Source organism: Schistocerca gregaria, chromosome 8, assembly GCF_023897955.1.
Source record: "Schistocerca gregaria isolate iqSchGreg1 chromosome 8, iqSchGreg1.2, whole genome shotgun sequence".
Lineage (NCBI taxonomy): Eukaryota > Metazoa > Arthropoda > Insecta > Orthoptera > Acrididae > Schistocerca > Schistocerca gregaria.
In genome coordinates, this window is record NC_064927.1 from 421,017,716 (window position 1) to 421,089,804 (window position 72,089).

The following is a 72,089-nucleotide window of genomic DNA, read 5'->3' on the forward strand; positions in this document are numbered from 1 at the left end:
TCGATGGGTTAGCCAAAAACTGAGGTAAATAGACAGAACCCGAAAATCAGCGGGTTAGTGGGAAATAGAGGTATTGGCCTAGAGGGTTGTGTAGTTGGCCAGACCGCGCCTTTTCTATCTAGTCTCGGTCTCTAGGAAATTTATTACAGTACAGTCCCACTAACACGATTTAGAGGTGAAAGCGAACAAGGTGGGACAGTGGTTAGCACACTGGACACGCATTCAGTGGACGATGGCTCAAATCTGCGCCTGGCCGTCCAGATTTAGGTTTTTCGTGATTTCCCTAAATCGCTCCACGCAAACGCTAGAATGGTTCCTTTGAAAGTGCCCAGGCGATTTCCTTCCGTATCCTCTAAACGTTTCGAACATATGTTCCCTCTCTTGTGACTTCGATGTAGAGCGACTTTAAATACCAAAATTCCTCCTGTTTTTAGAGACGAAATTGTGATTGGACCATAATGAGATACCATATCGGCCTCTAGCATTCACCTCAACGCATTTAGGGTAACCAAGGAAAACGTAAATTCAATGGTCGTTTAGGGATGTGAACCCATCTACTCCAGAGTGCCTTGAACACTATGCCACTTCGATCGATCATGTATCGAATATATTAAAAGAAGCATTTGCTTTATGAACGCTGTTTCAGTCAACTGAACCTGTTACATTCTAATGGCTAATTTCTATAGCATTCAACTGCGCAAGAGTAAAAGCATTGGAGCTCTGTCCGATACCTCCCTGCAGACTTTCCACGGAACAGAGGGAAGTTTGCTGGTGAGAAAGTTAACGACGCAGTGTTTCCTTAGCAAATGCGCAATATTCCATCGTGCTAGCACAGGAATTTTAACAGGAGAAGCAATAACAGGAGCTCCCAGTTTCTTCTCCATCTGCTGATGGGAACAAATGCAAAGTGCGGCACCATGTTCATACATTTTAAGGAGCACGAAAAATTTATAACCTTTATGACAGTTGCAGAGTGAGATTTCGCTCTGCAGTGCAGCTGCGCTGTTTCGAAACTTCCTGCAGATTAAAAACTTTTTGCTGCGCCCGGTGTCTAACTAGGACTCGAGCCTGGCAAAGGTTCGTGTCCAGGTGTGGCACACAGTCTTACTCTGTCAGCAAGTTTCAAATCAGCCCTCACTCCGCTGAAAGAGAAAGTTCGTTTTGGAAATAATCCCCCCGCAGCCTGTGGCTAAGCCATGTCTCTGCAGTATCCTTTATCCAGGGTAGCTACTCCCATTAGGTATACAGGAAAACGTCTGTGAAGATCGAAAGGTAGGAGATAAGGTACTAACGGAAGTAAAGCTGTGAGGGTGGGTGCTGAATTGTGGTTGGTTAGCTCAGGTGGTAGAGAAGTTGCCTGCGAATATTTCATGGTAATGGTTCTCTTTTGTTCGGTTTCCGTTTGAGCCAGATGTTTTTCATCAGTTCACTACATCTAGCACGGTATTCATTCTATTCTATTCTTTTATATTTATTGTTGGTCCATTTAAATCATGTTTGCACAAGGTACATTTTGATATTGGACAAGTCAATTTTATAAACTAAAATATGCACGTATACATACATAATTTACATTGCGAGTTGTTAAACATCACAGTCTGTACAAATTAGGAAAAAAACAGAGAGTGAACAGATTTATATGTTTATACTATAGTAAATTTTTACATGTTTTCCAATTTACATACATACTTTACATAATATGAGCTATATATCTGTTTGATTTCAATACAGGAAGCATACAATTCTATCGTTTAACAAGGTTATACAAATTAGGTCTTCAACAATGATCTAAACATTTATATTTTTAGTCTGCTACATATTCAGCAATACTATAATAACATTTCTGATGAAGGTATGTTTGGACAGCTGTTTTAAATGTTGGAATATGTTTGATTGTTTTTATATCAGTTGGTAGTTTGTTGTACAGTTTGTTCCCTGCTTGGAGTAGTCCATTTTGTTTTAGTTTTGTATTCGAATGTTGGACATGTATGTCCTCGTTTCTTCTTGTATTGTGGCAATGAACACTCTGGTTTTTAAGTACCAGTTGATTTTTATCATCTCGCATTTTCTTAATGAAAATTATTGCTTGCAAAATGTATAAACAAGGTAGTGGAAGTATTTTTAGTTTTTTGAACAAAGGCTTGCATGAGGTTCTGGGACCTGCATTTACCATAGCTCATACAATTCTCTTTTGGGCTGTGAAACTACTTTTGCTAGCACCTGTGTCTCCCCAGAAGATTATGCCGTAGCGGAGAAGAGATTCTGCTTTGGCAGAGTAGACATTTTTTTACTGTTTCCTTTGATGTGCAACCTGAGAGAACTTTTATGCAATAACAGATGGTGTTCATTTTATTTGTTATGTACTTTGTGTGTTCAACCCATTTCAGATCTTGCTGGATCCATATTCCAAGGAACTTTGTAGCACTTACATTTTCCAGAGTTTTAGTGGATAACTCAATCGGTGGTGTTTGTGGATACTTATTCTGGACTGTGTGGAGATGCTTAGTAACTGTTTTTTGGATATTTATTATTAAACCATTTTCAGAAAACCAATTTGAAATATCTGAGGTGCACATTTTGATTTCGTCTTGTAACTCTTGGCCGGTCGTTCCTTTTGTTAAAACATTTGTGTCATCTGCAAATTTAACATACTTCTGATGTGGGCTTGTTGGTTCCAAGTCATTTACAAACAGTAAAAACAGGACTGGTCCCAGTATGGAACCTTGTGGTACACCATATTTATTACAGAGTTTTTCTGAGTAATAGGAGTAAACATTATTCTTTTCTTGGAATGCAAGTTCTACTATTTGCTCTCTGTTTTGTAGATAGGACTTCATCCACTCAAGGGCTGGTCCCCTGATTCCTACGTATTCCAGTTTTGTAAGCAAGATGTTGTGACTTATAACATCAAACGCCTTTGAGAGGTCTAAAAAGACTGCAGAAATATGTTCTTTATTATCAATTGCATTTAGAGCTTCATTAAGGAATGCTAAAATGGCAGTTTCAGTTGATTTGGATTTACGGAAACCATGCTGCGACTCTGAAAATTAATTATTTTTTTCTATAAAATTTATTAACCTCTTGTAGTAAATTTTCTCCATTATTTTTGAAAAGCCAGATAGGAGTAATATGGGTCTATAATTTGATACATCTGTTTTTTTTCCTTTTTTATGGAGGGGCTTAACCTTAGCTATTTTTAATTTTTGGGGGAAAACACCTTCTGATAGTGAACAGTTGCAGATGTTGACTAAAGGCTTGACTATGGAGGGTACACATTTTTTATGATAATGTCGGGAATATTGTCTACACCAAATGAGTGTTTTGATTTGAGCTCCTTTATTATATTTAAAATTTCTTTCTCCTTAGTAGGATAGAGGAATAGAGACTTTTCATTTGGGTTGCACCCGAATTTGTTTCTTTTTGTACATTTTAGGTTTTGCTGAACGAGATTTTCTGCTACCTGTGTAAAGTAAGAGTGAAATTTATTTGCGACTTTTCTGGGGTCTGATAATATACCTGTACCTTCAGAGAGATTAATATTTTGTAATTCATTTTGTTGTGCTGCTGTTTCCCTCTTTACAACATTCCACATGGCTTTCATTTTATTTTCAGAGTTTTTTATGTAGCTGTCATTTGCTATTCTTTTTGCATGTTTTATAACCCTATTGAGAATTTTTTTGTAGGTTTTGAAATATGTATCAACTCTGGAGATGTGTTTTTTTTTTTTTTGACAAATTGTGAAGTAGCCTTTTCTTGTTTATTGATATTCGTATTCCATTGGTAATCCAGTTTTTTTATACTTTCTACTTGTATTTTCTTTTTTTAAGGGGGAAGCAAAGTTCAAAGTAGTAGGTGAAGTTCCTGATGAAGCTGTCAAATTTATCATCAGTATTTGAACATTTATATATTTCTTCCCAGTTTTGTTTGCTTAATGAACAGAGAAAGTAAATTATGTTCTCATCACTGTAACATCTACCCATTTTTGTTAAGCCTGTCCTTAGGTTAAGTTGGTTTTGTAGCTGAACAGTAAGTTTCTGTGCTGTGTGTTCCCCAAAACCTGTGTTAAGTGTTTCTGCGAGAAATTTTATTTGCACATTTATAAAAATCTGGTCAATTGTAGAGGAGGAATTTTTTTGTGGTCCGTGTTGGGGTTTTTATGGTAGGTTCGACTATTTAGTACTACCAGACCTCTTCGTGTCTCATACAGTCACAGATGTTACTGCAGATGTTTCCTGCTGATCATAACTGTGTGTTACACCTGTGGCGTAACATAGAGGTTTCTTCCCATCTGTTGTGTTCTTTCTGCTCCCAGATATAACCAAATTTTTTAGATCCTTTTTTCCTTTTTTTCAATACATTTAGCTATCCGCATGTGAGACTTAAATAAAAAGCTCAAGTTCTGCTTTAGTCTTGATTTCACCAGAATTCATTATTCAGATAATCATTTTCGTTGTTCTGTTTACACATTATGGCACTTATAATTAGAAAATGGAATTAACTGATCTTAGGACTACAGATCGCAATAGGCAAAACCCTTTGATCTAATCAGTATATCTGAGAGACGTGAACCAAACCAACATAAAATCTGGCTGTGCCACTTTCGTGTAAACTACTTTGAAATATCATAAACTAATTAACTGAGGAGATAATTTGTATTCAAGTTCTTAAAGATCCCCGTTTTCCATAGTAGATTTCCGTGACAACCACTGTTCTTTTCTGACTTTCGTCTACATAGCTGTTTCCTAATTTTTCTGTCCAATACGACTTACAGCACTTATTAATTAACTCAGTAACATAGTTCCGTATAATTTACGCTGATTTGCAATACGGTGCTAACACGTGTAAACAAGAGTATCCATATCGTGTAAGACTAATAATGTGCAAGTACTTTTCCAAATTTCAACCAGCAACGTTTTCTATAGTCCGAAACCAGTCAAACATCAAAAAGAGTAAAAGCCAACATAGGCAATTTTAAAGCATTATGTAGTTTTCAGAATAACAGTTTATTCCTACGCCAATCTTCATAAGACCACGAAAATCACAAAATTGGTCTTTCGCGGTTAGAAAGCTCACGAGTAAGATCTTCGTCGGGTGCAGTCTCGGTGTTGGCTCACGCCATCGTCATTCAGGTTCTGTAGGCGGAAACAGGTGCACCGACACCAGCGACAGTCAACAAATTTAATGTTTAAGGAATTGCGAATGATTTATGCAACCTAAATTGACGAACAATGTGACTAAACTGTGTTGTGATTAGTAAATGGTATTTAAAGTTATTGTCATCAAAACTAGTGATTGTTAGATATGCTGGTGCTCGTTAGCGACTGAACTAATTAAACTACTCTGTCACAGGTTCGAATCTTGCCTCGGGCATGGATATGTGTGATGTCCTTATGTTAGTTAGGTTTAAGCAGTTCTAACTCTAGGGCACTGATGACCTCAGAAGTTAAGTCCCATAGCGCTCAGAGCCATTTGAACCATTTAACTAAACTACTGCAGTGTATTTTTTCTCTAATAAATTGCTACAGGTTTGTTCTAGCTGTAAACTGTGAAGATTTCGTGTAAAGGCGACCTTGTTCGTCCCACAGTGAAATACCTAACTTCACCGCTGATATGTTGATAGGTAACTGTAGGTACTGATCTGGTTCTATGTGATGATGGTTTTTGGTAGTATATAAACTGGTCACTGTTCTTAATAACTAATCTTACTAAGGAATAAGCGGGCGTTGGTGCAATTCCAATTAAGGTGCTGTGCGCATCCTTGAATAAAGAATATGCTACACTCGTGTAGACCTTCAGTATCGAGGTGGTCACAAGTTGTGCTACCGAGGAGAGACAACGAGAACGAGGTCAGTAACGCTATATACGGTATTCTTTCTTTCAAGATTTGAGCTTCTGTGGTCTCTAGGTTTCTTAAGCATCAATTATCTTTTGTACAGAAATTTACAGTTTTACAGGTAAATAGTCTTGAAGATTGGTAGAAAAGACACTTGTCCCCATTTTATTGGGTTGGTGTGTAAGTTTGTAGCATCTTTGTATAAATTTAGTAAACTGTAAAACGCAGGACAGAGACATTAGTCATCATCAATAATATATTATCCTTCACTATCTACAACAGTCTGCGAAAGCTGGGATAAGTTTTCGATTCCGTGACTGTAGAAATCACTTGCTTTTGAGGCGATGAACTCGTCGTGCGATGTTCGGAGCGCAGTTTCATGTGAAAAGGAAGTTCCCTCAAGATTGCTCCACAGTGAGTCGAAAAGATGAAAATCTGAGGGCACAAGATCACGAAAATGAGGTGGGTGCTTAATGACTTCCCAACCCAACTTCTGGATATTGTTTTTTGCCGGTCTAGCTGAATGTGGGCAGGCGTTATCGTGGAATAGTATCCCTTCAAGCAATCTTCCTGGTCATTTCTCTTGGATCGTGTCTGCAAGACGTCTCAGTTGTTGACAACAAATGCCAAAGGTGATGGTTGCCTCTAGGGAACGTAATTCGCAGTAAACTACACCGTCGCTTTTCCACTACATGCATAACATTATCTTTTGTGGATGTGCGCAAGTGTTTGTACTGGGAGTTGCCGCATTGTTTGGGCTCAGCCATTCCTTACTGTTCTTATGTTAGCACAAAGACAGTATTTCTCATCACCAGTAACGATACAAGATACACTAATGGCCATTAAAATTGCTTCACCACAAAGATGTGCTACAGACGCGAAATTTAACCGACAGGAAGAAGATGCTGTAATATGCAAATGATTAGCTTTCAGAGCATTGATACAAGGTTGGCGCCGGTGGCGACACCTACAACGTGCTGACATGAGGAAAGTTTCCAACCGATTTCTCATACACAAACAGCAGTTGACCAGCGTTGCCTGGTGAAACGTTGTTGTGATGCCTCGTGTAAGGAGGAGAAATACGTACCATCACGTTTCCGGCTTGGATAAAGGTCGGATTGTAGCCTATCACGACTGTGGTTTATCGTATCGCGACATTGCTGCTTGCGTTGGTCGAGATCCAATGACTGTTAGCAGAATATGCAATCGGTGGGTTCAGGACGGTAATACGGAACGCCGAGCTGGATCCCAACGGCCTCGCATCACTAGCAGTCAAGATTACAGGCATCTTATCCGCATGGCTGTAACGGATCGTACAGCCACGTCTCGATCCCTGAGTCAACCAATGGGTACGTTTGCAAGACAACAACCATCTGCACGAACAGTTCAACGACGTTTGTAGCAGCATGAACTATAAGCTCGGAGGCCACAGATGCATCACAGACTGGAGCGCTTGCGATTGTGTACTCAACGACGAATCTGGGTGCACGAATGGCAAAATGTCATTTTTTCGGATGAATCTAGGTTGTGTTTACAGCATCATGATGGTCGCATCCGTGTTTGGCGAAATCGCGGTGAACGCACATTGGAAGCGTGTATTCGTCATCGGCATACTGGCGTATCACTCGGCGTGATGGTATTAGGTGCCATTGGTTAGACGTCTCGGTCACCTCTTGTTCACATTGACGGCACTTTGAACAGTGGACGTTACATTTCAGATGTTTTTTGATCCCTCTGAAACCCTACATTTGAGCAAGATAATGCACGACCGCATGTTGCAGGTCCTGTACGGTCCTCTCTGAATACAGAAAATGTTCGACTGCTGCCCTGGCCAGCACATTGTCCAGATCTCTCAACAACTGTACACGCCATCCAAGCTCTGTCTGACTCAATGCCCAGGCGCATGAAGGCCGTTTGTTCTGCGTACTGATTTCTCAGGATCTATGCACCCAAATTGCGTGAAAATGTAATCAGATTTCTGTTTGTCCAATGAATACCCGTTTATCATCTGCATTTCTTCTTGGAGTAGCAATTTTAATGGCTAGTAGTGGCCGGCCGCTACGGTCGTAGGTTCGAATCCTGCCTCGGGCATGGATGTGTGTGATGTCCTTAGGTTAGTTAGGTTTAATTAGTTCCAAGTTGTAGGGGACTGATGGCCTAAGAAGTTAAGTCGCATAGTGCTCAGAGCCATTTGAACCATTTTTGAGCCAGTAGTGTAGGAATGCTGTTTTTATTATTATTATTTTGGCTTAGAGCATGCGGTACCCAAACACCACAGTTTTGAACCTCTCCTGTCGTATGCAAATGTCACACGATGGTGGAACGTTCGCAGTCTACCATATTTACCATTTTTCGAGTACAGTGACGCGATTCATTGTGAACTAACGCGTTTAAACGTTCTTCATCAAACCCCGAACGCCTTCCTGAATGTGGAGAGTCACTAGTATCAAAACGATCCTCCTAAAAACGAGGAAACTATTTTCTTTCCGTACTCTGTCCAGTGGCATTATCCCCATACACGGCACAAATATTGCTGGCTGCCTCCGCTTCTGTGGGTCTCTATTGAACTCGAGCAGAAGAAAATGTCGGAAATGTTTCGATTTATCCAGGCTTGACATTCCATTTTCTAGCGTTCACAGCTCCACTCACTATCTCCAAATGGCAATGGATAAGTTCAATTAGCAACAGTGAACTAGAAATAAAAAAATTATTGGAATGCCAATACGCAAAACAAAAACACTGCGAACTTATTCAGCAACGTGATAAAATCGTTTTTGGTTTGGCCTTAGCCGATCTAGCTGCAGCACTTCCCTCTTGAGTAGGACAGACGCCCACGAAGTTGGGCCTACTACGACGGAGCCAGCCAGTGTGTCCAGCCTACGACAGGTGCCTAGCACTGCGTTGCCTCGGAAGCAGTCAGGTAACGTAACAGCACGGCAGGCAGCGCGACGCGACGTACAGCTGCGCCGCTGCGACGGGCGGCCGGCGGGCGCCATGGCGGTGTTACGGTGTAATAAGAGCGAGTTACGGGCGCAGGCGCCGCCGCAGCCTGGCGGAACGGCTGTGGAGGCGCCTCTGGGAGTGGGCGGCCGAGGAAAGCGGAACGCCGGCGTTGCGTTGCGCAGGCGGCCCGCGCGGGTCAGAGCGAGCAGGGAGGACGCGTGTCGCAGCCCGCAGGGGACGCGCGAGAGCGGTGGCTGCCCGGTGCACGACTGTGTGTGGCGCTCGGATTTAGGGACGGGCAAACTTCTAAAAAGTCGACGTACATTCAAGAACCAAATAAACTGGTACCTGCTTAATATGGTGTAGGGCCCCCGCGAACACGCAGCATGACGTGACCATGGACTCCACTAACGTCTGAAGTAGTGCTGGAGGGAACTAACGCCGTAAATCCTGCAGGTTTGTCCATAAATCCGTAAGAGTACGAAGGGGTGGAGATCTCTTCTGAATGCCGGCCGGTGTGGCCATGCGGTTCTAGGCGCTTCAGTCCGGAACCGCGCGACCGCTACGGTCGCAGGTTCGAATCCTGCCTCGGGCATGGGTGTGTGTGATGTCCTTAGGTTAGTTAGGTTTAAGTAGTTCTAAGTTCTAGGGGACTGATGACCTCAGATGCCAATTCCCATAGTGCTCAGAGCCATTTGAACCATCTCTTCTGAATAGCACGTTGCAAGGCATCCCGGTTATGCTCAGTAATGTTCATGTCTGGGGAGTTTGGTGGCCAGCGGAAGAGTTTAAACTCAGTTGAGTTTTCCTGGAGGCACTCTGTAGCAATGCTGGACGTGTAAGGAGTCGCACTGTGCTGCTGGAATTGTCCAACTCCGTCGGAATGCACGATGGGCATGAGTGGATGCAGGTGATCAGTTAGGAGGCATAGGTATGTGTCACCTCTCAGAGTCGTATGTAGTCTTGTCAAGGGTCCCAATCACTCAAACTCTTGCGGGCTCTGTACACACGCCCCACACCATTACAGAACCTCCACCATCTTGAACAGTCCCCTGCTGACATGCAGGCTCCATGGATTCATGAGGTTGTCTCCATACTCGTACACGCTCGGTACAATTTGAGACGAGACTCGTCCGACCAAGCAACATGTTCCCTGTCATGAACAATCAAATGTCGGTGTTGACGGGCCCAGGCGAGGCGTAAAGCTTTGTGTCGAGTAGTCATAAAGGGTACAAGAGCGGGTCTTCACCTTCGGAAGCACATATCGAATATGCTTCGTTGAATGGTGTGCAAGCTGACACTTCTTGATGTCCCAGCATTGAAATCTCCAGCAATCTCCACTTCTGTCACCTTCAACGATTCTCTTCAATCCTCCTTTGTTCTGTTCTTGCCGGATCTTTTTCTGGCCGCTGCGATGTTCAATATTTGATGTTTTACCGGATTCCTGATATTCACGGTACACTCGTGAAACGGTCGTACGGGAAAATCCCCAATTCATGGCTACCTCGGATAACCTGTGTCCCGTCGCTCGTGAGCCGACTATAACGCATAGTTGAAGCTCACTTAAACCTTGATAACCTGCCATTGTAGTAGCAGTAACCGATCTAACAACTGCGCCAAACACTTGTCTTATATAGGTGTTGCCGACCGCACCGCCGTATTCTGCGTGTTTACATATTTCTGTATTTGAATATGCATGGCTGTACTAGTTTCTTTGGCGCTTCAGTGTACATTCTATCGACAAATAATAAGGACATTGATATTATAGGGACTAACAATTGAATTAAATATCAATATTTATGGCTCATCACTAAGCGAGACAGGTCTCGGGAGTGAAACCCTTCTGATATGTGTTTTACGCATCAAATATTGTACTTATTATAAACATTTCAGACAACAAGAGTCCATTTTCCATTAAATACCAGTGCAGTTATGGTGCGTCTGTCCTGTCTTGATCCAGGCACTAATGGTTAAGGACAGAGCACACACTGACTCGTGGCTGGGAGCAGAAAGTGGTGACTTCCACCATTCTAAAAGAGTGCTGTCACCAATTGTGTTCGTTTTGGACCTTGTACCTGTCATTCGCAATGGCAGAAATACACACGGAAGTAACAAACGTCCATGAATATGCAGAACATATAGATTCATGTTCATATCTGGTGCTCATTTGTAGTACTGAATATTAAATTAAACTTAGCCCATTGTAAGATATTTACTGTTACATTGCAAAGATTAGTGGTAGCTATAATGGGCAATAGACCTGCTTTCGAGTATATGAGTCAAGTATGCATATGAGTCAAGTAAAGACACTTTTCATTCTCTGTACATAATATCGATTTATCGATATGTCGAATATTTAGATATTGGCGTTATATGTCGGTATTATTATAAAAAATATCGTAGAATTGGAAGATCAATGTCTTTTGTTCATCCCTACTTGGGAAAAAGCAGACTGACGAAAAGCCGTCAGCGCACGGGACGGGGCAGTTAACGTGGACGTGCACGCAGACAGGATATTCAGCGTTACGACTCACAGGTGTATGAGGGTACTACGTGAGCTGTAAATAAGATCCTTGACTCTGTGTTTAGTTTTATCTGTGACTGACTTCCTGGTTAGTCTGTTCTCTATCGCAGAGTCATTCTTATTTGAGACATAGTAGCGAGCGGTTGGGTTTTTCATAGAATGAGACCTGTTTTCTGTAAATTTGCGAGAAACTATCTCGAATACCTTATTATGAAGATGAACCTCATTTATAATACTTTCTTGTTTTCTACATAGATGGAAAAGATGTTGGAGGAATTTTAAAGGTATGCTTGTACTTACTCTATAATGAGAGAGTTTTGTAATTGTTAGAGTCTTCTTATATTGTGCAGACTTTTTGTCAACAATCAAAGTTTGATTTATTAAAAACGATTTTCTTCAAAGTAGTAACCACTTCCTCGATTTATAAGAAAGTTTTGAACTTTTATCGTGAATGAGTTGCACCTTACTCCACACAAAGCAACAGACTGATCTTGACAAAAAGAATTCAGAATAGATTATTCGCCTTTAGCTGCTGCACCTGCCGCTTTGCATTTGCTTTCGAGAACATCAGTGCTCCAGACACCACAACAGCCTCCTGAGCAAGACGTAAGTGACTTTTATTTCAGGGCAGACATCAGCTTGCATTCTTGAACAGACTGTGTGTAGTCAGAATTGTCAGGTGTCGTCCTAGCAAATACATTAACTTGTAGAGAACAGTGTTGGTAATTTCAAACAATTATTTTCTTACAAGTACAGTAGTAATTTATTTATTTATTTTGGATATTCGAAGCCTAACACTGCATTGCATATCACGTAACGCTCATAATGCACTTTCATACTGAGTTTTAGTTATGAAGCATTTAATTGATTCATTTACTTTATTTCAAATTTTGCATTTCTTGAAGGTTAAAGGTTTATTTGACGACGCTGTTCACAAGCGCAATACAGGGCCAACCAAAAGTTGGTTTTGCTCAGCAACTGAATACGATACCTACTCCTTACATGAGGAGAAACTTTTTGAAATCAAGATATTCAGTTTTCTCATACATTGACAATTTTTTACAGAAAGCTGACATCATGAGCCTATGATAGTCATGTTGTTCTGTCTGTGGTATACATAAATGAAAACTTCAATATCCGTGAATGTTAAGAAGACAAAAGCGAAACACATATCTACTCAGGCAGACATCGGCTTATAAAAGTTCACAAAATCGAATAAACTCGCTCCTAAAAGAGAGTGTACTTATTCGTATAACATCAAATACTACAGAAATTATTTGCATTAATTTCTTAGGACCGCGTGGAGTAGCCGCGAGGTCTAAGGCGTCTTGTCACGGTCCGCACGGCTCCCCCGTCAGAGGTTCGAGTCCTCCCTCGGGCATGGGTGTGTGTGTTGCCCTTAGTGTAAGATAGTTTAAGTTAGAAGCTTAGGGACCGATGACCTCAGCAGTTTGGTCTCACAGATTTCCTTACCAAGAAGTAACAAACTACAACAGGGCCACGGTGTGCAACAAATAGGCAAGTGAAACCTGTAACAGCTATAGTGTAGAAGCAGTACCACTAGATTGTACTTCAATGAAAACACTAACCACACACATAGAACGATACAAGGACCAAAGTTAAATTAGAATGGAACAGCATAGAATAGAGACTTAGCGCAGAGACTCCAAGTTCATTAGAAGACGCTTCCCTACAGCCAAGTCAATTACTAGGATTAGAAGTCAGTATGCCACGCAGAAGAGAGTGTCATTTCGAATTGCACCGATGGTGAGATCTTACACATTCTATCATACCTTCTTTTTCTCCTTCCTAATCAAATAATCTTACGTTACTAATTTCTCAGTCTAGCGTTACCTTTTATGTACTTTTAATATCGTAAGTATTTATTACATTAAAATAAAAATTTCTTTTGTGTAACAGTAAAAAGATTAAGGCAAAAAATGGTCCATTTAGTAAGGTAGGTGACAGACCACCAATAAAGAAAAATGTTAATGTGAATGCTACAGGGAACACTCAGCCGCGGAATAGTGGCTAGTATGGATATGTCGGAAATCTCAGAGTTCTCGTAAAATTGATACTGTATCGACATTACACTATATAATTCGACAAAATCGAGACTATTCCCATAAATCTCGAGTTTACGTAATTCTACATTTTCTGTCATTACGTTTATATGAAACTTGGCTTCCTGGAGCCGAAAACCAAATTTTGGAAACCGTTTTCCGCTGTCCTGTTTACACGTTAAGACCTGAAGCTAGCCCGATCAAATACAGATTCTCTGATAGTCAGTTGTTTTACACAAATGGAGTCTGGAAATATGCTGTTCGGTTTCTAATTAAGTCAACACAATGGATGCTTTTGTTCAGTTAAATATCAGAGGTACATAACTCCATAAATAGTCTAATATTTCTAATTCTTATTCACTGCACAAAAAGTCACTCCGTTCAGATTAGCTGAAAATTTTTAAAATCGAGACGTAACCTGACAATTCAAGCACGCTTCAAAACCGATTGTGCTTTGACATGGGAACGAAAATCGATTTTGGAAGAGGAAATCCGGCAGCTAGAACCGAATTGCTATTGGAATGTTTACGTGACCAACCAGAATCGGTATTGTGAAGTCGGTTTACGAAATCCCGTCTTGGAAGACTCCTGTAAGATTAGTGTGCACAGTTTCACTCGATGTGCGTAATCAACGTCTTTCAATCAACGTGTTAAATATACTATGAAAGTTTCCTTTAAAATATTTCTTGTCATTTGATTTGGAACTCGCACTGGTACTGACTAGGTAGGTTGGTTTAACTTTGCTGTTGTTTACCTTTCGGTGATTTTGTGGTGTTCCCACTACCAGAGAAACCAAATACATTTGCCTGCGAGAATAGAACATCAGTTTGGCCCTGTTTCATAACCTTTCTACAGGTGTGCAAACTGGTTAAATCCTGAACTTTACCATTAATCTATTTAATTAATTAAAGTGGTACCTGCGCGTTAATAATATGCCTAATAACGCTGTTAATAAAATGGTCCCTGTGCGTTGATAATTTTCGTAACAAACTGATCCTGAAATGAAAATATCTTACCTCGTAATGTAATTGATTGGAAACGCCGGTTTCAAATTTTTAACTGCAATTGCTGAGAGGTTAGTGCAGTGCTCCAGGCAACAAGTAAACTAATTTATACACATCATTGAGTGAGACACCCTTTACATAAATATGACTTGGATCGGGGATGTGTGCAATGCTCTTAGGTGAAATATTCCTCTAACAAACTATTTATAAACTATCTGATACTTGTTTGCAATTAATGTTACTACACTCATTACCATTGACAAAGTGCAACCTTGATAGCAAACTCTTACTTTCACAAATTTTAAACAAATCATTACAAAACATGAAAAATACCTTACGGTGAAAATTACACAATCTTAAAAGAAAAAATCTAAAGTTCCTTGATAAGAATGTCTCATTCAACAATGACTCTATCTACTCCCGACTGAAGTGCCAATAAATATAAATATTACCTTTATTCGTCTTCATACTCTTTTAGTTCTAAATCACTAACCAAATCTTTCTCGTCTGTTTCACAATATTCAAATACAGCTATTTTACTTAAACATGGATGCACTTACCTTTGCGTCTACAATGCCATGAGTCCTCTGCCCGGCCTCTTTCTCCCGACAGTCCTAAAGATAAAAATCCCGTGTTTCTCGCTGCCAAGCAGTGATGACGAAACAAATACATCTTCCAGCGACACAACTACTCTGACCAAAGAATGCACGCGAATAATAAGCGATTCAAAATTGTCACTTAGCATCTGAGACCTCGGTAGTACGTACAAATTCCAGAAACACAAATAACGAACTCCCAATCTTTCAGCTACTTTTCTTCTGTCTGGTACCACGATCTTGTAATATTTAGAAAGAACAATAGTATTCCGCCCAAGCTTGTGAGTGCTGTTTGTATTTCCAAATACAAATAATATTTACGGTCTTGGGCAGAATCATGTTGTCCTTTAGAGATTCTGTCAAATAAATTTAATCAAAGATGCGTTATGGTACGCCTCGTATTACATCGGTATACAGTAAGTTCGGAAAAAAGGTTTGCAACAAGTGAAGAAAAAAAGTAAACAGTGTCCTGGATATTTGGCGACATTCAGGTTACGTGCTTCCACCTGCCTGACCGTAATCAAAGACTGAGTCTGTCATCTCCCGTATTTATAGTAGGCCACCATTGGGAGCTGCACATCCAGTGACGGACACGCAAACAAATTACAGTAATCTGCTGCTGCTGTGTCAAAACAGACAATACGCCACATGAACACTGCGGGTACACCTGACGAAAATAACATGCCTGTCCCATATACACTGAATATTGTAGTACGGTACGCTGTCGAATACCGAAAGTGTTCTTGTGTTAGGTTCTTGCTTGACACCAGTGTAGGCTCGCCTAGTATTTACGGTGTTTTCTCATCTGTTTTGTGCCAAGTGCTTGATGTGTACCATATGCACCATATGCACCTATATATGCACCATATGCTACGAATAAAAGCCATAACTCCGAAAATATAAGGTCTACGACCAACGTTGATAGGGACATTTTGTCTTTTCTGATGCTTACTAAAGCCTCTGTAAGTATTGGAACCTTTTCTCCGGACACCCTGTATAAGACCTCAGTTCATTTACTTGGAGATACATAAATCATTTTTTTTTAAATTCGATCCCTTTCATTTATTAACTCTGTCACTGTGTGTAAAACGTTGAACAGCGCGGCGGATTTCCGATGTATTGTCCACTTAATTCTTTACCTGTTTGAATCTATGGAAATGGTACTTCGTCTACTTCTCTGAAGCCAGTCACACGTCCGCATATGTACACTTAGAGTGTTCAAACAAATCCTTGTTGTGTTGTGAGTATAGTGTGTTTAAATGTCTTTTATAAAAATCAACAACTAACAAAACGTTTCTGTTCAACTTGTCAGTCTTATCACACAAAAAAATTAAGTAGTAAAAGTTTCCTGTTACAAGTCGAACAACTTCTTTCGATTAAGAAAGACTACTTTCCGATTCGTTTTCTACGATATATCGCAACCATCAATATGACAGACGATTTATTGAAAAATTGTTGTGTCGTATTCTAACATTCTGGGTGGTGTCTGTTTGTTCTATATCGTGTCTCCCTACCACTTTCGCGCAACGACGCTCTGAGCGTGTTTTTTAGGGAATTGACTAGTTTGAACCTGGGACCTGTTGCTGGTAAGGAGACGCCAGACCACACATGACATGTAGAATTCAGAACAGTTCCGTGAGACTAGCGATGATATAACCAAATACTTAATGATTTCAGCGTCAGCTCCACTGCACTCCCTGTAAAAGAATCTTAATACTAACTAAATTTAGTGGAAGGGGTTCAAGGCTTTCCTATTTTTAGTTAGCTGGTAAAATAACGTCGAAAAAGCAGTTAAGTTTACCATTGGAAATTTTATTCTACTCACAGAACATTGTTTCTAAATTGCACTATTGATAAAAGGAAGTGTTTTAATACAGGATGGTAAAAACCAACTGCGTTCAACAAAAATGTGAACGAATATTCCCTGAGTGGGTTTCCAAGTTCTACAATGGATCGAAGGATAACCTATTCCATATCACATCTATAATCTAGGCTTAAATTAAGTTTCACAAAAGAGAAAACTATCAAAATGGTCTATAGTGACCCTCAATTATCTTTAATTACTTATCTAACTTGTCGTAAATTACAGTGGCTGATGTGGCTTCTCAATAACTATATAACAGAAAAATCATCGCGTTTCAGATTTTTACTTCAAGTGGCAAATGTGAACACCATGAGCTTTAATTGACGATCGACACTAGTATTACGCAAAAAGGGGGTGTAACAGATGAGACTTCTGCAGTTCTGAGTGAAGCTTTTGCGCTGTTATGTGGCATAGCGTGCGTCCATTACCTTGTAGTTGGTTAGGCAGCTTCAGGGAGGCAGCGGCCGGCGCAGCAGCCACCCAGCTCGCCGTCTCGGAACTAACTCCCTTCTCCTAACTTCTCCTTACTACCTTTTACCGAAGTTGGTTTAAAAAAACTATCTGGCTCTATTTTCATCTGACCAATAAGGGTCTCAATGTTAACCTTAAGCTCCGCCTTAAAAATTCTGTCTATCCAATGAGAAACGTTATACTTTTCGTGGTGGGGCAATGTTTCTAAAGTTTGCAACGTAACAGAGACGCGAAAAAGTATCACGCTAAAACTTGCACCTGGTGTGGTCCTTTTAGCGTTATCGTAAGATCTATTCTGTTCTTCTGGAGGGCTCTATCTTTTAACATGGGCTGGGGGGGTGGTCATAACGTAACAGAGACGCGAAAAAGTGTCACGCAAAAACTTGCGGGTGGTGTGGCCCTTTTTGTGTTATCGTAAGATTTATACTGTTTTTTCTGGAGGGCTCTGGCTTTTAACATGGGCTGGGGGGTGGTCCTTGACGTAACAGAGACGCGAAAAAGTCTCACGCTAAAACTTGCAGCTGGCGTTGTCCTAGTGGTTAGCAGGCAACGTGGGTGTCCATTCCGTCCCTTATCGTAGGGCCTTCTAGCTTAACACGGTTCTGCTCTCGCCTTCTGTTCTCGTTTCTCCCCTCGGAACTGCGTCTGTCTCACGGTGGGAAGGTATGACATGCATGTAGGCATTCTTGTGTTAGTCTGTGGTATTCCATTTGCTCACTCGTTACTCGTATTACTTTGGTTAATTTAATGTCACGATTTATTCGGAGCTATGTGACATACTACTGGATTTGCTTATCACGTCAGGGTTTTCATGGAAGGTGTTGGATTTACCTGACACCTTACAGTATTTTAAAGAAGTTGATGTTAAGTACTTATTACATTACGCCATATCGCAAGTGTTTGCGTTCGTCTGTCAATATGGCGTACATGACCTGATCTATCCTCTTCTTTGACAGAGGAAGAAATTAATGTCGTACGATATTTAAGCATCTGTGGCATCTTCGACCTGCTCTCTAGAGTATTGAGGAGGAGATTTTAGCGTTTTACCTGCTTGCCTGACTTCAAACAAATGGCTCTGAGTACTATGGGACTTAACATATGAGGTCATCAGTCCGCTAGAACTTAGAACTGCTTAGACCTAACTAACCTAAGGACATCACACACATCCATGCCGGAGGCAGGATTCGAACCTGCGGCCGTAGCGGTCGCGCGATTCCAGACTGAAGCGCTTAGAACCGTTTGGCCACACTGGCCGGCTGCTTGCCTGACTCATCTAACTTTTAACTGTAAGTTATTAGCCAGCTACATTTCCCTGAGATCCAGCTTCACAATATCTTCTGCGGATTTACCTTTGGTGCAGACTATGACAATAATTTGACATCCAGTGTTGTTGTTCATGATTCTTTTATGCGGCGAAAGTGACTGAGAAAGAATTACTTTTTATCTTATAAATAATCGATTTAGCATCACACTATTTCGACAAAGACGCTAATATGGTCAAAGTTTGCTGAGCGCCCAACAGTCCCCCTCCCTTCCTCCTCCCTCCCTCACACACACACACACACACACACACACACACACACACACACACACACACACACATTTACAAACTGCGTCAGGTCTTGATATGAACTGTGTATAGAGCATAATCGGTATAAATGCAGATATTTTTATATGTCACACATCAGTGTCTTGTTTGATTTTTCTTTGTGTCAAACAAACTTCCCACAAACACGTCACATAATTTACTACCTAATAAATCCTCATGATTGTAACTGCACCACTAAGTGAACTACGCCTGCAGAACAGACTAACCGTTTCGCATCCACACGTCCACACTTCAACAGCTGACGTGCCGTCTAGGGGAAAATAAGAATCAACGGCTTGCTCTTGCCACATGTACTTGTGGTACTAACCAATCTAGAAACCTACTATCACTAATAGCTACAATCATTAGTCTGCAAATGACGTAAATACTGACTTAATGTTGTTCTGTACACCTCTAACGGTCACCGGTAAAAATGTCTGCTGTTATACCTGTTACACCCTGTATAACTGAAACGTGAATCGTGGGAAAGTCACAGAATACTAAACTTGAAACATGGTATTATAGCTGTGTTCATAAACTCAGAAATTTACGATACTACCATACACTACGGTTTCAGTTTCAAACCTGTCTGTACCTGTCTCCCACTTTACAAACTTCACTGAAGGTCCCCCTACAACTTTGTGAACGAACGTGAAATACATTCACTTTTGCGCGAACGTCTTTTACATCGCGTACTCAGGCGTCATGCGTAAGTTATTAGTCAACTCGAAGATAATCTGAGTATCGTCGAATCTGTCTGATGGAGCGGTGCATAGTTGCAAAGGAATCGGCAGGTATTTATCGGGGACGAGCGGGAGCTTTGGTCGAAGCCAGCCAATGCGACCGCTGAGAGCGTATATTTCGATTTGGACACTTCGTGGAGGTATACACAAAACACATTTATTCCTGGTGGCACATAGAACGGACGTCATTTAAACGCTTGCGTTGCTGAGATGGATGCATTCATCCGACAACATTCAGCAAGACGATGAGACCGTAGCAGATTCGAGTTGCATTTACGTTGTTGGAATTCATGCGAGATTTAAAGCTATGCAGAATATAATGTCCCTTTTGCGTCAGATTTTATGTTCTAACTTAGAGTGGGGAATGTTACACCTCTGTTCTTTCTTTTGATCTCATCAGAACAGGTTGTTGTTGTGGTCTTCAGTCCTGAGACTGGTTTGATGCAGCTCTCCATGCTACTCTATACTGTGCAAGCTGCTTCATCTCCCAGTACCAATTGCAACCTACATCCTTCTGAATCTGCATAGTGTAGTCATCTCTTGGTCTCCCACTACGACTTTTACCCTTCACGCTGCCCTCAAATACTAAACTGGTGATCCCTTGATGCCTCAGAACATGTCCTACCAAACGATCCCTTCTTCTGGTCAAGTTGTGCCACAAACCTCTCTTCTCCCCAATCCTATTCAATATTTCCTCATTAGTTATGTGAGCTACCCATCTAATCTTCAGCATTCTTCTGTAGCACCACATTTCAAAAGCTTCAATTCTCTTCTTGTGTAAACTATTTATCGTCCATGTTTCACTTTTATACATGGCTACACTCCATACAAATACTTTCAGAAACGGCTTCCTGACACTTAAATCTATGCTCGATGTTAACAAATTTCTCTTCTTTAGAAATGCTTTCCTTGCCATTGCCAGGCTAGATTTTATATCCTCTCTACTTCGACCATCATCAGTTATTTTGCTCCCCAAATAGCAAAATTCCTTTACTACTTTACGTGACTCATTTCCTAATATAATTCCCTCAGCATCACCCGACTTAATTCGACTACATTTCATTATCCTCGTTTTGTTTTTGTTGATGTTCATCTTATATCCTCTTTTCAAGACACTATCCATTCCGTTTAACTGCTCTTCCAAGTCCTTTGCTGTCCCTGACAGAATTACAATGTCATCGGCAATCCTCAAAGTTTTTATTTCTTCTCCATGGATTTTAATACCTACTCCGAATTTTTCTTTTGTTTCCTTCACTGCTTGCTCAATATACAGATTGAATAACATCGAGGATAGGCTACAACCCTGTCTCACTCCCTTCCCAACCACTGCTTCCCTTTCATGCCCCTCGACTCGTAACTGCCATCTGGTTTCTGTGCCCATTTTAAATAGCCTGTCGCTCCCTGTATTTTACTCCTGCCACCTACATAATTTGAAAGAGAGTATTCCAGTCAACATTGTCAAAAGCTTTCTCTAAGTACACAAATGCTAGAAACGTAGGTTTGGCTCTCCTTAATCTCTCTGCTAAGATAAGTCTTAAGGTCAGTGTTTTGCAGCCGTGACTTACTAAACTGATAGTTCGGTTATTTTCACATCTGTCAACACCTGCTTTCTTTGGGATTGGAATAATTACATTCTTCTTGAAGTCTGAGTGTGTCCGCCTGTCTCATACATTTTGCTCACTAGATTGTAGAGTTTTGTCAGGACTGGCTCTCCCAAGGCCGTCAGTAGTTCTAATGGAATGTTGTCTACTCCCGGCGCCTTGTTTCGACTCAGGTCTTTCAGTGTTCTGTCAAACTCTCCACTCTCTCCTATCTCCCATTTCATCTTCATCTACATCCTCTTCCATTTCCATAATATTGTCCCCAAGTACATCGCCCTTGTATAGACCCTCTATATACTCCTTCCACCTTCCTGCTTTCCCTTCTTTGCTTAGAACTGGGTTTCCATCTGAGCTCTTGATATTCATACAAGTGGTTCTCTTTTCTCCAAAGGTCTTTTTAATTTTCCTGTAGGCAGTATCTATCTTACCCCTAGTGAGATAAGCCTCTACATCCTTACATTTGTCCTCTAACCATCCCTGCTTAGCCATTTTGCACTTCCTGTCGATCTCATTTTTGAGACGTTTGTATTCATTTTTGCCTGCTTCATTTACTGCATTTTTGTATTTTCTTCTTTCGTCAATTAAATTCCAGATTTCTTCTGTTACCCAAGTATTTTTACTAGCACTCGTCTTTTTACCTACTTGGGTCACTACTTCATCCCTTAAAGCTACCCATTCTTATTCTACTGTATTTCTTTCTCCCACTCCTGTCTAATGTTTTCCCTCAAACTCTCTACAACCTCTGATTTAGTCAGTTTATCCATGTCCCATCTCCTTAAATTCCCACCTTTTTGCAGTTTCTGCGGTTTTAATCTACAGTTCATAACCAATAGATTGTGGTCAGAGTCCAAATCTGCCCTGGAAATGTCTTGCAAATTAAAACCTCGTTCCTAAATCTCTGCCTTACCATTATATAATCTATCTGAAACCTGTCAGTATCTCCAGGCTTCTTCCATGTACACAACCTTCTTTTATGATCCTTGAACCAAGTGTTAGCTATGATTAAGTTATGCTCTGCACAAAATTCTATCAGGCGGCTTCCTCTTTCATTTCTTATCCACATTCCACATTCACCTTTTCCTACTACCGAATTCCAGTCACTCATGACTATTAAATTTTCGTCTCCCTTCGTATCTGAATAATTTCTTTTATTTCATCATACATTTCTTCAATTTCTTCGTCACCTGCAGAGCTATTTCGCATATAAACTTGTACTACTGTTATAGGCGTGGGCTTTGTGTCTATCGTGGCCACAACAATGCGTTCACTATGCTGTTTGTAGTAGCTTACCCGTACTCCTATTTTTTTATTCGTTATTAATCCTACTCCTGCATTACCCTTATTTGATTTTGTATTTATAACCCGGTATTCACCTGACCAAAAGTCTTGTTCCTCCTGCCACCGAACTTCACTAATTCCTACCGTATCTAACTTCAACCTATCCATTTCCCTTTTTAAATTTAGGTTGTTGGAATTCATGCAAGCTTTAATGTTATGCAGAATGTAATGTCCCTTTTGCGTTGAATTTTAAGTTCCAACTTACAGTGGGGAATATTACACCTCTGTTCTTTCTTTTGATCTCATCAGAACAGGTTACAGTTTCAAATTTAAGAATCCGTAAAATTAAGTGACTTACGAACAGTTTCTCTCATTCGCAAGATCATATTTCAGAAGCTCGTAGCCTTATTTGGAATTTTCTTGGTGCTATGACGTCACGTGGAGATACTAAATAGTTGGATCTGGTACTTTCCCAAACAAATAACCTTATTTATGTTGTCATTTTCTAACACTATATTGCATTTTTCACACGTTTGAACTTCGAGAATTTATTGTCTTGCCCCCCGTTTCTTTCTTCGTGAGTCCTACCACGTGTCCTTTATCCCTATATGTGAATACGTAAGATTTGCTTCATGTAAACGTGCCCCACTCACTTTCTTCGTAATTAATCCAAGGATAACGGAGTATAAATACGCAGCGCATGCAATTACCATTCGTAAGAATTTTACAGCGCCTTAGGTAACACCGTACAATGCCGTATTTCAAGACAAGTTCGTAAGCAGTAAAGATCAAGAGACGGCTGTGCTCAACAAATGGGTGTAACTTTTACGAGATGTTCCTGAGTTCCCGATCTTTAGGAACCATGAAAATTTTCTTGATACCTTTATCCGTTTCCGAGATATAGAGATTCAAAGTTACGCTACTTGTACACGTAAAATAAACTGTAGTTTATAAAGTGACGTAGCACGAATAAATATGCAGAAATATGCGTTCAGGTGTCTCCACTATCGTCAGAAGTGTCCTAGAATTCCATTTCGTACTGATACACATGCAGAATTTTTGTGTACGTAAAATCCAGACTGAGGTGTAAAATAAGTTGTGCGTTCAGAATGAGATTTTCACTCTGCAGCGGAGTGTGCGCTGATATGAAACTTCCTGGCAGATTAAAACTGTGTGCCCGACCGAGACTCGAACTCGGGACCTTTGCCTTTCGCGGGCAAGTGCTCTACCAACTGAGCCACCGAAGCACGACTCACGCCCGGTACTCACAGCTTTACTTCTGCCAGTATCTCGTCTCCTACCTTCCAAACTTTACAGAAGCTCTTCTGCGAACCTTGCAGAACTAGCACTCCTGAAAGAAAGGATATAGCGGAGACATGGCTTAGCCACAGCCTGGGGGATGTTTCCAGAATGAGATTTTCACTCTGCAGCGGAGTGTGCGCTGATATGAAACTTCCTGGCAGATTAAAACTGTGTGCCCGACCGAGACTCGAACTCGAGACCTTTGCCTTTCGCGGGCAAGTGCTCTACCATCTGAGCCACCGAAGCACGACTCACGCCCGGTACTCACAGCTTTACTTCTGCCAGTATCTCGTCTCCTACCTTCCAAACTTTACAGAAGCTCTTCTGCGAACCTTGCAGAACTAGCACTCCTGAAAGAAAGGATATAGTGGAGACATGGCTTAGCCACAGCCTGGGGGATGTTTCCAGAATGAGATTTTCACTCTGCAGCGGAGTGTGCGCTGATATGAAACTTCCTGGCAGATTAAAACTGTGTGCCCGACCGAGACTCGAACTCGGGACCTTTGCCTTTCGCGGGCAAGTGTTTCATATCAGCGCACACTCCGCTGCAGAGTGAAAATCTCATTCTGGAAACATCTCCCAGGCTGTGGCTAAGCCATGTCTCCGCTATATCCTTTCTTTCAGGAGTGCTAGTTCTGCAAGGTTCGCAGAAGAGCTTCTGTAAAGTTTGGAAGGTAGGAGACGAGATACTGGCAGAAGTAGAGCTGTGAGTACCAGGCGTGAGTCGTGCTTCGGTGGCTCAGTTGGTAGAGCACTTGCCCGCGAAAGGCAAAGGTCCCGAGTTCGAGTCTCGGTCGGGCACACAGTTTTAATCTGCCAGGAAGTTTCAAGTTGTGCGTTATTTTAATTTTACATAAGTAAACTATTAAATTTTTACTAATCCATAAATTTCTTTTCACGTAAATGACTTGCCCTGCTGTAGCAGGAAAAAGAAAGGAACCAGCGGAAAAATGCTCATGTTGGAGCACATAAAAGACGAATATGCTCCTGTTTAAAAGAGTCTTATTGAAAAGTAGGGTACCAGCTGCCTTATTCTACATTTCTAGGCATCTTTAAAAACTTTGGCATGCGAACGTATTCACACTCCTTTACGATGAGAGAGAAGCAATGGAAAAGACGTGGAAGAGTAAAAAATACAGGAAGATAGTAGGCAGAGATCGTGGTACAGAAAGAGCGAAGGAGACCATTGCAGAGTGAGAGGAAGAGCGGGACACAATGGCAGTGGAACGTCGTACATTGTGACATAACAGTGCTAGGAAAAGAGTGTAAGAGAGTTATCAGTGGGAGAGGAATGAAGAGAAGGAGAAAGTGGAAATTGGGGAGAGCTATTGATAATAATCACAGACAGAGTCTATGACGATGATGACGATGACAGCGAGGAAGAAAGAGAAAATGAGAAGAGACAGTAGCACTGGGAAGGAATGACTGGGGTAGTAGCAGTAAGAGAGAGCAACAGAGAGATCGTGACTGTGAGATAGACAGTACTAGTATGACAGGAGATTGTGCCTATGAGAAAGGAGATAGTGACATTTGGAGAGACGTAAAGGGATAATGATAGGGAGTTGGGCTGAATGAGTGAATCAGGATGGGCAAGTGGAAGTGGATGAGTACAGGCGACTTCAACGATGAACTAGTGGGTGTGAGAGAGCTACAGTTAGGAGAACCTGCGGGAGTGTGAGGTGAGTTGCATGTTTAAAAGAGAGCAAAAGAAGGGCGAATATGTTCGCAAGCCAAAAATTTTAGGAAAATGTTTAAATGTTCTGAGAAAGGTAGAATGAGACAGTTGCACTTTTCAGTCAGAGTCTTTTCAACAGGAGCGTATTCGCCTTTTATGTGCTCCGATAGGAGCATTTTTCCTCTGGTTAAAACCTACAACAACAGAAAAAGATAGATAATACGAATATATCGAATGTTAAGTCAGAATGAAGTATTTCAATCCTGCGACGGAATGATCTGGCTTTATGAGACAGTATTTTTCATGTGTAAATTTACATCACTGTACTGCTGAACTTGCTGAACAGAGTAACCTGTATTATATTACGGGGTGTGTTCTGGCGGCATGACGCCGATACATACCGCATAGAAGAGAGTTTCAGTAGGTCGTAACATGAGTTTCAGAAGGTCATTTTACAAGGGCGCCTTGTAAGTACCGTCACGGAATTCGGCACGGGTTGCTTCCTTCCCATTGTGAACGCGTTGCAATTTAATCCTGCAAGCACTTGCCTGTATGTATGCCCCGCGCATTGCTGTGAAGATTGTTGCCGTCACACGTGTTTAGTTCCACGAATTCCACAGGACTACTACATGCCAACCATTTCCTTGCGTGTCTGCCCCGCAAAGGAACAACGCCGTTTGACTGTTCTGTACTTTCCGCACTGAATATGGGTCACGTGTCTGAATGGCGCATAAAGCAGCGCCTGCGACGGAGTCAGTTCTGTGGAGAAATTTGACCGTCACGTAATGTCCGCTGTGTACGTGAGTCACGGGAGCACGTGAAACGATTACTGCGCAATATTACCAAGTAGTGGTCGGAAGCGGCAGAGTCACCTCACACAACCAGGCGGAAGTGAAATTCCACGAGGGAATTTCGTGCCGTTACGAGGTTGTATTACTCAGAGGATAGTAATTAAAGCTGTTTCTCAGCTACTGGCCACACACTTCTCAACTGACGGCAACTCTGTTTAGTCGTAGTACTGTCGTATATTTAAACTGTTACTAATAACAAAAAGACTCTCCCGTTACCGACCCAATACGTTTGCCACTGTGAACTAACAACAACAAGACGTTTTTACTTATCGGATCGTTAAAAAGCCATAGGGGCAGTATTAATGCACGTCTGATCTTGGGCGCTCCCACATCTCATTTCATTTTATTCCACAAATCGAACACTTGAACTACACTGAATTCAGTGTTTTCCCCAATTACTCTTCTATTTCTCAGTCGACCAAAACCGGAAAGATAACAAAAATAATACAAAACGATCTCTATTACATATTAACGACAATAACTAACTTGTTATTGGGCGGAACAATTATCTTTTCTATATGTAATTGATGTAGCAATGCAGTTATAATAGAATTATAGACTCTATAAAATTCTAGAAACTGTCTCCCTCTCTGGTAATTCTACGACGTCTGAAGAGAGTAAAGATCTACGAATAGTCAGTTAACCTATTTAATTCAAAAACGTCCCACCAAAAGTTTAAACTGTGATACTATGTGTACACTATTGTTGAATGTTATGACATGGTGAAGTTTAAATAATTTTCTAGGTTTCACTTTCTAATAACATATTCCACTACACAAAAGATTACAGTCTTTTGACTGAATGAGGATGTTTTAATTAACTACTGAATTAAAAGACGTTCTCCAGCTGGCAAAAAATCGGCCTTAAATCAGGAAAACTTCGTAAAAGTCTTTAGTCTGTGTGACGTCACGTTTCTGTTAATACCGCTGGCTCCAAAGATGTAACGGAATTGCTAAGACGTACGTTCTGCGCTGGGGATTAGCTCTCTCTTGCCGCAGTAATCTCTGCATCTTGTTCTAGAACATAAATGATGGCGGACGACCACAATGACGAATTTCTTCTTGCTACATTGTGATTAATTCTGTATGAAAGTTAGGTTTTGACCTTCTGCACTGTAAGACCTCATTTTCGTTCTTTCGATCAGCCTCCAATTTTTGTAGCAACAGGAGGTAGTGGGATGAGAGTTTTAAGTCCAAAATGTAGATAAAACTCTACGTATGTGTACACTATAAGTACACGCCCGATCCCAGCTCAGTTTTCCGGGACGTGAAAGTTTAATAAGTCTTTTGTCACAAAAAAACTTGAGAAGAGCTCTTACAATTTTTTATGTAAAGTTAGTCTCCTGCTACCTTGCTGGTAACCGTTAATCGTTTGCATCTTAAGTTCTTCTATACCACAATCCTGAAGGTCGGGTCATAGTATGTAGCAGAAGAGCGTTCACTGTAGTTATATCACATTTCATTCTCTTTACCTAGTCCTTCTACTTGCTGGTTTTCTTCTTCCCACACACTACAGACCCATAATTTAAATTATCAATGTTGTTCTCCAATAATAACAAAGTCCGCTATTTGCTTAACGATGTATCACATTGAATCGCGTTTACACAGCCTCAAACTCGACTCTCTTCAGCAAAACACTTCCTAACTGTTCTCTCCCATGCCTTTCTAAAAAGTTTCCGATTCGTATTAAGTCTTGAGTTCAGATTCTCTCTCAGCTGGGTTAAAGTTTCCAAAAATAGAGCACACCGTCTCACTCTTGTACCCACATACCAGTCTCTTGTTTTAACGCAGTCTCTTGTTTTAACTTGTTCTCTTGTTTTAACAAAGTAATCTTCCGCTTTAGTAAAAATTTACAGATTTATTAATGTGCCTAAATGGGCCTTGGAATTAGATTAAGTACAGCAAAATGAAACTTCCTGGCAGATTAAAACTGTGCGCCGGACCGAGACTCGAAATCGGGACCGAGTTCGAGTCTCGGTCCGGCACACAGTTTTAATCTGCCAGGAAGTTTCATATCAGCGCACACTCCGCTGTAGAGTGAAAATTTCATTATTGATACAGGCAAAATGTTTTTTTGGATCATACATTAAGACTAAATATTTTTTGCATCATACATTATAAACAATTGTTATAACAGATATTTACAGGCCTAGGTACAATATGCAGAATAAATATTTCATAGTTTATTGCCATTTTATGTCAACATCGAAAATGTTCCATACAGTAAAATGAGGAAACAAAAGATTAAGATACCGATATAAGCAATAAGGTAACTAAACGCATACATGCTAACAAAAATCCTCCGTTAAAGCCTCTGAAACATTTTTAGAAGCTTTCTTCTATTTCTCAGGTGCGTTTTTATTTTTTAAGATTAGATTATTAGATTAGATTTACTTTCATTCCAATTGATCTGTAGTGAGAAGGTCTTCCAGGATGTAGAACATATCAGAAAAACAATAATACATGACAAATATTTACAACTAAAACAAATAAGCTAATGAACCATCCACAGGTCCCAAGTGGAGTGATCGTCTTTTTTTAAAATAAACACTATATGAAAGGATCATTTTACAACATTCATTTACTGTATAGCATTAATACACTGAAGTTAAAATTTAAAAAAAATGTCTTTTTTTTAATTTATAAGGTAATAAACATGTAATATATCTAGTCATCAATGGATTAGAAGGAGTTGGCCATCAATAAATCCTTTGGGCTTCTCTTAAACTGAATTTCGTAGGTTGTTAAGCTTTTTATGGCTGATAGAAAGTTATTGAAAATGTGCATTCCTGAATAATGCACACCTTTTTGTACAAGAGTAAGGGACTTTAAATCATTGTGAAGATTATTCTTATTTCTAATATTGATTCCATGAACTGAGCTGTTGGTTTGAAAAAGTAATATATTTTTAATGATAAATTTCGGTAAGGGATAAATATATTCGGAATCAGTAGTTAGTATCCCTAATTCCCTAAACAGGCCTCTGCATGGTGTTCTTGAGTTCACACCACATATAACTCTTACTACACGTTTTTGTGCCCAGAAAACTTTAGCTGGGCTTGATGAATTACTCCAAAAAATAATCCCATTATGGAGTGAAAGTAAACATAGTTGACAGCTTTTTCATTTTTATACTCGCTTTGTCTGACACAATTCGCATTGCAAATAGGTATTTCTTTAGACGCTTCAGCAGATCTGTGGTGTACTCCTTCCAATTGAATTTATTATCAAGCTGTAACCCCAAGAATTTAACACTGTCCACTTCTTCTATCTGCCTGTCATCATATATTAGGCATAGACTCGTGGGACACCCCTTACAAGTTCTGAACTACATGTAGTGTGACACGATACACACCATTCCGAAGTGTGGTATTCATGATCTATGAAACAAGTACTAATAGAATCTAATATAATCTATAGAAATTCTCTGTTAACTTTGTACCTTTTATCAAATCATAATTTGCTTTCCTAAGCGTAATATTGTTCAGACCAATGTTGTGTGTAAAGATCACGCGAAGTAATTCGTGGTAAGTTCCTATGCGACCAAAACTGCTGAGGTCATCGGTCCATAGGCATACATAATACTTAATATAACTTTAACTTACGCTAAGGACAACACACATACTCATGCCCGAGGGAGGACTCGAACCTCGGACAGGGGGAGCCGCGCGAACCGTGGCAAGGCACCTAAGACAACGTGGCTACCCGAACGGCGCGCGAAGTTTTTTCTGTCTTTTTGAAGATGCATTTCATTTTTAAATCGTTGTCTTGGCATAGCATTACATGGGAATAGTTACTCTTCACAGACTACTGTTTATCATTACGCATTACCACATGCAACAGAAACCTAGCTTAGCCCTTGTCTGCTTGCTGTTGTGCTTTCGAGAAATCTACAACAATGTTGTCAAGACGCGATGTAAGTGGAAATTCTTATTAGGGCCAGATAATTGTTTTACCTCAGTTGCGCATATACACAACTGGCCATTAAAATTGCTACACCACGAAGATGACGCGCTACAGACGCGAAATTTAACCGACAGGAAGAAGATGCTATGACATGCAAATGGGTAGAATTCGGAGCATTCACAAGAGGTTGGCGCCGCTGGCGACACCTACAACGTGCTGACACGAGGAAAGTTTACAACCGATTTCTCATAAACAAACACCAGTTGACCGGCGTTGCCTGGTCAAACGTTGTTGTGATACCTCGTGTAAGGAGGACAAATGCGTACCATCTCGTTTCCGACTTTGATAAAGGTCGGATTGTAGCCTATCGCGATTGCGGTTTATCGTATCGCGACCTCGCTGCTCGCGTTGGTAGAGATCCAATGACTGTTAGCAGAATATGGAATCGGTGGGTTCAGGAGGGTAATACGGAACGCTGTGCTGGATCTCAACGTCCTCGTATCACTAGCAGTCGAGATGACAGGCATCTTAACCTCATGGCTGTAACGGATCGTGCAGCCACGTCTCGATCCCTGAGTCAATAGATGAGGACGTTTGCAAGACAAAAACCATCTGCACGAACAGTTCGACGACGTTTGCAGCAGCATGGACTATCAGCTCGGAGACCATGGCTGCGGTTACCCTTGGCGCTGCGTCACAGACAGGAGCGCCTGCGATAGTGTACTCGACGACGAACCTGGGTGCACGAATAGCAAAACGTCATTTTTTCGGATGAATTCAGGTTCTGTTTACAGCATCATGATGGTCGCATCCGTGTTTGGTGACATCGCGGTGGACGCACATTGAAAGCGTGTATTCGTCATCGCCATACTGAAGTAACACCCAGCGGAATGGTATGGGGTGCCATTTGTTACACGTTTCGGTCACTTCTTGTTCGCAATGACGGCACTTTGAACAATGGACGTTACATTTCAGATGTGTTATGACCCGTGACTCATACCTTCATTCGATCACTGCGAAACCCTACGTTTCAGCAAGATAGTGCACGACCGCATGTTTCAGGTCATGTGCGGGCCTTTCTGGATACAGAAAATGTTCGACTGCTGCCCTGGCCAGCACATTCTCCAGATCTCTCACCAACTGAAAACGTCTGGTCAATGATGGCTGAGCAACTAGCTCATCATAATACGCCAGTCACTACTCTTGATGAATTGTGGTAAAATTGGGCTAAAGTTTGTACAAAACAAATATAGTGGGGAACTTACAATATTCTATAAGGACATAGAATACACAACGGACTAACACTGATTAGTGTACGGTTATAATTAGTACACAACAAGCAAAAACTGCAAAAAAAAAAGAAATTGGCGGTTCCCAGTTTCTCTCTTACACACTGGTATTTGTTTATCTTCGAGCTCTCCCGGAAATTCTAGCATTTATTACGTCAATTATGCTCTCTACCCAAACTACCAAACTGTAATTTTGACAGATCGCAACTTTGCGTCTAGCGCAACGCAAATCAGTGATCATCGCCCTGGTACGCAGAACGTGAAGAAACATCTTACTGCCGAGGTGCAGCATCTGCGTGAAATCTCTCGCAAGATGCACTACTCGGAGACACAAATAAGACGGACCCTCCACCCGAGAAATAACAGGGGAGAAAACGAACCAGAGGAAGAACCCGAGCGCCTGGAACTCCTTCTGTAACAACTGTCGTCCACAGCAAAGATTGTCAAGATACTGGATAAACACGACATAAAACCCATTTGCCGCTCAACGATTAAAATCAATAGTACGCTTGGGTCATTCAAAGGCCAACTAAGGCTGTGGCCACCTGGCGCCTACAGAGTAAGCTGAGAGTGTGGCGGGCAGCACATCGGCCATACGTAGCGATGCATCTTGAAGAGCCGTTCAGAGCTTTTGAGGAACGTTCGTTTCGGCCAAAATGGCAAGTCTGCAGTGGAAGACCACACCACTCACGAAGGAAGCGCGTTTGTTTTTGAACAGACAGAGGTACTGTGACGCGCCATGTGGTTCTGGAATTTGGCCACCTGGCGCCTACAGAGTAAGCTGAGCGTTTGGCGGGTAGTACATCGGCCATACGTAGCGATGCATCTTGAAGCGCCATTCAGAGCTTTTGAGGAACGTTCGTTTCGGCCAAAATGGCAAGTCTGCAGTGGCAGACCACACCACTCACGAAGGAAGCACGTTTGTTTTTGAACAGACAGAGGTACTGTGACGCGCCATGTGGTTCTGGAATTTGGCCACCTGGCGCCTACAGAGTAAGCTGAGAGTTTGGCGGGCAGCACATCGGCCATACGTAGCGATGCATCTTGAAGAGCCGTTCAGAGCTTTTGAGGAACATTCGTTTCGGCCAAAATGGCAAGTCTGCAGTGGCAGATCACACCACTCACGAAGGAAGCACGTTTGTTTTTGAACAGACAGAGGTACTGTGACGCGCAATGTGGTTCTGGAATTTGGCCACCTGGCGCCTACAGAGTAAGCTGAGCGTTTGGCGGGCAGCACATCGGCCATACGTAGCGATGCATCTTGAAGCGCCGTTCAGAGCTTTTGAGGAACGTTCGTTTCGGCCAAAATGGCAAGTCTGCAGTGGCAGACCACACCACTCACGAAGGAAGCACGTTTGTTTTTGAACAGACAGAAATACTGTGACGTGCCATGTGGTTCTGGAATTTGGCCACCTGGCGCCTACAGAGTAAGCTGAGAGTTTGGCGGGCAGCACATCGGCCATACGTAGCGATGCATCTTGAAGAGCCGTTCAGAGCTTTTGAGGAACGTTCGTTTCGGCCAAAATGGCAAGTCTGCAGTGGCAGACCACACCACTCACGAAGGAAGCACGTTTGTTTTTGAACAGACAGAGGTACTGTGACGCGCCATGTGGTTCTGGAATTTGGCCACCTGGCGCCTACAGAGTAAGCTGAGAGTTTGGCAGGCAGCACATCGGCCATACGTAGCGATGCATCTTGAAGAGCCGTTCAGAGCTTTTGAGGAACGTTCGTTTCGGCCAAAATGGCAAGTCTGCAGTGGCAGACCACACCTCTCACGAAGGAAGCACGTTTGTTTTTGAACAGACAGAGGTACTGTGACGCGCCATGTGGTTCTGGAATTTGGCCACCTGGCGCCTACAGAGTAAGCTGCGAGTTTGGCGGGCAGCACATCGGCCATACGTAGCGATGCATCTTGAAGAGCCGTTCAGAGCTTTTGAGGAACGTTCGTTTCGGCCAAAATGGCAAGTCTGCAGTGGCAGACCACACCACTCACGAAGGAAGCACGTTTGTTTTTGAACAGACAGAGGTACTGTGACGCGCCATGTGGTTCTGGAATCTGGCCACCTGGCGCCTACAGAGTAAGCTGAGCGTTTGGCGGGCAGCACATCAGCCATACGTAGCGATGCATCTTGAAGCGCCGTTCAGAGCTTTTGAGGAACGTTCGTTTCGGCCAAAATGGCAAGTCTGCAATGGCAGACCACACCACTCACGAAGGAAGCACGTTTGTTTTTGAACAGACAGAGGTACTGTGACGCGCAATGTGGTTCTGGAATTTGGCCACCTGGCGCCTACAGAGTAAGCTGAGCGTTTGGCGGGCAGCACATCGGCCATACGTAGCGATGCATCTTGAAGCGCCGTTCAGAGCTTTTGAGGAACGTTCGTTTCGGCCAAAATGGCAAGTCTGCAGTGGCAGATCACACCACTCACGAAGGAAGCACGTTTGTTTTTGAACAGACAGAGGTACTGTGATGCGCCATGTTGTTCTGGAATTTGGCCACCTGGCGCCTACAGAGTAAGCTGAGAGTTTGGCGGGCAGCACATCGGCCATACGTAGCGATGCATCTTGAAGCGCCGTTCAGAGCTTTTGAGGAAGGTTCGTTTCGGCCAAAATGGCAAGTCTGCAGTGGCAGACCACACCACTCACGAAGGAAGCACGTTTGTTTTTGAACAGACAGAGGTACTGTGACGCGCCATGTGGTTCTGGAATTTGGCCACCTGGCGCCTACAGAGTAAGCTGAGAGTTTGGCGGGCAGCACATCGGCCATACGTAGCGATGCATCTTGAAGCGCCATTCAGAGCTTTTGAGGAACGTTCGTTTCGGCCAAAATGGCAAGTCTGCAGTGGCAGACCACACCACTCACGAAGGAAGCGCGTTTGTTTTTGAACAGACAGAGGTACTGTGACGCGCCATGTGGTTCTGGAATTTGGCCACCTGGCGCCTACAGAGTAAGCTGAGAGTTTGGCGGGCAGCACATCGGCCATACGTAGCGATGCATCTTGAAGAGCCGTTCAGAGCTTTTGAGGAAGGTTCGTTTCGGCCAAAATGGCAAGTCTGCAGTGGCAGACCACACCACTCACGAAGGAAGCACGTTTGTTTTTGAACAGACAGAGGTACTGTGACGCGCCATGTGGTTCTGGAATTTGGCCACCTGGCGCCTACAGAGTAAGCTGAGAGTTTGGCGGGCAGCACATCGGCCATACGTAGCGATGCATCTTGAAGCGCCATTCAGAGCTTTTGAGGAACGTTCGTTTCGGCCAAAATGGCAAGTCTGCAGTGGCAGACCACACCACTCACGAAGGAAGCACGTTTGTTTTTGAACAGACAGAGGTACTGTGACGCGCCATGTGGTTCTGGAATTTGGCCACCTGGCGCCTACAGAGTAAGCTGAGAGTTTGGCAGGCAGCACATCGGCCATACGTAGCGATGCATCTTGAAGAGCCGTTCAGAGCTTTTGAGGAACATTCGTTTCGGCCAAAATGGCAAGTCTGCAGTGGCAGACCACACCACTCACGAAGGAAGCACGTTTGTTTTTGAACAGACAGAGGTACTGTGACGCGCAATGTGGTTCTGGAATTTGGCCACCTGGCGCCTACAGAGTAAGCTGAGAGTTTGGCAGGCAGCACATCGGCCATACGTAGCGATGCATCTTGAAGCGCCGTTCAGAGCTTTTGAGGAACGTTCGTTTCGGCCAAAATGGCAAGTCTGCAGTGGCAGATCACACCACTCACGAAGGAAGCACGTTTGTTTTTGAACAGACAGAGGTACTGTGACGCGCCATGTTGTTCTGGAATTTGGCCACCTGGCGCCTACAGAGTAAGCTGAGAGTTTGGCGGGCAGCACATCGGCCATACGTAGCGATGCATCTTGAAGCGCCGTTCAGAGCTTTTGAGGAAGGTTCGTTTCGGCCAAAATGGCAAGTCTGCAGTGGCAGACCACACCACTCACGAAGGAAGCACGTTTGTTTTTGAACAGACAGAGGTACTGTGACGCACCATGTGGTTCTGGAATTTGGCCACCTGGCGCCTACAGAGTAAGCTGAGAGTTTGGCGGGCAGCACATCGGCCATACGTAGCGATGCATCTTGAAGCGCCATTCAGAGCTTTTGAGGAACGTTCGTTTCGGCCAAAATGGCAAGTCTGCAGTGGCAGACCACACCACTCACGAAGGAAGCGCGTTTGTTTTTGAACAGACTGAGGTACTGTGACGCGCCATGTGGTTCTGGAATTTGGCCACCTGGCGCCTACAGAGTAAGCTGAGAGTTTGGCAGACAGCACATCGGCCATACGTAGCGATGCATCTTGAAGCGCCATTCAGAGCTTTTGAGGAACATTCGTTTCGGCCAAAATGGCAAGTCTGCAGTGGCAGACCACACCACTCACGAAGGAAGCACGTTTGTTTTTGAACAGACAGAGGTACTGTGACGCGCCATGTGGTTCTGGAATTTGGCCACCTGGCGCCTACAGAGTAAGCTGAGAGTTTGGCGGGCAGCACATCGGCCATACGTAGCGATGCATCTTGAAGCGCCATTCAGAGCTTTTGAGGAACGTTCGTTTCGGCCAAAATGGCAAGTCTGCAGTGGCAGACCACACCACTCACGAAGGAAGCACGTTTGTTTTTGAACAGACAGAGGTACTGTGACGCGCCATGTGGTTCTGGAATTTGGCCACCTGGCGCCTACAGAGTAAGCTGAGAGTTTCGCAGGCAGCATATCGGCCATACGTAGCGATGCATCTTGAAGAGCCGTTCAGAGCTTTTGAGGAACATTCGTTTCGGCCAAAATGGCAAGTCTGCAGTGGCAGACCACACCACTCACGAAGGAAGCACGTTTGTTTTTGAACAGACAGAGGTACTGTGACGCGCCATTTGGTTCTGGAATTTGGCCACCTGGCGCCTACAGAGTAAGCTGAGAGTTTGGCGGGCAGCACATCGGCCATACGTAGCGATGCATCTTGAAGCGCCGTTCAGAGCTTTTGAGGAAGGTTCGTTTCGGCCAAAATGGCAAGTCTGCAGTGGAAGACCACACCACTCACGAAGGAAGCACGTTTGTTTTTGAACAGACAGAGGTACTGTGACGCGCCAAGTGGTTCTGGAATCTGGCCACCTGGCGCCTACAGAGTAAGCTGAGCGTTTGGCGGGCAGCACATCAGCCATACGTAGCGATGCATCTTGAAGCGCCGTTCAGAGCTTTTGAGGAACGTTCGTTTCGGCCAAAATGGCAAGTCTGCAAAGGCAGACCACACCACTCACGAAGGAAGCACGTTTGTTTTTGAACAGACAGAGGTACTGTGACGCGCAATGTGGTTCTGGAATTTGGCCACCTGGCGCCTACAGAGTAAGCTGAGCGTTTGGCGGGCAGCACATCGGCCATACGTAGCGATGCATCTTGAAGCGCCGTTCAGAGCTTTTGAGGAACGTTCGTTTCGGCCAAAATGGCAAGTCTGCAGTGGCAGATCACACCACTCACGAAGGAAGCACGTTTGTTTTTGAACAGACAGAGGTACTGTGATGCGCCATGTTGTTCTGGAATTTGGCCACCTGGCGCCTACAGAGTAAGCTGAGAGTTTGGCGGGCAGCACATCTGCCATACGTAGCGATGCATCTTGAAGCGCCGTTCAGAGCTTTTGAGGAAGGTTCGTTTCGGCCAAAATGGCAAGTCTGCAGTGGCAGACCACACCACTCACGAAGGAAGCACGTTTGTTTTTGAACAGACAGAGGTACTGTGACGCGCCATGTGGTTCTGGAATTTGGCCACCTGGCGCCTACAGAGTAAGCTGAGAGTTTGGCGGGCAGCACATCGGCCATACGTAGCGATGCATCTTGAAGCGCCATTCAGAGCTTTTGAGGAACGTTCGTTTCGGCCAAAATGGCAAGTCTGCAGTGGCAGACCACACCACTCACGAAGGAAGCGCGTTTGTTTTTGAACAGACAGAGGTACTGTGACGCGCCATGTGGTTCTGGAATTTGGCCACCTGGCGCCTACAGAGTAAGCTGAGAGTTTGGCGGGCAGCACATCGGCCATACGTAGCGATGCATCTTGAAGAGCCGTTCAGAGCTTTTGAGGAAGGTTCGTTTCGGCCAAAATGGCAAGTCTGCAGTGGCAGACCACACCACTCACGAAGGAAGCACGTTTGTTTTTGAACAGACAGAGGTACTGTGACGCGCCATGTGGTTCTGGAATTTGGCCACCTGGCGCCTACAGAGTAAGCTGAGAGTTTGGCGGGCAGCACATCGGCCATACGTAGCGATGCATCTTGAAGCGCCATTCAGAGCTTTTGAGGAACGTTCGTTTCGGCCAAAATGGCAAGTCTGCAGTGGCAGACCACACCACTCACGAAGGAAGCACGTTTGTTTTTGAACAGACAGAGGTACTGTGACGCGCCATGTGGTTCTGGAATTTGGCCACCTGGCGCCTACAGAGTAAGCTGAGAGTTTGGCAGGCAGCACATCGGCCATACGTAGCGATGCATCTTGAAGAGCCGTTCAGAGCTTTTGAGGAACATTCGTTTCGGCCAAAATGGCAAGTCTGCAGTGGCAGACCACACCACTCACGAAGGAAGCACGTTTGTTTTTGAACAGACAGAGGTACTGTGACGCGCAATGTGGTTCTGGAATTTGGCCACCTGGCGCCTACAGAGTAAGCTGAGAGTTTGGCGGGCAGCACATCGGCCATACGTAGCGATGCATCTTGAAGCGCCGTTCAGAGCTTTTGAGGAACGTTCGTTTCGGCCAAAATGGCAAGTCTGCAGTGGCAGATCACACCACTCACGAAGGAAGCACGTTTGTTTTTGAACAGACAGAGGTACTGTGACGCGCCATGTTGTTCTGGAATTTGGCCACCTGGCGCCTACAGAGTAAGCTGAGAGTTTGGCGGGCAGCACATCGGCCATACGTAGCGATGCATCTTGAAGCGCCGTTCAGAGCTTTTGAGGAAGGTTCGTTTCGGCCAAAATGGCAAGTCTGCAGTGGCAGACCACACCACTCACGAAGGAAGCACGTTTGTTTTTGAACAGACAGAGGTACTGTGACGCACCATGTGGTTCTGGAATTTGGCCACCTGGCGCCTACAGAGTAAGCTGAGAGTTTGGCGGGCAGCACATCGGCCATACGTAGCGATGCATCTTGAAGCGCCATTCAGAGCTTTTGAGGAACGTTCGTTTCGGCCAAAATGGCAAGTCTGCAGTGGCACACCACACCACTCACGAAGGAAGCGCGTTTGTTTTTGAACAGACAGAGGTACTTTGACGCGCCATGTGGTTCTGGAATTTGGCCACCTGGCGCCTACAGAGTAAGCTGAGAGTTTGGCGGGCAGCACATCGGCCATACGTAGCGATGCATCTTGAAGCGCCATTCAGAGCTTTTGAGGAACATTCGTTTCGGCCAAAATGGCAAGTCTGCAGTGGCAGACCACACCACTCACGAAGGAAGCACGTTTGTTTTTGAACAGACAGAGGTACTGTGACGCGCCATGTGGTTCTGGAATTTGGCCACCTGGCGCCTACAGAGTAAGCTGAGAGTTTGGCGGGCAGCACATCGGCCATACGTAGCGATGCATCTTGAAGCGCCATTCAGAGCTTTTGAGGAACGTTCGTTTCGGCCAAAATGGCAAGTCTGCAGTGGCAGACCACACCACTCACGAAGGAAGCACGTTTGTTTTTGAACAGACAGAGGTACTGTGACGCGCCATGTGGTTCTGGAATTTGGCCACATGGCGCCTACAGAGTAAGCTGAGAGTTTGGCAGGCAGCACATCGGCCATACGTAGCGATGCATCTTGAAGAGCCGTTCAGAGCTTTTGAGGAACATTCGTTTCGGCCAAAATGGCAAGTCTGCAGTGGCAGACCACACCACTCACGAAGGAAGCACGTTTGTTTTTGAACAGACAGAGGTACTGTGACGCGCCATTTGGTTCTGGAATTTGGCCACCTGGCGCCTACAGAGTAAGCTGAGAGTTTGGCGGGCAGCACATCGGCCATACGTAGCGATGCATCTTGAAGCGCCGTTCAGAGCTTTTGAGGAAGGTTCGTTTCGGCCAAAATGGCAAGTCTGCAGTGGAAGACCACACCACTCACGAAGGAAGCACGTTTGTTTTTGAACAGACAGAGGTACTGTGACGCGCCATGTGGTTCTGGAATTTGGCCACCTGGCGCCTACAGAGTAAGCTGAGAGTTTGGCAGGCAGCACATCGGCCATACGTAGCGATGCATCTTGAAGAGCCGTTCAGAGCTTTTGAGGAACGTTCGTTTCGGCCAAAATGGCAAGTCTGCAGTGGCAGACCACACCACTCACGAAGGAAGCACGTTTGTTTTTGAACAGACAGAGGTACTGTGACGCGCCATGTGGTTCTGGAATTTGGCCACCTGGCGCCTACAGAGTAAGCTGCGAGTTTGGCGGGCAGCACATCGGCCATACGTAGCGATGCATCTTGAAGAGCCGTTCAGAGCTTTTGAGGAACGTTCGTTTCGGCCAAAATGGCAAGTCTGCAGTGGCAGACCACACCACTCACGAAGGAAGCACGTTTGTTTTTGAACAGACAGAGGTACTGTGACGCGCCATGTGGTTCTGGAATCTGGCCACCTGGCGCCTACAGAGTAAGCTGAGCGTTTGGCGGGCAGCACATCAGCCATACGTAGCGATGCATCTTGAAGCGCCGTTCAGAGCTTTTGAGGAACGTTCGTTTCGGCCAAAATGGCAAGTCTGCAGTGGCAGACCACACCACTCACGAAGGAAGCACGTTTGTTTTTGAACAGACAGAGGTACTGTGACGCGCCATGTGGTTCTGGAATTTGGCCACCTGGCGCCTACAGAGTAAGCTGAGAGTTTGGCGGGCAGCACATCGGCCATACGTAGCGATGCATCTTGAAGCGCCGTTCAGAGCTTTTGAGGAACGTTCGTTTCGGCCAAAATGGCAAGTCTGCAGTGGCAGACCACACCACTCACGAAGGAAGCACGTTTGTTTTTGAACAGACAGAGGTACTGTGACGCGCCATGTGGTTCTGGAATTTGGCCACCTGGCGCCTACAGAGTAAGCTGAGAGTTTGGCGGGCAGCACATCGGCCATACGTAGCGATGCATCTTGAAGCGCCATTCAGAGCTTTTGAGGAACGTTCGTTTCGGCCAAAATGGCAAGTCTGCAGTGGCAGACCACACCACTCACGAAGGAAGCATGTTTGTTTTTGAACAGACAGAGGTACTGTGACGCGCCATGTGGTTCTGGAATTTGGCCACCTGGCGCCTACAGAGTAAGCTGTGAGTTTGGCGTGCAGCACATCGGCCATACGTAGCGATGCATCTTGAAGAGCCGTTCAGAGCTTTTGAGGAACGCTCGTTTCGGCCAAAATGGCAAGTCTGCAGTGGCAGACCACACCACTCACGAAGGAAGCACGTTTGTTTTTGAACAGACAGAGGTACTGTGACGCGCCATGTGGTTCTGGAATTTGGCCACCTGGCGCCTACAGAGTAAGCTGAGAGTTTGGCGGGCAGCACATCGGCCATACGTAGCGATGCATCTTGAAGCGCCATTCAGAGCTTTTGAGGAACGTTCGTTTCGGCCAAAATGGCAAGTCTGCAGTGGCAGACCACACCACTCACGAAGGAAGCATGTTTGTTTTTGAACAGATAGAGGTACTGTGCCGCGCCATGTGGTTCTGGAATTTGGTCATCAAAAAGCCAGTGGCGATAAGGGAACTTGACGACCTTGCCAGCTGCGACAGCAGTTTCCAACTTGGCTCCATGTAGGATGTGACGATAGTAAAACTAGGTCAGGAACGCTATGGTGTGAAAGCGTCGGAGGCTGCAAGAGGAGTAGACGGGCGGCACCACGACTCGCATCTCTTCCGCAGGCCCGCGCCTGGCCCACGAAATGGGCGTGAACACGACTTTGACGATGACACATAAGAAACTTGTTGAAACATTGCAGCAATGCTACACCACGACTCGGATTACAAGCCATGAAGATTTCATCAATGAAATTCGCTGAGAAAGCCTGCACTCTCTTCAGGTCTCTTCCAGTGATTGCTGATTAACAACAAAGGAGCATGAAGATATTCAGTTGTCCTCTTCTCAGCAATAGAACGTTGCTAGGACAGCAATGCAGGTACGAGCCAGAGGCAAGGGAGATAGGTAACCTGCTCTGTCAAAACGGCTCTGACCACTTTTTGGCTTAACATCTGAGGTTATATGTTATATGTTATCACGTATACTATGCCCCAACAGAACAAATAGTCCTGTTACGGAAAAAGCCATGTATAACAATCTTACTAAAATTTAGTTTCCAAATATATTACGCTATAGGAGGATAGTCCTGTTAATAGGAAAAGCTAATCAATAGAGTTACCCTTTTACAGGATTTGACCGTGTATTGTGTCTAATGGATAAGTAAATCAGACTATTCAATTCTTTTCCTTAGATTTCACCAAGCTGTCAAATATAGAAACGCAGTATGAATAATATTATACTGAAGCTAGGACAATTCAGTTCCAAGTTCATTTAGTGGTTTAAAGCATGTACTAATGGTAGCCAGCCTATCCAGGCAATGAAATAGTGAAGTATTGGAAAATCAGAAGTATGAATTTTGCCTACAGTCTTCCCACTGTTTAATTTAGTTCTTCAAATAAATATTATTCCGCGTAAACAATGTTTGTGCAGGCACTGGAATTTCTTAGTGACTACATTACGTTTTTAAGAGAGAAAAAGCCCAGTAGATAATTTCACAGTAGCTATAAAGAATTTGTCCAGGGGGATCTATAGCAAATCATTTTCCATAATAAACAACCTAAATACTAAAACACTCAGATAGTAAAGCACATACTTTTTATACTGATGATTTTACTTCAAGAAAACTTCTTTCTTACTCGAATTTACTTTCAAAAGCTTCTTTGAACTAAATCTGTATAGTCATTTACCAAATTCTAGTACCTTGGCTGCACACTTATTGAATTTTACGTAAGTAAACTTTTACTATAACATTATGTAATTGTTAAGAAAACACAAAAACAATTTAAATGGTGCCTCTTTATATTAACTTGGCACTTCATAAGTCTGTAAAATAGAATACTCGGATTCATCAAACACCAGTAAGGAACCCTATATTGGTACATGATTAGGATGAAATAACAGGGTGAACCAATTTCTTTAAAGTTCAAGAATTATTATTCAAACACAGTTTAAAGTAATGGGTCACGATATACAAAAGTAAATTTTCTATAAAAGTCTTATTTGGTGGCTGTAGGCTTGAGTGTGGCGATTAACTATGGCGACTACACAGTACGGCATACAAACCTCTTGTTGTATGGGCCCAGTTTCTCTTCTTGGCGTCGGTTAATTCTACATACAGTAGCCCAACAACTCGCAGCTATGCCGCAAGCCGCTTGCAGTCTCCATCCGAGGCATTTTGTGCGAATTTTCAGGTAAAGCTTCTTCTGCTCCACAAACGTGTTGCCTCAATCACTGCTGCCTACAGACTATGTATCTTACTTCCCGCGTTTGCTCTAGGTAGCGCACCAATTCGCCCTTGCCACCTTTTCTGTTCCCCAGAGCCACTTTCGTTTTAAACAAAAGCCCACTGGCTTATACATAATACCTATTTCTTATACTGCTGCTAAGCGTGACCATTTCTTAAATTTTCAAATTTACATTAACATGAACAATTTATACACACAAATATTTTTAAAAACGAAAGGTCATCAGAAAATCATTTAACGTATTAAACAATTTACATAGTATTTTACTTACATTACTCACATTCAATGCAAAGATCTTTAATCTCCAGTATAGTACACTTTACTCTACATACACAGAAAATAAGCTATCAATATGAGAAAATTTTAAAGCAAATAAAGTTGTAAAAATTGAAATGAACCATAAACAAATAAATTTATAAGTTTAAGGAATATTATTCATGCTAAAGGCGATTCGTGCTAAATAGATTGCACTCGTACTTGATGCTCGTCTGAACAAAGGCTGAGCATGTGTGAAAATGAGCATTAAATATGGTAGAACTGAAAAATGACTTCGTGAAGAAAATAACTGACGAGAAATTTGTTTTTGTAATCAATTATTACTCACAAAGTAGATAAATCTGCACTAAGGTCTTCAATATGGTGTGTAATTGACGACGTGATAGACAAACAGCATTAAACTGTGTTTTTGTCAGAGGACATCCGGATTCACTGGCAGTGTCGAAGCATTCTTTTCAGTTGAATTCATATTTACAGTCTCACATGTCACTGATGGGAGACAGTACATTGCTTACGCAGCCCAGACTGATAACGGGCAACTACTCTGCCCTCTGGCCACCCGTCTACCGAGCGGAGGCTCAGTAGGCCAAATGCCTGGTCTGAGCAAGCCTGCCCTAGGCGACAGCTGTTCCTCCGCCAGAATGGTACACTGCATAAGCATCAAAGGGTGTCACAGCAGTCTCAGCACATATAGCACACTCAGTCGCCTCAATGGATGCTTTATGTTTCCGTTAAGAGCCATTTGTATATCCTTTCATCCACAGATACTTACATCTGCCACCACAGGGAGCAATAAAACCTGGAGCTCTTTGATATATGGCAGTCTCAGATTCATATGCTGAAAACGGGATTTAAGAGGCCGCAAGCAGACAGTCGGCCCCAATCCGAGGAAAACGTCCAAAATCCTACTTTTCCTCATACTGAACAAGCCGCCATAGATACCTCCTCGTTCCACCCCATCTGCCCCACCCCAGTGTTTAGCAAGGTCTTTGAATGCATGCTCTCCCGATGCATCCACCAACATCTGCACCGACACCATCTGCTTCCTTTTACACAGAGTGGCTTTAGTCCCTCCTTCTATGCTAATGATCAACTCCTCAACCTCCCCACCAACTCAACACCTGTAAATCCGCCATCTCTGTCTTTCTTGATCGGTAGGAAGCATACGAGCATGGTTGGCACTCCAGTCTCCTTTCCAAATTCCAGACTTATGCACTTCCAATCAACTATGTCCGCCTTACTGCATCCTTACTACCCAAAAGCCCACCCAAAGTCATTTCTGACAACACCAATTCCCGTATCTTCCACCTCACTGCAGGAGCGCCCAGTGTTCCGTTCTCTCCCTTCTCCTTTACGTCTTATACACTGCCGATATGCCATAAACACCTCCTCCCATCCAACTCCTCCAATACACTGACCACTCCACTTTTCTCGCCCTCTATCCTGTGGTATATAAATCCCAACAGTCCCGCCAGATTCACGATCCACCTCAATCAGTACCTCTGGTATAACCAACGGCTGTTTAAGATTAACCAAAACCCAGACAATAATCATATGACGAACCACCAACAACCTCAACTTCCACGAGTTCTACCTCACCATTTACTACCGTCTCACCCAGCTCACTAATGCAGTAAAATACCTTGAAGTAGCATTCGGCTGCAACTAGCTTGGAAACCTCACCTACTAACCACCCAACAGGAAGCCCACGATAGGTAAAGACTACTGACTGGCCGAATATGGGGACAATTCCTCTCCATCACACATACAAATTCGCTATCAACCCCATCCTTTGCTATGCAAGTGTTGCATGGATATCTGCCTCATCCTAGTTCAATAAGTCTTTCCAGATTCTCGAACGCCACGCTTTACACCTTACTTAATACATCCACTTACCTTCCCCCGCAAGTATCATTTACCAACTCATCCAATTCCCACCTCTCCTCACTCACACTAAACAGCTCTGAAAAAACTACATCATACACAAACTCGACTGTAGCAGTCCTATTGTGTCTACTCTCCTTTCCAATCCTAGTGTGCTGCCGTGCCTCTACCTACACATCCCACCAATCCTCCACCTGCAGAACCCCCACATCCTCGCCCAAAGAAATGTCGACTGTCTCCTCTCTTGCACCTCGAACTCCACACCGGCATATACCCATCTCTCCAACTCAGTAATAGTCAGAGTGTTTATCTATTGAGAGAATGAACTTGTAAACTCTCAAATAGCAGGAAGTACTGAACTTCAGTCGGATTTGTCAGTTATCCTCTACTTACTTAGGTTATATCAGTTGCAGAACTTTTAAATCAGTGCCACGCCTTCTCTGCAAGCAAAATGTAATATTTGTGGCTTTGCAGCCATCGTATTCAGGTACAAGAAGCTCTTCTTAGAGCAGTTGAAAAGGCAGAAATGGCAAGATGACGTAATGTGGTGTGAGGTACCGATGACAGGTGGTTTGTTCAGTAAATTACTAGCGATTCTAAAGTGGAATGTAATTGTGCAGTTTCTCGTGTTCTGCCAATAAAAAGCGAGTGGCATCCCATATAAATAAACTAATAGCAAATTTAATGATTCATATAATATCAGTTCCTCGCTAAGAGTTTCTTACAGCCTCAAGATAATGGTTTCACGATCTGCGTACTGTTTTCTGCGCAGGGGACAACAACAATAAAAGACTGCAGGTTGCTAAACATTTATTGAACTTATGCATTCCAGTCAAGGCGGTGTAAGCAAACAGGTACCTCGTGTATGCTGCAGTCTTAGCACAAATGACATCAGTGACATGTCATCTGTGTTAACACAGAGGAGGTATATAGGAAAGAAGTTTTCGAAAGAAGGGGTATATAATACGCACATGTAACTCGCCCCCTCCCCCCTCTGTCCTCTCTTTTCCAACTTGTCGTAAAAAGCAGTTATTTCTTAATGTACATTCATTTAATAAATGATTGTTCTAATTTTTCATGTGTTACCCTACATATTTTTGAACATTTCCCCAGTCACGTTAATGGAAAGTGACCAAGAAGGCCACTTTCGTACAGCAACACATGACTGTGGCTGGAGGTTTGCTTCCCACTACTTCCTACTACCCTTACGTTATTAGGAAGACATGGGCGGCGCCACCCCACATTGCATTGTTGTCAAATTTATCCAAAATGGTGGATACAAGATGACGACGATAGAAGTGGCAACGTCGCGATGATGTCATGGCGAGATGTTCAAATCTTGGCAGGAAAATAGGTCAATTTGGCTACCTCCACTAACCTAACCCGCTCCCCTCTCCCCCCCCCCCCCCCAAGAAAATGGTGGTAAGTTCAAATTTTGGCAGAAATGAAAAGTCACTTGGGCTATCTCCACTAGCCTAAGTCATCTGACCACCGCCTCATCCTAGTAGTTGATGGGGAAAGGACTCAGCCTGTGCTAGATAGGATGGACATAAGACTTTATTTTGCATGCAGTGTTCATTTAAACAATTTGAGGCAGTATCTCCATACCTTGTGTTCACCATGAGGTCTGGAGTGCAACTAACCTAGTACACAGTACTGCCACCAGAGGTCGCTGTCGTCCCTTCCATGAGATAATCCAGGTTGGCAGTCTGGGGTTGGTGGGGGGGGGGGGGGAAATGGCGGGAAAAGGAGTCAGCCTGTTCTGGGCTGCTGGATAGGAAGAACTGTACTTTATTTATATTCGAATAATTTATCTAGCGAAGGGTTTCACATAGTTTATTTATTACACTGATACAAAACACTTGCTCTGATGAGCTAGGGGCCACAATACGTAGTCTACAGACCTGCAAACTACTTATATGCCCCCCCCCCCAAATTCTATAAGTACCTCCAGATCCTTGAGCATCATGCATTCCACCTTGCCTTCTGTATACACCTCCCGTCCACCACATGGATCCACTATGACCTCATTCCTTTCCCCCATCTATTCCTATTCCTCAAACATCTCAGCATACTCTACACCTCCCGCTGCCTTGATCCCTCTCACCGCCTGGTTGCTCCTCTCCTTTCCTGTCCCCACCCCCTGCCACGCCTTCACTATTGTATCCCCCCTACTCTTCATCTCTACACCCTTCATCTCCTTTCCCAAGGTGGCTTCCATCAACTCCCCCTCCCGGATGATGTCCTCTCTACCTCCATTTATACCTCCTATCAACTCTGATCCTCACCCCCTCCTTTCCTCTGTTCTTTCCCTGAGCTCCCTCTTCCCCCCTTCCATCCTGTGTTTCTCTCCACCTAACCTCTCCCTACATCCCTTCTCCCCTGGAGTCCTGTTGTATTCCCCTCCTCTGCCTTCCCCTCTCCCTGTCGCATCTGCCCAGCACCACCCACCCCTCTTATGGGTCCTCATCCTTCATTGGCTCCTTTCCCCCCTTCCCCTTTCGCTTTTCCTCTCCTTCCCCCTTTTTCTTTATTTTCCCATCATTTGTCCAGTTTCCCCCTCACCTGCTCTCGGCTGTGCTATGTTATATTTGCCAACCTTTCAGTGCTATGTTCGAGTCAATGTTCAGTGTTGTTTCATCTTTCCAAGTGTTGCAAACAGAAACCATGCTGTTTCTGGGTGTGAATTTTATGTCTTTTGAGAACAGAAACCAGACTGTCGCCGTGTTTTTTAATTGTCTGTCTATTATTTTACCTGTCTGCTTCATATGTATTTTATTAGCGTCATCATCCCTTTGTTCTATGTTTTAAGTTCCACGATTTTTTTTCGCCATGTTACCATTTAAGTCTCCGATTTTATCGCCTGTTTTTTTATTATATATTATCTTCACCTTTTTAAAACAAAGTCTGTAGGCTGAAGAGTGGCATACTCAGCTGCTGATAGCCCATCCCATTTGGGGGTAATCGAAATTCAATAAAGAAAAAAAAATCTACTCATAAGTCACAGAAATAATGCAGTACACTGACACACAAACAACTCGTAAATTTTCAAAAAATAATGCATGTATAAGGCTCTGCAAGCACGCTCACAACGCTTAAAGAGCCTAAAATAAGGCAGTGAACATACATTCATTGCACGTAATAAAACGCTTTCATACTCTCATCAACTGCAACGTATCAGAGGCTCCAATGCGTGCATGCATTGACACCAGCTACCGCTGCACAGACGAATGCAAGGGTGCGAGCCATTGCTCTCAGGTCGCTGTCGCCTCTAGCCAGCAGCTATTTTAGGGTATACAGCTAGAATTCTTCAAGTATTATACTGACGTCACATATCTATGTAAGTAAGAGCCAAGTCACCCTCTGGACGCACATGTGTTTAACACTTCTGGGTCGATGCCTCTCTATCTGCAGTCCAGCAGAGACCTAATTGTCGAGCGACTCACCCTTGGAGACGCAGCTAAAAGGTTCTCAGTGCTATAAGGACATCACATGGCTATGTAAATAAGAGCCAAGTCGACCTCTCGGAAATTGTAAAGTGACACAGAAATAGTTAACGGTCGCTTTTGTAGGAGCTTTCGTGATGTCTTACCTTGTCTGCATGTAAATTATTGTTGTAACAGAACCTGTTTATGAAAATAGTCCAGCATAACGCCAAATGCATTCCTCCTGATGGTCCTAACGTGGCACCCTGTGTATCACGTGTTACTCTTCCTGGAAATCGTTAAATCCTGCTTTCAATAAACATCTCCGAAACGCAGACGAGCTCACCACTATATAGAGGCTCCTATGTCCCAGCACAAAGGGTGGCTTGTGAATGAATGGGGCATTATGATCGGCTCTTACTGAATTTACCCTCAAAATTACTGATGCTGCTAGTGTGGAAGCACTGTCCGCCTTTATCTTCCTGCAAACAAGAATTTCAGTGGCAAAACTGTTTGTACAGATCGCCATATTGCGCTGACAGTTAAACCCTGTAAAAGTGGCCTACAGATCGTCAAATACGGAAAGATTCTTACTCAATTGCAGCGTTCTGCTTCAGAGAACGGAAGATTAAATATTAGAGCGTGAAACCAATCTCCAACTCGATAATATATACTCCTGGAAATTGAAATAAGAACACCGTGAATTCATTGTCCCAGGAAGGGGAAACTTTATTGACACATTCCTGGGGTCAGATACATCACATGATCACACTGACAGAACCACAGGCACATAGACACATGCAACAGAGCATGCACAATGTCGGCACTAGTACAGTGTATATCCACCTATCGCAGCAATGCAGGCTGCTATTCTCCCATAGAGACGATCGTAGAGATGCTGGATGTAGTCCTGTGGAACGGCTTGCCATGCCATTTCCACCTGGCGCCTCAGTTGGACCAGCGTTCGTGCTGGACGTGCAGACCGCGTGAGACGACGCTTCATCCAGTCCCAAACATGCTCAATGGGGGACAGATCCGGAGATCTTGCTGGCCAGGGTAGTTCACTTACACCTTCTAGAGCACGTTGGGTGGCACGGGATACATGCGGACGTGCATTGTCCTGTTGGAACAGCAAGTTCCCTTGCCGGTCTAGGAATGGTAGAACGATCGGTTCGATGACGGTTTGGATGTACCGTGCACTATTCAGTGTCCCCTCGACGATCACCAGAGGTGTACGGCCAATGTAGGGGATCGCTCCCCACACCCTGATGCCGGGTGTTGGCCCTGTGTGCCTCGGTCGTATGCAGTCCTGATTGTGGCGCTCACCTGCATGACGCCAAACACGCATACGACCATCATTGGCACCAAGGCAGAAGCGACTCTCATCGCTGAAGACGACACGTCTCCATTCGTCCCTCCATTCGTGCCTGTCGCGACACCACTGGAGGCGGGCTGCACGATGTTGGGGCGTGAGCGGAAGACGGCCTAACGGTGTGCGCGACCGTAGCCCAGCTTCATGGAGACGGTTGCGAATGGTCCTCGCCGATACCTCAGGAGCAACAGTGTCCCTAATTTGCTGGGAAGTGGCGGTGCGGTCCCCTACGGCACTGCGTAGGATCCTACGGTCTTGGCGTGCATCCGTGCGTCGCTGCGGTCCGGTCCCGGGTCGACGGGCACGTGCACCTTCCGCCGACCACTGGCGACAACATCGATGTACTGCGGAGAACTCACGCCCCACGTGTTGAGCAATTCGGCGGTACGTCCACCCGGCCTCCCGCATGCCCACTATACGCCCTCGCTCAAAGTCCGTCAACTGCACATACGGTTCACGTCCACGCTGTCGCGGCATGCTACCAGTGTTAAAGACTGCGATAGAGCTCCGTATGCCACGGCAAACTGGCTGACACTGACGGCGGCGGTGCACAAATGCTGCGCAGCTAGCGCCATTCGACGGCCAACACCGCGGTTCCTGTTGTGTCCGCTGTGCCGTACGTGTGATCATTGCTTGTACAGCCCTCTCGCAGTGTCCGGAGCAAGAATGATGGGTCTGACACACCGGTGCCAATGTGTTCTTTTTCCCATTTCCAGGAGTGTATCACTGCATACTGTGTCGATGTAGTAAACATACGATTCGTATCCTGCGCATACAAAATTGCCCCTTTTGCATCATTCATATAGCTATCGACCTCCAGACGCTCGTTCTTATACCGTGAAGACAGGCAGCATAAGCACCAGCTACTTTCCCGCAAGGTTTGGCGGACATCCACCACAGCTAATGGTCACAAGTCATCCCCTCACGAGGCATGACCAGAGCGCCCTCAGTGGACCAAAGTCACTCACCAAAGTGTTGCACAAAGACAGGCTCGTTTCCCATCGGCACAAAGGTGTTACTGTTTCTGGCCCAGACCTGCATGCTTGCTTGCTTTCTACACCCATCTCCAGACTCTGGGATTACAAGAACGTATGTAATTTCACAAGGTTTGCCGGAATATCATATCATTTACGCGATACCTCTCGAAATCAAGCACACAGCAGAATCGCTTGGATAGCAGTAGTATCGCTCACACATAATAATTTCGAAAATATAGACTGGAAATTATTTCTCTATAAACCTGAAACTTTTGCGAGCTGCAGCGTGCTGTAAACCACTGAGTAACTAGAAAATTATCCCGTCTGCGAAGACCTTTAAATGAGAACTAAAAAAAAGTAGAGAAAACTGATATTTCCACTTGCAAATACCAATGTCGGTGATGTAGCGGATCCCAAATTATTCTTATAATTTCACTTGCTAGATGCACACACCACACTCGATGTCCCCTCAACTAAATAAAGACATGAAATTTGTAGAAGCAGTCAACCGGACAATTTACATGGGAGGGAATAATGGTCCAGCATAATCACACGTCCATATTGAATCTTGTCAAATTTCCTTGTGATCACGAAATCTATCCATCACATACTAAGTATTAGTTCGCTATTCGGCCGTGCAGAAGACGCCCTGGTTAAGTCAGCTACATTTCTGCATCCCAACAGGTCTCTCTATGCGGACAGCTCTTACCTTTAACTGGAAACATGAATCATTTCCGCCACAGGACACCGGTGCAGACAGAGTCATTCTAGGAAACTGGTCACATATATATTTTATCAGTGTACTTGCAATTAAATATTACGATCGAGTTCTCAATTGGACGACATTCGACAACAAGCGAAGTATCAGAAATACACCCTGCTGACGGCTGTGGCTCTGGAAATGGAAATATCTGTACCATTCTTATGACTTAACATACTTTTCCCTCTTCTATCACAGTATTCCACGTCAAATCCACACCTTCCTCCTGACTGGACATAGTCATTTCCTCTGCACGTGTCTGCACACACACACACACACACACACACACACACACACACACACAACATACGCCTTTATAAGCCTGATGCTGAAGGTGAACGTATTATGCATCCCCTATTACTAAGTATAATACTCCGCTGATAACTGATTGTTGGTGATACAAAATAATACTGACCGAAAATTAGAGATGGGTGCACATGTCTCATAAGTTTTTCTTGTGACTGATACCACTGTGTCTTAGAAAGAGAGGCGTAATCGTCTTACAAACTGCCACATGTTAAAAAACACGATCGCAACAACTACTGTATGTTACTGTCACAAGCCGTCTTAGTTCTACAGGTGCACACCAGTATAAATGTTAAGAGCTATACTGGCTTTATAAATCGAGGTATGGTATTACCTCTGAATGAAGTGGTTTTTCCAGACAAATACCGCGACACTGAACATGGACAGTGATCGCCAGAACGTTTATTACCAGACCAACAGTGCGGACACATGTCACCGACGATGCAGCCTCGTGATAAAATCACCGAATTTAGAAAGTGATTTGGCTAAGAAACATGGTATAAAGCTGGTATTTTCAACTCCCTCATGCCGCTACTAGACATTTCTCCACTATTTCTGTCTCGATGCAATGTCAGAGGTTCTGCAGTGAATCCACTGAGTTATAGGTGAAGGTTGGTTGAGAAGGATCACAAACAGTAGATGGCGTGCTGATTGAGGTCGTAAGAAATGTACACAGACTTTTCAGATCTCTATTGCTACGCTTTCCAGTAGAAATTATGTCTATGATTTGGAATCAAGTCTTTCCATTCAACCACATCCCTGCGTTTTATCCAATGGAAAAGTCCCTTAATGATTAAAAAAATTAGTGAATCATATTTCTGGCACTCTCATATCTCGAATGAGTCACTTTTTTCGATCCTTTCTGCTATAGTAAAATTTTAGATAATCCCCATGCCTCTTGGAACTGCCCCTCAGGCTCTGCGCTACCATCCCTGCAGCTTTGCGCACGTGATCCTTCCAATTCAAGTCGGAACTGAGTAGAAGTCGAGGTAAGGCATATCTACCACCGTCTGCAACCCGTGTAGAGACGGACTAAGCTGAGTTAGTGCGACAGGACTGTGTTTTGACCATTCGGTGGAAATGGGGACAAGTTGTCATAGTTCAGCCAAGAATGAATGATGTGTAAAATCAGTGCCAAACGAAACTTGGTCCTGCAACACAAGGTAGTATAAAAGACAGTACAGGAACTGGTAGACGGAGGAGGATTTTGCTACTGCATTTTGGTGTGTTCCCAAACTACATGTAGATATTGCAGTCCGCAGCAGATCTGCATCCCTCAGGGCCCATTCACGTCTATCACCCCAACATGCTAACATCGTTATTCTGTGCCATCCAACTGAGAAGATATATGAACTATAAAAGCTCCACTAACTTCATCCAATAGAGAACTCAATCTGTATCGTTATGGAAAAATAGTTTTTTCTCTGCTGTAACATGCTTTGTACACTACCATATATTTTGTTTTTCCCACCAAGACTTCAGGGTCTGTGTCGGGTTCTAAACTGACATTAACATGTTCCGATCCATTGCTTCTCACAGAAAACTAGATGTCCCATGGTGAAAGTCATGTTGCTACTGCTGCTGTCTGAAACATCGTCTTTTTCCTGTTGTAACACTCTTTGTACACTGTCATACAGTTTGATTTTTGTGCCTCGACTTCGAGGTCTGTGTCAGGTTCTAAACTGACATTAACACATTCTGACCCACTGCTTCTCACAGAAAACTAGACGTCACACAGTATAAGTCGTGTTGGTACTGTGCTACCATAACACACCACACCACACTGGATGGCTTTAAATAAGACAGTTACAACATAAGGAAACTGGAAGAGTTTGGCAGCGTTGTGGAGAGTTTTCAAACTGCTCTCCGAAGGTGAATGACGACCTCGACATTTAAACTCATCTGTCACAGTGACAGAATAGGTGATGGCTATTCTGTCACAGCGACAGAATAGCTGATGGCTCTGCATTCCATTTAGACTGATTCCTCATATTGCAGTCAATGTATGGGAACACTGTTTCAGTGCTAGCCATCCCCAGAACAGTTGCCCCTCCACCAAAACTCTTTCTCCATCTCAAACAAGTGATGTCAGTCAATCATTATGTGGTAACCAACAGCGTACCAGTGGACAGATGGGACTGAAAAGACACAGTCTATGTAGTATAATTATAATCATCACAGTTGATAGTGCGAACAATTTTAGCAATTTTACAGTAATCTCAACACTGACCAATGATGCAACAGCATGTTTCCCAATTTCAGTATGATCGCTAAGCCACCCCTTCTTCACTTTGCTCGTACCATTGCGAATATTGATAGATGACTGTGCAGTACATCCATTCATTGTCAATTCTCGAACACATAAATCATCAAAGTATACCAAACAGCGCTCTACATATTTCTAGCACCTCGAGCATAGTGCATAATTTACGATCTATTCCCCTGCAGATGGGGGTCAAAGAGAATTCCCGCAGTCTTTGGATAAAATTAGAGACTGAAAGACCCCCCTCTCACAGTCGTTGACCAGCCCACCCTGCAGCACTGTTACCAATTTAATCTCCAGCTTGCCAGAAGAAGACCGCTACATTCCGCGTCTCGTGAATTAATGGAACTAGCCGAGTCCTTACCCATCCAAGAACACAAGATTTCTCCAGGTGATCCCGTGTCGAGGAGACTGGCACCCCTCATCAGTGTATAGTAACAGATTTGAAAGTGTTGTGATGTAATAGCAGACAGTTAAGAAAAACAAGAAACGGCTGGTTTTTGTGCATGTTGGAGCGTCAGACAGATGATTTTCCAAGCATTTTCATGTAATGCAACCACGCTATCAACTCTAAAGTATTGTGCTAGAGTCTGGGATCAGTACCTGAATGGTACTGGTAAAAGAGAACAAACACACGCACTCCTAAGGCTACAAGATTCCGCTATAATGTTAGATCTCTCCAGTTTCCGACTTATTATTAGTCATATGGAATATAACACTATTAGTATTCCAGTGTAAGAAATATATTTCCGGCGCATTACATACATCCTTCTTCCCGGTTTCTCTACGATAAACTATGGTAACAAGCCATATAATGACAAAACTACTTTCTTAAAATATTGATTGTGTATGATACGTACACAATATAGGTTTCCAGAGACGTATAGCGTCCACTGTTCACATCCGACCACGGTTCAGAAATTATACTATGCCCACATCAGTCCTATATAAAATAATCGCTAGTAACGGAGAATACCACTTATAAGGAAACTGATAAACTCATAGCAGCGGCGTTTGACATGAGAAATTACACGTCATGCTTCCACTAACTCTGTAAACAGGACAGCTGTCAAGCAAATGTATACACGGGGATTACAGTGGCTCACAAACATCTATTGCTAACTTAGAATCATCTTAGTTATGAAACTGAAGTCTTGTTTTTATACCCAAGATGTGACAGGGGAATGGAGCACATCGCATAAATCTTTGTTCGTTTAGAGGAATGTGACACATTTCATCACACACGACATGGAAGTCCTCTGATGACCGAGAGGTTTACTGTTAACGATCGCAAGTACACACTGCTCTAAGACCCACACAGGACACGCAGTTCTATATGAGTCGAACGCAGGCTATTTCACACAGCTGATGCATCCTGACAGAACATAGGAAAAAATGGTCAAATGACCTGCAGCAGTAACTCCCACTCTCTCTCTAGAATGCATCATCAGTCTACCATTAAATCGTATCTTCTTACAATTCCATCACAACCGACCACTCCATCCACACTCTGTCATGCTTTAACGCTGATGCAAGTAAGTTTAGACCCAGATGATTCACTGGTTTTCATGGAAACCATCAAAGACAGCAGGAAACTCATGTGTACCACTATTACCTCAATAGGCATACAGTAGGATGCTGCCTCGACGAAAAAAATGACGGATTCCCAGTTCTCGAACTTCCATGTCAACGTTTTCTCGCATTCTCCTTGCTGTCGCATACTCGTTCCCAAGTACAAGAATTCTTCTGCACCAACCAGCAGACACACAAGTACATCGTAAATTTCCCCGCGTTTCGGTGTATTTTTCCCAATTTATTCGTATTTTCCACAATTCTATAGATTTTTTGATGTCACTTCTACCCATGCGGCAGTGACATGACGTCTCTTCCCAGTGTCTAAAATTGCTTATAAATGTTGTGCAGCTGCCAAAATCTACCGCAAATGCTCGAAAAACAACCAGCTTTGTGAGAGAAGCGGCGACACTTTCTGCGCAACCCACCCATCATTTTGCACGACAATGCGCGGGTGCATACAGCGCAAGCTGTGGCTGCTCTGTTTAGTCGATGGAACTGGGAAGTACTGTACCATCCACACCAAACTCCCCGGACTGAAGTCCTTGTCACTTTCACTTGATTCCGAAGACGAAGGAACCACTACGTGGCATTCGCTTGGGGACTGTTCCAGAGATTCGACAGGCAGTAGGGCGCTCCATTCGCACCATCATAGGAACAGGTTCTGCTTACGGTATACTACGACTTCCACATACATGTAACACTTTTGTGTTGGTTGTGAATAAATAGTTGCCACTATTTAACTTCCAACCCTTTTATAATGATATGGGTACAGCCCATGCAGCATGTTAATGACAATGCATTGTGAGACACGCAACTGACTTGCTACGCTACGTGTATTTCACTGAGGTTCTTGGTGTATGACCTTCAGAATAGCTTTCTCAGTAGCTGAAGTATAGGGAGTCCATGGACAACCTCTGTCACGCAGTGGGTAAGGAGAGAACGTGACTCCCGAAGGTGCAATTCCAGACGATGAAACGCATTTTTATCTAGTTGCCGCCGATGAGGATATCTAGCAATAAATTCCGAGTAGCAACACCAGTCCGGTTATCATATGCACCAAGGACCAGAAGCATATCCACATATTCATCTTTTGTGTATGTCATACATCTGCCACACTGTTTTAGGTATTTAAATTCGGTACGTGTACACATGTACATTGGAGTCTGTCATGGGCATGTTATTCTGCTCACAACTAGTCCTTGCCTGGTGGATAGCACATACAGTATAAACACTCCGTCAGTTCTGTGCACTGTTCCACCTAACGCGCATTACCCCTCTGGCAGATATTGTTCTGCATGATTCATCAAAATGGTTCAAATGGCTCTGAGGACTATGCGACTTAACTTCTGAGGTCATCAGTCGCCTAGAACTTAGAACTAATTAAACCTAACTAACCTAAGGACATCACACACATCCATGCCCGCGGCAGGATTCGAACCTGCTCGGTTCCAGACTGTAGCGACCAGAACCGCAAGGCCACCATGATTCATCCCGACACTGCTAATTGTGAAATGTCCGGTTTCAAATTACACTGTTTCCCTAATGGTAATAGATGTGATGTTTCCACAGTCCCATTGATAGAATAATAATAATGCATTGAGATACATACTAAATGGCATGCGCTTACCAGACTCAATGTTGAAACGCGTAATTAGTGGGACCATGGTGATAACACATTCAAATAGTAACTGAGTTTGGACGTGGAACAACTGGAGGAGGGTACAAGGAAAACAGGTTTCGCATCTAGCAGATGAAGTGGTGTGAATTAATTGACGCCTACGACGTGAAAAGGGTTTCTTTCAAAGCTGACCAAACCACCATTTCTACGATTGTAGTATGTAAGTGCGAATGTTTTCTAGAGGACCTGCTGCAATCGCTGTTGATGATTAAGATGCCAGATGCCGTACCACCTGGACTAAATTTACCAAATAAAAAGATATGCATCAATCCAGGATCGAACCCTCGATCTCCTGCATGCTAACCCAAAACTCTAGCCACTGCCCCAACTGTACACCAGTACTATTCGGTGCCGACAGAGGTAGTTACAATACATATGGTTACAGTATTGCCAGACTGCCACTCTTGAACGTACTTTTTCTGCTGGTTGCACTCACCTGTCAAAATTTTGTGAGAGACATTTTTTTTATCGCTGGCATGGTGCCCAAATTTCGCTTCATCCTGCATAGTTGACGAGCGATGGGACACAGTATCTCCGAGGTAGCGATGAAGTGTGGATTTTTCCGTATGACCATTTCATGGGTGTGCTGTGAATATCTGGAATCCGGTAAAACATCAAATCTCCAAGACCACTGCGGCCAGAGAAAGATCCTCCAAGAAAGGGACCAAAAACGACTGAATTGAATGGTTCAACGTCGCAGAAGTGCAACCCTTTCGCAAATTGCTGCAGATTGCAATGGTGGGCCATCAATAAGTATCAGAGTGTGAACCATTCAACGAAACATCATCATTATGGGTTTACAGAGCCGAAGGCTCACTCGTGTACCCTCGATGACTGCATGACACGAAGCTTTACGCCTCACCTGGGCCCGTCAGCACCAACATTTAACTGTTGATGACTGAAACATGTTGCCTCGTCGGCCGAATCTCGTTTCAAATTGTATCTAGCGGATCGAAGTTTATAGGCAAGGAGACATCCTCATGAACCCAAGGACTGTGCATGGCAGGAGGAGACTGTTCAAGCTGGTGGAGGGTCTCTAATGATGTGGAGTGTGTGCAGTTGGAGTGATATGGGACCCCTGGTACATCTAGATACGACTCTGACAGATGACAAGTACGTAAGCATCGTGTCTGATCACCTCCATCCATTCATGTCCATTGTGCATTCCGACGGACTTGGGCAATTCCAGCAGGACAATGCGACACACTATACGCCCAGAATTGCTACAGAGTGGTTCCGGGAACACTCTCCTGAGTTTAAACACTTCCGCTGGCCACCAAACTCCCCACACATGAACATTATTGAGCATATGTGGGGTGCCTTGCAAAGTGCTGTTCAGAAGAGATCTTGTACTTTTACGGATTTATGGAGAGTCCTGCAGGACTATTGGTGCAGACATTAGTTGAGTCCATGTCACGTCGTGCTGCGGCGTGCTCGCAGGGGCCGTGCTCGATATTAGGCAGGTGTACCAGTCTCCTTGGCTCTTCAGTGTATCTCGCTGTTTATGAAAGCCGTTTGCCCACGTCCTCCTGGCATGGCGGCTGCCTGCACGGCCTGTCTGGCATGCGGAGGAAACGACAACCATGTGTTTACAACAGTACCCATGACGAATCGTCTTCTTGTACCCTCTCTGTTAACCTCTTTGCCTTCACAACACTACCTCGATCATCAGTTGCTTCCCTTTTCATTGTACGCTGGGGACCGTTCAGGCCAATCGACGACCAGTGAGCGGACGATAACTTGTAGAGAGAAGGATGGCGTGGGCCGGGACTCGGTGAAGCGGCGGCCAGCCTTGCCCGTTGCGTCACGACTTCCCTGGCGGTGGCGCTGCGACGCTTGTCACGGGTCTCGGTAATTATCTGGACCTGCCCCGGCTCATTAGCCGCTGTTCAACGTGCTCACTCTAAAGGAAATAACTAAGGTGCGCTCCAGCCATAAAGCCCCGCCGGCCGTCCACGGTCCTTTTGCGCCCAGTGAGAGCTTTATACATTTTCTCGCAGTGGCGGCCATTATACAGCCATTTAAAGCAAGCTTACCGTCGGCGCTTTCGTAATGTGTCTTTATTTACTGGCTTTATGGCGCACAGTAAATACTCCCATTGGGGACAGTACGCATTCCTTTCGCCTCGTCACCTGCGTGCGGTAGCGACGTAGGTACACTGTACTTCGCTGCAAGTCGTCACTTTGTCATATAGGGTGTTTGCCTAAAAGCGTGCACCAGTTTAACAGAGGATGATCCACTGAACAATCTGGGGTCGGGGAAGCTAGCTTAAGGAGATAATAAGAATAAAATAGCTTTACTGTGTACTTTCTTACTTACATTAGTTACAGTTAACTGCAAATACCATCATTGACACAATGAACTTACCGTCTGTACTATATCTTACAAAATATGCTGAAATTGACGGCCATCAGCCTCAATGCAAACATGACTTCGAGGAACAAGATTCTAACAAATATCCCTGGTGTGTTTCGAATCACGCCACAGGCAGCTACAATCGTGGCAACTAATTCCATCTCTGTGTCCACTGGGGTCTCATGCACAAGTGACTTTATGTATCCCCATAGCAAATAATCAATTGGATTCAGGTCAGGTACCTCGCAGGCCGTGGAATAGGACCTCCTCTTCCAATCCAGAGACCAGGAAATACAGCACTGAGATGGTTGCGGACATCCACACTGAAGGGAGGCGGTGCAGCGTCATGTTGTAGCCACATCCTCTAGCGAGCAGCCAGGGGTACGTTCTCCAACAACTCGGGTGGTCATTCAGACCGCCAGGTAGAAGATATGGACCAATGACATTGTCGGCTAGAATGCCGGCCCAATATTCATAGCAAAACGTAGTTGATGGTGTGACTCTGCTACACCGTGAGAATTTTCCTCATCCCACACATGTCTGTTCCTGCTGTTCGAAGTACCATCACGATCAAATGAGGCATCGTCAGTAAACAGCACGATTTGGAGGAAGTTGGTCGATCAATTGTTGGAGCAAGCACAGACACATGGCGACCCTTGGTACAAAGTCAGTCACAAGTATTGCATGGACTCGCTAGGTGTGATATGGGTTTAATTCTTGTTCATGGAGTAGTCGCCACACGCTAGTGTGTGCCCATTTCTCGTGCAATACGACGAGTGCTTGTAGCGGAGTACGGTGGAGATCCTCTTGAAATTGGGTGTGCGAGTGGTCCTCATGTTACTAGGTCCCTCGTTTCTTCTTTCTAATGAACCAGTCTGCGCATTCGTCGATCGAAGGAAATAAAGACTCGTCGTGACGAATGATGCCAGGTAGAAAATAGTTGACTGTGCAGCGTTTCAGCAGCGAGGGAATTGCAACGTGTTATGAGACTATGTAAATGCGACACAATAGAGCCACCTTGTGGACAAGTAAAGTAAACAAAACTGCATCATGCCTTGCTACTAATCAGTGTGTCCTCCGTGTTTCCTTGCAGCAAACAAAGAATTTACCTGTAAATAAACAGTACAGTGCGTATAAACTTCTATGCATGTTAGTTGTAAACAAGCTGGAAAACATCCGATCCTGTATGCACAGGTGCGAGGAAACCAAGGTGGCTGTATTCTCAGAGCCGGTCGGGAGATGTCTAATGTAGCAAAGATTTCCAAATAACTGCAGGCTGCAAACGTGCAGTTGCGAAGTTACGGCCATAAAACGGCGTTCAGTCAGCGACGACTGCACGGAAGCGTGTGCATTGAAACCATCTCATCCCAGCTAAAAGCTGTTTTGCTTTCACCATCTCTTCATCTTCTGCTTCTGAAGTATACATATAAGGCAGAAATATTTTTGCTGTCTTCGGTTTGTTGTCTATTCTGACGATAACAACGCTATCAGTGAACTGTTCATTGGAACTCACTCTCTACCTTAACTCTCTTTCGTAACGAATCCTACTCCAGTCATACCGTTTTCTGCCGTTGCTGATATTATAGTATATTCGTCTGACCACAAAGCTTATCTTTCCGATATTGCAGTGCCTGTGTTGTTCTGATTACGATGCAATGACCCTTCGGACGTACTGTACATGCACGTAGAAAGGAACAGGCACTGCGGCGACTACCTCTGTTATGAAACACATTAAATGTATTCGCATTTTCGAATACTGACAACCGTCAGCTGTAGAATCGAATGACGACAGTGAAAATTTGTGCCGGACTGGCCACTCGCGACACGCGGGATGTCCTGGTTCGCGTCTCGGTCCGGCACAAATTTTCACTGTCGTCATTCGATTCTACAGCTGACGGTTGTCATTATTCGAAAATGCGAATACATTTAATACTTATATTTCCATTTTATTTCGCTGACATTCCTATATCTTAATGGATTTACTAACAAACTTACTCAACCATATGACAAAAACGCTCCAGTAAAGACCGGAAAAGTAAGGAAGCTGCACCTTGGCTAACTGAAGCGCTAATACAACATCGGGTATACAAACTGCGCCCTACTTCCGAAAATCATAGTACTTAAAGGCAGAAGTAGAACAGAGACTGTCAAGCTGTAAGAAATGCTTAACTCAGGCCTGCCCTGTATTAATTGACAACAGAAGTTGAGCAGCTGTCGCGTGTAAAAACCTGGATGGTCTTGGCATTTGCAAAGAAAAAGCGGCAGCTGATTCCATTGTCCCAACAGAGAAATGAACCGACTCTTCACATTACTTATAACCACATTTGAACCATAAAGAAACAGAGACTCTTTGATTACTTCATGAGAGTAGATGACTAGCGATAGGAAAATTCGGTCCGAAGCAATTCCGTCAAAAAAAGTCATCACATGTATCGGATAAGCATCTGCTGGACACGATGGCATCACAGTCCAAATGAAGAAGCTTATTGTTGACCCACTATAGCACATATCTTCAACCACTCCCTAACCACAAATGTTTTTCCTGAGGCCTGCAAATAATAACTAGTTAAGCCATTAACTAAAAGGAGAGTTGCCACAGAACCGTCTCGTTTCCGATTTATTTTAATTCCTGCTGCACTGTCAAGGGCCTTACAATATGTAGTCCACGACCAGCTAACTGCAAACAACCTACTAGATGAAAACCAATCAGATCTCCATAGTCATGGCAACACCACATCTGCCTTCACAAAGGTAACACATGACCTGAAACTTGCCATGGATGCACAAGAGGCAACTATCACGTGCTTGTTTAGCGAAACCTATTTCCTCGATGGTCTCCTCATTTCTATCCACAAGCCTCGGGGCTCCTCAGGGATATGCGATTACAGCCTGTTAATGCGTCAGGGTTGGCCAGGAGGGAAAATCAGTAGGCGCCCGTTGAGGTGAAGAATAAAACATAGTTTAACCTGTGAAGTTCTAATGCCGTAAAAAAAAGGCAGGCCTGGAGAAGCCGCCGAGACTGAATGGGCAACCGCCCTAGAGAACAGGAGAGGAGGGCGTCTGATCGGTTTGGAAGCTGCCAGCAGAAGAGAGCGAACGGCGTGTCCGCTCCCGGCAGCCGGCCGCGGTTCCGCCACTACTTGACCACCTCCAAAGCCTCCCTATTGGTCGGTCAGACCGTAAGATGCGTAGTTCGGCAGCGTTACCTCGTCAGCAACACGTGAGTTTAGCTGCTGACGGTTCAACACGTGAGTTTCAGGGTGGTTCTATCCGGTTCTGGGCAACGTGACTGAGACGCTGCAGCTTACCGCCAGGCAGAAGGCTCTGACGAACATAAAGTGAAAGAATAAAAATCAAACTTTATACTAATAAACCCACTCAGTATCGGCCATCACTGTACAAGCCCCTTGACATTGCTCAACAGCAACACGAAGATCTTTACTCAGCTGTTCGCTGCACAGCTTAAATGGACGGCCTGGTATGTGGTTTCCACCGATCTAACCTCTTTGGGAGGAGCAAATAAAATCCGCGCTGCACTCTGTCGCTGTCGAGACATAATCACTCTTGCTCACGCTCGCCGTATGCCTGGACTTTTGGCCGCTCTAGATTTCAGCCGAACGTCCGGGTGATCACGAGTACCTGGAAGGGGTTCTCCGCAATATGAGCTACCATCGACGTCACAGTGAGTCTCCTTCGTCCCGTGTCCTCTACAGCAGCCGTCCCACTCCACCCATTTTGACCCGTTCTCTGCTCTGTTGTATGTTTTCGCCACGGAGCCAATGCTCTGGGGCCTCCGTCAGCGCCTGCCTGACGTGTCTCTGTGGCCGCGTCTTTCGCTGCACTCCTTATACGGATGATCTTGTCCCTGTTCTTCGTAGCAATGCTGAGGTCAGGGAGTCATTGCCATGGGTTGCCACCGAAGGCAACGTCCGCAACTCTAGCGCTGTAGCTGTATGTGCGAGGCTTCCTGCAGACAGCGCTGCTCCATTGCGTGTAGCTGATACTACCCGATGCTTAGAACTCAGGTTTGCGAATGCTCTGCGGCGGACAATTGCCCTCAACTGCCGACGTCTACTCTCCCAACTACGAGCTCTCCCCTTAGATCACCGTTTACGAGTGCTCGATCTTCTGCAACGGGCACAGTATGCAAATGTATATTTGGCGTTTTGTATCCCCCACGAGGCACAGACGCTCCCAATTCCGCCATCAATGGCCCGCCGCAAGCTAACGACATTGGGTTCATACATTTGCCACATCATGCTAGTCAATATTCGGTACGAGACGCTCACCCTCCTCCGCTGCAGCTCTTCTCGTCTGCTCTCAGATGATGTGGCACCCTTGTCCCATGAGCCTCGCTGGCCTGCTTCTAGAGGTCCTTGCAGCACGCTGTCTCTCAGGCTCTAACCAGATCTACATCTACATCTATAATCCGCAAGCCACCTGACGGATTGTGGCAGAGGGTACTTTGAGAACCTCTATCGGTTCTCCCTTCTATTCCAGTCTCGTATTGTTCGTGGAAAAAAGGATTGTCGGTATGCCTCTGTGTGGGCTCTAATCTCTCTGTTTTTATCCTCATGGTCTCTTCGCGAGATATACTTAGGAGGGAGCAATATACTGCTTGACTCTTCGGTGAAGGTATGTTCTCGAAACTTCAACAAAAGCCCGTAGCGAGCTACTGAGTCTCCCACTGGAGTTTATCTATCATCTCCGTAACGCTTTCGCGATTACTAAATGATCCTGTAACGAAGCGCGCTGCTCTCCGTTGGATCTTCTCTATCTCTTCTATCAACCCTATCTGGTACGGATCCCACACTGCTGAGCAGTATTCAAGCAGCGGGCGAACAAGCGTACTGTAACCTACTTCCTTTGTTTTCGGAAAGCATTTCTTTAGGATTCTTCCAATGAATCTCAGTCTGGCATCTGCTTTACCGACGATCAACTTTATATCATCATTCCATTTTAAACATTCCAAGGAGCAGAGAATAACCAGTACCAAGAGGGGAAAATGCGTAGATCAACTCATGATTGCAGTAACGCTTTAACTCCGGGGTAGGCTGACAAAGAGACTACAAAGAAAATTAGAGAATAATTGTATGCATTAGGGGCCGGCCGCGGCGGTCTCGCGGTTCTAGGCGAGCAGTCCGGAACCGTGCGACTGCTACAGTCGCAGGTTCGAATCCTGCCTCGGCCATGGATGTGTGTGATGTCCTTAGGTTAGTTAGATTTAAGTAGTTCTAAGTTCTAGGGGACTAATGACCACAGCAGTTGAGTCCCATAGTGCTCAGAGCCATTTGAACCATTTTTTTGTATGCATTCGGAATTGTGGACAGATTGAGACGGCCCGACGCCCTTCTTTTGCTTCCACCATTGTTTCCTTGAACTGAGTTGCGTCCGTACTCCAACGTGCTTGACGTCCACGAAAGCAGTCTATAGCTTTCTTCAGCAGAACAGGTCACCCTGTGCGGTTGAAGGGTGGTATCGCACCGTCCACTGGCGTGCCTTCTGGCGACCGGTGTGTGCTCCTTGCCGTACCACTGACGCCCAGTCTGCATGGTACCTTACAGTCAATGGGAAGCAAGTATGTGGCCTAGGCTTTCACGGGATTCACCTTGAAGACACACCACAGTATGTCGCCTGCGATGTGCTGTACACAGACAAGCATCGCCTGGAGTGCGGGGCAGTGACAGGTGTCTGGGTGTTGGCGCTACAAGTGCTGGACTTTACTCGTGCGACTCCCCATCAGATACCTCCTCGCCTGCACCTCTTTCCGGAGTCGGCATACCTGCACAAACGAGTATGAACTCCGTGAAGTGGATTTGTGGACACCTAGTTCACTACTTGTTTGCTGAAGGCGAGAAAAATGTCCTTGATTTTTGGCAATTGTGCAGTTGTCCACAATTCTAAATGCAGACAATTTTTCTCTAGTTTTCTTTGTAGTGTCTTTGTTAGCCTACCACGGAGTTAAGGCGTTACTGCAGTCATGAGTTGATCCACGCACTTTCCCCTCTTGGTACTGGTTATTCTCTGCTCATTGGAAGGTTCGTTTCACCGATGGCAGTTTCCTGCCACGCTCGGAGGCAAAAAATTAAAAAAAAACGATAAATAAAGAATTCATCATTGTCTCATTGTTGAGTCTTGTACCTCTATACTGCGTTCCCTACGCTTTCCTTGGTTCCTGGGGGAGGGTACAGGACATTGCAGCCAGTCCTCGGGTTTCCACCCAGCCCAATTTGCCCCCACCCCTAACTTTGGGCGCGCCCCAGGAATGTCTCATTACAAAAAAAATTAAAAAAGTGGTCAGAGCATCTGCCAAAAAAAAGGTCCCGAGTTCGAGTCGCTAGCTTTCTAGCTTCAATACCACTTTCAAACTTGACATTTCACGCTCTGGTCTTAGAGTATTATCCTTCCGTTGGTTATTCCATCATTTTCTCATGGTCATCAACAAATAAAACTGGTGACATCCCTCAACTGTATCAGAACTGGCCACTCCATGACCAAAGCAACGTTACACGAATAGGGAATCATCGTTGATGACCAGTGTGCCTACAGAATATCGGAACAAACACTGGAGGACATTTTGCAAGACTGCCCAAAAACAAAATTCATGAGTCCCTGGATAGACGTTTGTACATGTAACACCTGCAGTTGTTAACTGGCTGGAGCCTTTGGATGTACAACTACAGTATTATGAACAATGGACCTCTCAACTTCTTTTATCTATTGGCAGCTCTCCAGCTTCCTTTATTACCTATATGTACATATATACAGACTACCTGCCTCTTCTGATTCATATCATTTTATCTTATCTTATATCAACTTCTGTAGGTATTTTAAAACATAATTCTGTAAGGCATACGCTAAATAAATAAAACGTACCTCTTGGCAGTCCCCTCCCGGAGACCCGAATAGGGGAATAATCCAGAGTCTTTTGTCAGTGGAGAGATCATCATGTCACTATTTCAATTAGAGTCCACATGTCCTGTAGATATACATTATGCATCTTTAATGCAGTGGCTTCCATTGATTTCTACATCCTCAAGCCGTTGATCATAGCTGATTTTTGTGTATCACTATGCAAACACACTCACAGTACTTAAACAGCCGAAGATAATGCAGTGCACAAACACTCACTGCACATAAAAAAACGCTTTCGAACTATCGTCAACGGCGACATATCAGCAAAGAGCCCCCTCCGCCCCCCGCCCTCCCCCCCCCCCCCCGACCCCCTCCCTTTACAGACCTCAAAGGCGCTCACACTGGGCAGCGCGCTCACGCCTGTCCAATATGTAAGACGCCTGAAGGCCACACACACGTGTTTAAAATTGATGGCGCGATACCTCTCTGTCTGTGGATAATGATGTCACAGGTAGCCATATAGAAATCTGCTCTAATAACTCCCAGAATAGCACAGGGTGTTCCTAGCGATCCTAACAGGACATGAGAGCTGTGTCCAGACGTGCAAGCCTTTACCTCCCCAGCGTGGCTGATGTACCATCACAAAATGTTACCATAGTGACACACCATCACAAGCGAATCTAAAATTTTCTCAATGTTATACTGATGTCACATGGCTATGCAAATAACAGCCAAGTCGACCTCTCGGACATTATAAAGTGTCACAGATATAGTTAATGATTGCTTTTGTAGGAGCTTTCATCATGTCTCAGCTAGTCTGCATGGAAATTCTTGTCCTAACAGAACCTGTTTACGAAAATAGTCCATAACGACGCCGAATGCATTCCTCCTGATGGTATTAACACAGCACTCAATCCATCATGAGTTACCCTTCCTGGAAATTGTCAAGTCCTGCTTTCAACAAACATCTCCAAAATGCAAAGGCTCTCACCGCTATGTAGAGGCACCTAAATATCGGTACAAAAGATGTCTGTGAATGAATGGAGCATTATGATCGGCTCTTACTGAATTTACCTGCGAAGTTACTGATGCCTCCAGTGTGGACACACTATCCGCCTTTTTTTCTTTCTGCAGACGAGACTTTCAGCGGCAAAACTATTTTATACAGATCGCCATATTGCACTGACAATTAAACCCTGCAAAAGCGACCTATAGATCGTCAAATACAGAAAGACTCTTATTGAATTACACTTCACTGCCACTGAGGACAGAAGCTTGAATATTAGAGCATGAAACCGATCTCCAAAGTAACAATATATCACCGTGTACCATGTCGATGTAGTAAACATACAATTCGTATCCTGTGCCATAAAAATCATCCCTTTTACATCATGAATATAGCTATCGACCGCAAGAAACTCATACTTATACCGCGAAGACAGACAGCACAGTATGTACTCCTCACAGCACTGGATATTTTCCCGCAGCTGAAGGTCACAAGTCATCCACTCCTGTCACATGACCAGAGCGCCCTCAGCAGACCGAAGTCACTCTCCAAACTGTTGCACAAAGACAGGCTCGTATCCCCTTGGCACAAACGCATTACTGTTTCTGGCTCCAACCTGCTTGCATTCTACACCTATCTCCAGACTCTGGGATTACAAGAACATATTTAATTCCATATGGTTGGCTGGAATCTCATACCACTTACGCGATACTTACCAATATCAAGCACACAGCAATGTCGCTTGCTTAGCGGCAGTATCCTCACACTGTATCATTCCGAAAAAAATAGGCTGGAAATTATTTCTCTAGAAACCCGAAACTTTAACCAGGAGTAGTGTGCTGTAAACCGGTGAGTAACTTGAAACTTATCCCATCTGTGAATACCTTTACGTGTGAACTCAGAAAAAAATAGAGCAAACTGATATTTCCACTCACGAATACTAATGTCGCTGATGTAACAGATTCCACATCATTCTTATAATTTACAAAACCAAATAAGGTGTTTCTGATAGCTAGAGAAATATCACATGTACCTTCCACCCATCTTTCACTTGCTAGATGCACACACCACAATCGATGTGCCTCAACTAAATAAAGGCGCGAAATTTGTAGAAGAAGTCAACGGGACAATTTACATGGAAGGGAATAATGGTCCAGCGCAAACACATATCCATATGGAATCTTCTCCAATTTCCACAAGATCACAAAAGCTATCCTACACATACTAAGTATTAGTTCGCTATTTAGCCATCTAGAAGACGACACGGTTAAGTCAGCTACATTCCTGAATCTCAACAGGCGTCTCCATCTTGACAGCTCTTACTGTTAGCCAGAAAAGTGAATCATTCCTGCCACAGACCACTGGCGCCGCACGCCAAGCACGCATAGACAGAATAATCCTTGGAAACCGGCCATATATATATTTTATCACTGTACTTACAATTCAATATTATGATCAGGGTCTCAATTGGACGATATTCGACAATGAGTGAGGAATCTGAAATACACTCTCGACAGCTGTGACTCTGGAAACAGAAATATCTGTACCATTCTTATGACTTGACATACTTTTCCCTTGGTGTCACAGTATTCCACATCAAATCCTTACTTTCCTTACGACATAGTCATTTCTTTTGCACATCTCAGAACAGACATACTTTATAAGCCTTTATAAGCCCATCCCCTATTACTAAGCATAGTACTTGGCCAATAACTGACTGCTGGCGATACAAAATAATGCTGACCAAAAATCAGCGATGGGTGGACATGTTTCATAAGTTGTTCTTGCGAAGTGGTACCATTGTGTCTTAAAAAGAGAGACCCAATCGTCTTACAAACGGCCATATGTTAAAAAAACACGATCGCAACGACCATATTACTATCACAATTGGTCTTGGTTCTACAGGTGCACCCAAGTATCCTAGTTAAACTCTGTACTGGCTTTAAAGATCGAGGTATGACATTACCTCCGAATGAAGTGGTTTTTCCAGACAAATTTTGCGACACTGAATATAGACAGTGATCGCTGGAGTGTATATTATCAGACCAACAGTGCAGTTACACGTCACCGATGTGCAACCTCGTGATAAAATACCGAATTAAAAAGTGATTCGGCTAAGCAACGTGGTATGAAGCTGGTATTTGCAACTACCTCACGCTGCCGCTGGATAATTCTCCAGTATTTATAATGCATTCTGTCTTGATGCCATGTCAGACATTCGGTGATATATCGACTGGGGTATAGGCGATAGTTGATTGAGAAGGATCTCAAACAGTATATTGAGTGCTGATTGAGGCCATAAAAATGTACACTAAATTTTCATATCTCTCCAGTAGAAATGCTGTCGGGGATTTGGAATCACGTTTTTCCATTCAACTACATAACAGTGTTGGATCCTATGGAGAAGCCCTTTAATGATTACTGCCTCTAGTGATTCATATTTCTGGCACCCTGATGTCCTGAAACGAATCACCTTCCCGTAACTATCTCCTACAGTAAAATTTTAGATAGTGTCTATGCCTCCAGCAACTGCAGCCATTTCTGCAGCTTTGAGCATGTGATCATTCCAATTTAAGTCGGAACTGAGCGGAAGACGGAGCGAGCTATATCCACCACCTTCTTCATCCCGTGTAGAAGCAGAGTGACCGAGTTAGTGAGACAGGACCGTGGTTTGACCATTCGGAGGAAATGGGGACATGCTGTAATATCTCCACCAACAGTATACAATGTGTGAGGTCAGCGCGAAAAGAAGCCTGCTCCTGCAACACAAGGCAGTATAAAAGACAGTACGGGAACTGGGCGAAGGACGAGAAATTTGTTACTGCATTGTGGTGCGTTCTCAAATTACGCACAAGAACTGCGGTCCGAAGCAGATCTGTGTCCCTCAGGGCCCATTCACGTCTATCACTCCAACGTGCTAACATCGTTATTCTGTGCCATCCAACAGAAAAGATATATGAACTATAAAAGCTCCACTAACTTCATCCAATAGAGAACTCAATAAGATTTTTACTGCATCTCTCTCCTCTCACACATTGAAAACAAATACTGTCTGTGTGCCGACATCTAGCACATGTGATGACCCTATGAAATATACAGGTATTGATCCATTGTACAGACCAGTGTAATGTTGCATCGACAGTGGTGTAGGAGGATGACCGTATCCTACAAACTATACTATAAGTCGAAGAGACCCTCCCTGTCAATCTGTATCGTTGTTGGGAAAATAGTTTTTTCTCTGCTGTAACATACTTGGTACACTGCCATACAGTTTGATTTTTCTGCCTCGACTTCGAGGTCTGTGTAGGTTCTAAACTGACATTAACACATTCTGATCCACTGCTTCTCACAGAAAACTAGACGTCACACAGTATAAGTCGTGTTGGTACTGTGCTACCATAACACACCACACACACTGGATGATTTTAAATAATAGAGAGTTACAACATAAGGAAACTGGAAGAGTTTGGCAGCGTTGTGGAGAGTTTCGAAAACTGCTGTTCTAAGATAATTGGCGACCTCTATGTTTAAACTTATCTGTCACAGTGCTGATGGCTCTGCATTACATTTCGACTGATACCTCATATTGCAGCCATGTACGCGATCACTGTTTTGATGCTAGTCATCCCCAGAAGGTGTTGCCCCTCCAGCAAAACTATTTCTCCATCTCAAACAAGCGATGTCAGTCAACCATTATGTGGTAACCAACAGCGTACCAGTGGACGGATGGGATGGAAAAGACACTGTCAATGTACTGTTATAATAAGCATCGCAGTTGGTAGTGCAAACAATTTAACAATTTTACAGTAATTTCAACACTGACCCATGATGAGACAGCATGTTTCCCAATTTCTGTATCATAGCTAAAACACCCCTTCTCTACTTTGTGAGTATCATCGCGAATGTTGATAGATGACTGTGCAGTTCGTTCATTCATTGTTAACACTCAAACACATAAAGAATCAAAGTGTAACAAAGAGTGATCTACATATTTCTAGTACCTCGAGCATAGTGCATAATTTACGATCTATCTCTATGTGGATGGTAGTCACAGAGCATTCTCGCAATCTTAAGATAAAATTAGAGACTGAAAGACCACCTCGCACTGTCTTCGACAAGCCCGACCAGCAGCATCGTTACAGATTTAATCTGCAGCTGACCAGAAGTAGACCACTACATTCCGTGCCTCGTGAATGAATGGAACAAGCCGAGTCCTCGCCCACTCAAATACACAAGATTTCTCCTGATCCGACCATGACGAGGAGGTTAGCAACCCTTATCGATGCATAGTAACAGATATGAAAGTGTTGTGATGTAATAGCAGATGGTTAAGAAAAACAAGAAACGGCTGACTTTGTGAATGTTGGA

At 44.1% G+C, this 72,089-nt stretch overlaps 2 non-coding genes across 2 annotated transcripts; one reads left to right on the forward strand and one right to left on the reverse strand.

Annotated features, from left to right (window-relative positions):
* Positions 1-23,681: 23,681 nt before the first annotated feature.
* Positions 23,682-23,756, reverse strand: Trnas-cga (transfer RNA serine (anticodon CGA)). Its single transcript has one exon. It is a non-coding gene; the product is annotated as a tRNA-Ser (tRNA).
* Positions 23,757-24,537: 781 nt separating this feature from the next.
* On the forward strand, positions 24,538-24,612 carry Trnas-cga (transfer RNA serine (anticodon CGA)). The gene has a single exon. It is a non-coding gene; the product is annotated as a tRNA-Ser (tRNA).
* The last annotated feature ends 47,477 nt before the right edge of the window (positions 24,613-72,089 follow it).